Source organism: Phyllostomus discolor, chromosome 11, assembly GCF_004126475.2.
Source record: "Phyllostomus discolor isolate MPI-MPIP mPhyDis1 chromosome 11, mPhyDis1.pri.v3, whole genome shotgun sequence".
In the NCBI taxonomy this organism is placed as follows: Eukaryota; Metazoa; Chordata; class Mammalia; order Chiroptera; family Phyllostomidae; genus Phyllostomus; species Phyllostomus discolor.
Window position 1 is genome coordinate 80,031,708 of NC_040913.2, and position 72,089 is coordinate 80,103,796.

A 72,089-nucleotide genomic window follows, 5' to 3' on the forward strand; every position below is an offset into this window, starting at 1 on the left:
ATGAAGAGATGTTTCTGGAGCCCAGGGCATGATTACTTTCAGTCTGATCTGCTGATGTGTCCCTAAATCCCTTCCGCTCCTCATTTTTGGCAACTGTATCTCTACTTACAAATTCTCCAACTCTAGAATAAATGACAACAGATGAGTTACTAGAATCAATGTTAATCTGACCAAGGAAATTTTCAACCAGTTTCAGACACACGTGCACATGGCCTTTGCCTCACAATCCTTGTGTCAATCTGAAACGGACGCTCTAGCAATTTTGCAGGGCTGCCACACCACAAACTGGGTGGCTTTAAACAACACACATTTATTATTCTCTCACAGTTCTGGAGACTAGAAGTCCAAAATCAGGATGTCTCCAAGGTCGTGTCTCTTCCAAATCCGTGGGAGCGGATTCTTGCTTGCCTGTGCCGGCTTAGGCCCCCTCCGGCACTGGCTGGCCTGCAGACACGTCACTCAGGTCTCTGTCCCCATCGCCACCCGGCTGCCTTCTCTTTGTCTCTCTGCTTCACGGGACATTCTCTCCTCTCCTCTTCTTACACAAGCGCCAGTCACATCAGGTTAAGGGCTCACTCCACTCCAGGACGTCCTCGTCTTCACTAATTACATCTGTACAACTGACCCTATTCCCAAATAAGGTCACGGTCCGAGGTTCCGGCAGTCCAGGGTTTCGGCATACGCTTCCGGGGGACACACTTGAACCCATAAGTGACTTAACTGATTTGTGATTCAGTCTCCTGTACAAAAATTCTGTACAGAAATCTGTCCAAAAGCTCCTATTTTATAGGATTTTTCTGAGAATGAAATGTGCTGCTTAACCACAGTTTGAAATTAAACGTAGTGTGACAAGAAAATTTTCTAAGGATACATTTAATGGTGGTGAACAGCCAAACGCTATTTGGAGGCGGGTCTGCAAGAGAGCTCAGTTACTAAGCTGGGTCATAAATGTCTTCTCTATAAAACAAACAAACAAACATTTTTCAAATGTTGGCATTTAAACTCTGGCTTAGGAAAGAAATTCCTATAATGGAGCCCTTGCCTCATTGCAAACCAGTCAAGTGAGTCACTGCTATTTCCTTAGTCCTTGGGCCCCCTAAGTTTGTCTTATTGATTCCCTTTAAATAGGTCTCTAAGAAAGCAGACTATTTTCTTCATCTTGAGCCCTGCGAAAATCGCTTGTATTATCACTTGAATTAATACAATCGCTTATATTAATTCTTCTTTTTGCCTCTCAGACTTCTGTTACTTGGACATTGAAACTTCATCTTTCGTGTCTTAATTTTTTCCTCATATTTTGACTGCAGTGATACCTGCACTGGGTTTTGGAGGACCCCCCCCATTCAACCCTCCACCCCATTAATTCATTGTTTAATTCATTCTCCTCTTTAGCTCACCTACTTGCTTATTTTTATGATTCATTCATTGATTCAGCAAACTTTTATTGAATGCTTCCATGGTGTCAACGACTATTTGGAGAGTGTTTCTTAGATTCCCAGGTTGTTTTTGGAATTGCACATTCTGAAATCTAAGGATATTGAGTTTGTTATCCTCTTTAGGGTGTTTTATCTCAGACTTCTAGGATTTGATTATTTATTCATCTTTGTCACTGGGAATCCCTGTTCATTGGGGTTGCTCATTCGGTCAGCCCCCTGTTGACTGTGGGGGTGACCCTGGAACGTGCTGCCACCTGGGCAAGGTCAGGAGCCCACAGCCTGTGCCCGGGGCTCTCCGTCCTGTCGGGAGTCTGTAGCTCATTAAGGTTCCGTGGGTCTTCCTGGGCCAGGTGCCCACACTCAGGGCACTGGCCTGACAATAATTGCTGCTGCCACCTGCTGCCCGGCCTAAGCGGAGGACAGGGCCAGATGATCCAGCTGTGTCAAGAGGGGGAGCCTCCCCACAGAAACTTCTGGAGCTTCCAAGGCGCTCTCTGAGTCTGGGGCTTCCTCGCAGTCCTCCATTTCTGTGAAGCTGTGCTTTCCTCTGGTCTCCTGTGCCAGATCTGTTTCTGTGTCCCAGAAGTTCCCCAAAAGCTGGTCAATTGATGAACTTTTGGTTTCACAGTGCCATTAGATTTCATTTCCATTTCTGTCATTTTTTTCCCTTCCAGATTGGGGAGGAAGGAAAGGGAAAGGTATTTTCAGTCTAGTCATCTTTATCCAGTTTCCCTTCTTAACTGGCATCTATTTCAATTCTGTTCTGTAGTCGGCATGTGTCTTGGAGCTCAAATCTCTCTGAATTGCTAGACACTGGCCATAACGCTCAGGAGAGGGTTTTTGTGCTTCATTCAGTTACCTCCTGGGTGTGCCAGAAGCAAAGCAGAAGGAAAATGCTAAGGAGTTCAGAGTTGCAGCTGAGGGAAGGCTTCCACATTGGACCCTGAAGAACAGGAAGGACTGGGCATGTGGAGACAGGTGTACGAGGCAAGCGCGGCAACCAGCTACTTTGGCTTGAAATGTTGAATTCATGACAGAACTTAGTCACTTAAAGCAATAGGGGGGGAAAGTCTGTCAGAGTCTTTTGCTCGAATTTTTAAAGTAAACTGTACAGAAAGTGTAGTGAGAAATAGTTTCCAGATATTAAGAAAAGAAAATCTATAGACAGAGCAACTATCAGACAACAACTATCACAAAATCAAGGTCAGGCGACAAATGAAAACCAAGGATTCCTATTAATATGTGTGCATCTGGAGGCCACTTAACGCCCATTTGTGTGTGTGCACACTCATGTGTACACGTGCAAGCACATGCATTACAGACCTAGATTCAACACCAGGTAACTCCTACTGCCCCCCGATATCACACATACTTTGAGAACTCTACATGTAACCCTTCTAGTACCAGGCACCACTTAGCAGGCATTTACTAGTTTATTAAAGAAAGTCTCATCCAACACTTCGGAAACTACTGATAAGGTATTTTGGGGGAATGGCCCGAGCTTTTAGACAACAGTTTCTGCAGAATTAATGAACAGATTAGATTCTCAGTCAGCATCACTGAGGGGGTCAGAGGGTGCAGAGGACGCCTCTAGGCAGTCACTTCTGAATACATCTTTAAAAATCATTCAATATTAAAAGATGATTTATTTCTATTTGAAAAAAATCCTAGCTGGGAAATTGGGGACTGAAATGGTCAAGCCTGTTGAATCAAGAGGGGTCCCAGATGGATACTGTGTATTTATCCTTATCCTAAAGGAACATGGATTTTTTTAACTCTTATTTTTGAATTGAATTTATTGGGGTGACACTGGTGTACAGAACCACACAGGGCTTCAGTGTGCAAGTCAATAAAACATCCTCTGCTCACTGCATCATGTGCCCCTGGTCCGAGCAGTTTCTTCCTGTCCCCATATCCACCCCTCTGCCCGCCTCCCCCCATCTCCCACCCCTCCCCTCTGGTTAGCGCTGTTGTCTGGTTAGCTGTGTGTTATGGTTTTTTGCTCATCCCTACACCTTCTTTCACCGGGCCCCATAGCCTCCCCCTCCCCTGACAGCTGTCAGCCTGTTCTGTGTTTCTGTGTCTCTGCTTCTATTCTGTCAGTTTATTTTGTTCACTAAAGTCCACATGTAAGTGAAATTGTATGGTATTTGTCTTTCTCTGACTGGCTTATTTCTCTTAGCATAACAAACTCCAGGTCCATCCCTTCTGTCACAAAAGGGAAGATTCTCCCTCTTATGGCTGCATAGTACTCTGTTGTAAAAATGCACCACAGCTTTTTGCACATCTACTGATGGGTACTTGGGCTGTTTCCAGATGTCATTGTAAATAATGCTGCAACTTGCACCTCTGATGATTAATGATGTTGAGGAGATTTTCATCTGCGTACCGGCCATGTCTTCTTTGGAGAAGTGTCTATTCAGGTCCTTTGCCCATTTTTTAATTGGATTGGTATTTTTTTTGTCTTGCATTGTGTAAGTTCTTTATATTTTTTAGAAATTAAACCCTATTCAGACATATCATTGGCAAACACGTTCTCCCATTCAGTGAGCTGTCTTTTCATTTTGTTGATGGTTCCTTTTGCCGCACAAAAGCTTCTGTTTGATGTAGTCCCAATTTTGTATTATTTCCCTTGCCCGAGGAGATATTTTGGCGGAAATATTGCTATAAAAGATCTCTGAAATTTTACTGCCTGTTTTCCCATAGGATTTTTATTGTTTTGTGACTTACGTTTAAATCTTTTATCCATTTTTAGTTTAGTTCTTGTGTATGGTGTGACATAGTGGTCTAGTTTCATTTTTTGATGTACCTAATTTTCCCAACACCATTTATTGAAGAGGCTGCCTTTACTGCATTGTGTGCTCTTGCCTCCTTTGTCAAACATTGACCTTAAAGCCTTGGGTTTACTTCTGGGCTCTCTACTGTGTTCTATTGATCTATGTGCCTTAGTGCCAGGCTGCTGTTTGATTACACCAGCCTTGTAGTATAGTTTGATATCAGGTATTTTCACACCTCCAACTTTCTTCTTCTTTCTCAAGATTGCTAGGGATATTAGAGGTCTTTTTTGTTCTAGATCTGTGAACTATGCCATTGGTGTTTTAATAGGAATTGTGTTTATTCTATAGACTGCTTTACGTAGTATGGACATTTAATAATGCTAATTCTCTTAATCCATGAACATGGCATATGTTTCCACTTATTTGTGTCTTCCTCAATTTCTTTCTTCAATGTCCTATAATTTTCTGGGTGCAGGTCTTTTACATCCTTGGTTAAATTTACTGCTAGGAACCTTTTATTGTTGCAGCAGTAAATGAGATTTTTTTCTTAATTTCTCTGATGGTTCATTATTGGCATATAAAAATGCCACCGATTTCTGAATACTAATCTTGTATCCTGCTACTTTGCCAAAGTCATTTATTAGATCAAGCAGTTTTTTGGTGGAGTCTCCAGGGTTTTCTATGTACAATATCCTGTCATCTGTGAATCACGCTTCACTCCCTCCTTTCCAATGTGGATGCCTTTTACTTTTCTTCTTGTCTGGTTGCTGTTGCTAGGACTTCCCGTATTATGTTGAGAAAGTGGACATCCCTGTCTTATTCTGGATATTAAACACTTTAACTTCTTGCCTATTGAGTATGTTGGCTGTGTGTGTGTGCCATATATGGCTTTTATTATGTTGAAGTACAATCCCTCTATTCCCACTTTGCTGCAATTTTTTTATCATAAATGGATGCTGGATTTTTTCAACTGATTTTCTTACATCTATTAATATGATCATGTGATTTTTATCCTTCATTTTGTTATGTGATGTATCACTTTTATTGATTTGTGAATATTGTACCAACCTTACATCCCTGGAACAAATCCCAATCATGGTGTATGATCTTTTTAATGTATTACTGAGTCCAGTTTGCTGATACTTTGTTGAAGATCTTGGCATCTATATTCATCAGGGATATTAGCCTGTAATTTTTTATTTGTAGTGCAATGTCTTCATCTAGTTTTAGAATTAGGATAATGTTGGCCTCATAAAAAGAGCTTGGAAGTCTTCCCTCCTCTTGAATTTTCTGGAATAGTTTGAAATGGATAGGTGTTAATTCTTTGAATGTTTGGTAAAATTTGTCTGTGAAGGCATCCAGTCCAGGACTTTTGTTTACTGGAAGGTTTTTGATTACTGCTTCAATTTTACTCACTGTGATTGGTTCATTCAGGTTTCGGATTCTTCCTGATACAGTTTTGGAAGATTGTTTCTAGATATGTATCCATTTCACCCAGGTTGCCCAATTTGTTGCTACATGGTTGTTCATAATAGTTACTTACAATCCTTTGTATTTCTGTGATGCTATCTCTCCGGGTTCATTTCTGATTTTATTTGGGTCCTCTCTCTTTTTTCTTGATGAGTCTAGTTGAAGTTTCATCAATCTTGTTTATCTTTTCAAAGAACCAGCTCTTGGTCTCATTGATCTTTTGCATTATTTTGTCTCTGTTATTTATTTCCACTCTGATCTTTATTATTTCCTTCCTTCTACTCACTCGGCTTTGTTGTCCTTTTTCTAGTTCTTTAGTGTTGAGGTTATTTGAGATTTTTCTCCCTTCTTGAGGTAGGCCTGTGTTACTATGACCTTCCCTCTCAGGACTGCTTTCACTGTGTCCCATAAATTTGGGCTTGTGTTCCTTTTCATGTCTCTAGGTAATTTTTGACTCCTTCCTTGATCTCATTATTAACCCATTCATTCTTTAATAACATGCTATTTATCCTCAACATTTAAATTTTTTGTTTTTAATTGTATTTGATTTCTAGTTTTATACCTTCGTGATCAGAGAAGATGCTTGATATGACATCAATCTTCTCAAATTTGGTAACACTAATTCTGCATCCTAACATGTGGTTTATCTTCCATCTGCACTTGAGAAGAATGTATATTCTGCTGCTTTTGGATAAAATGTTCTGTCAATAACAATTAAGTCTATCCAAGCCAGTGTGTCATTTAAAGTCATCATTGCCGTGGTGGTATTTTTTGTCCGGGAGACCTGTCCAGTGATGACAGTGGGGCACTGAAGCCCGACTCTGACTGTCGCTCTCCATCTCTCCCTTCATGGTCACCAAGATTTTCTTTACACTTAGGTGCTCCTTGTTGGGCGCAACTTGTTTACGAGGGTTATAGCCTCTCGTGGGATGGATCCCAGAGGGCTATGGATTCCTAGAAGGTTGGAAAAACAGTGCTTTGGAGGTGAGGTCGAGGGCCTCAAGCCTCCCAAGACACTGCATTGTTTGGTAAAAACTCGACCAAAGAAAGGATCATGAGAGCTAGCATTAAGTGTCTCATGGCACAAAACAGCAAGAAAAACAAACGCATCTGTTCTTTTGCTATGCAGTCTGCTTCCTCCACTTTTTTTTTAACGCCGACCTAAATAATATTTTAAGAAAACATTTACTATGAATTTAGCTTTTATTCAAAATTAAATAAGCAAAAGCAAATTTTTCAGAAACTTTTACAAATTACTTACATAAAAGAAAGTTAATAGGGAGAGTTAGAAGTTTGCAACAAATAATTACAAAAGTATCTAGGGCAGCATGAATATAAACCATGCCACGGCATGGTGATCTAATTATGGTGAATAAGGCATAACTAACATTTGCACCAAGACCAGAATTAAGAAATAAAACATACTTTAAAAGCTTAGTTCTACATTAAGCTTCTCTTCCCTCAGATCCTTAATGGGTTTAAACTATGTAATTTTTTTAAACAAACACATCATGTCAAACTATAAATTACATAGATGGGCAGTTGATGTGAAAAGCTCCTAAAATGTACAAACTAAACTGGTACTGAGTTGAGCTCTCCATTTACCTTTATGTACAATTAAATGTAAACCATAGTTTCACAGTTTTGAGTGTTTTATGGATAGATGCACAGTACCATATCAGGTTTGCGACTGTTCCTGAAGACCGGCTCTAGGGCCTGCGCCCGGCGCCGGGCGGCCCCTGGGCCACAAGTATTTACATAAATAAGAAAGCGTCATAGTCAATGGTCAAGACAGCTCAGCAAGAGCAGGATTCCCAACAGCACGACACTGAGTACCACAGTTTACACACGTGTGCAAATGTAAGCATCGGGACGGAGAAATCTGAGGCAAAGTCTAGTTGCCAAAACTCGTATCGCTGCTGTTGTAAACTTGGGCAATAAGTGACCCTCGGCAAGTTCTGCTCTCTATGGCTTTTTTTTTCTTTTAAAATCTTAAAGCCAGAGAAAATGCACACATACGACCCACACGCTTGCGCTCACACACACACACACTCACACACACACTCCACATACATACACAGAGTTCTCATTTCATGTTAGAATATGGTACATAGTGCAACTTCATCACCATGTAGAGGTTTAACACACATTTGCTGCGTGTTTTTCTGTGCAAGTTCTTAGTGGTCTAAGTCCTAGTTGAGGGTATTCATTTGCAGAACCACATGATTCTGGAGGTTGAAGGAAAGAAAAACCACAAGAGTTTCGTTCCGTTTCTCAAACCAGCACTGGATGTGCAAAGGCAGCGGACGACCTGGCCGTCAGCACAGCCGGGTCAGGGTGACGTTGAAGGAAGAGCCAAGCAGTTCATCACTTGGACTGGTCTCTGGAAAAATAGGTCAGTATATGCTGTATCTTCGTCAACCGTTCTTTCAGAGACTTCATTGATAAAACCGACAGCTGGTATCGGGGATCCACGGGAAGAACGGCGAGAAGCCACCAACACCAGGCAGGTCCGTTAGGGGTTGCCTAAAAATGATGGACATTTTAAAGAATTCATAAAACAAATCTTTATGTAATAACAAACAGTAACAAACCACTGAGCTAGTCTTTATTGAGCACCTGCCCCTATCAGGTCCTATCTCAAATTCTTTTAACAACAATGTAAAAAAGGCTATTACTATGCCCATATGAAACAGGAAAACTGAAGCTCAGAAATTTAATACCAATTGTCCAGGACCTCTCGGCTTATATGTGGCAGAGCCAAGATTCAAATCTCGACCTGACTCCACAGCCAACACACTTTTCTCTGCACTGAACTGCCTGCAAGTAGGGTTTTCTCAGCCTCAGGCTACCGGCATTTGTTGAGACCTGTTCTACACACTGAGGCCTGTTGAGCAGAACCTCTACCTTCTGTCAGTAGCTAGCACCTCCCTGGTTGGGACAATCGACAATGTCTCCAGATGTTGCCAAATTGTCCCATTGGAGTGAAATTGTCCCTACTTGAGAACTGCTTTCTTTCTTTTAAAAAGATTTTATTCATTTACTTTTAGACAGAGGTGGAGGGAAGGAGAGAGGGATAGAAACATCAATGTGTAGTTGCTTCTTATATGTCCCCTACTGGGGAGCTGGCCTGCAACCCAGGCATGTGCCCTGATTCGGAATCAAACTGGAGACCCCTTGGTATGCAGGCCAGTGCTCAATCCACTAAGCCACACGAGCCAGGGTGAGAATTACTTTCTTAAAATAGACATTTAAAACATTTTTTAGTTGGTATTTTAAAACTTTTTCAAAGACTTGTGAATCCCAGGAAAGATGTAAGAAAAAGGTCTTAGTTTCTTGCTTCTTTTGGGACACACACATACGTCCAGCAAAGAAGTCCCTCTGATGTCGCAAGGGCTGACTACTGAAAGGACTGGGAAGGACTGGAAATTCATATCCAGGAATTTTAAAGCCACCTTTATGGGCCACCTGTGCTCAGCTTAGCACCATGACCACCTCTTCTGCACATGGGGAACATCAGAACCCTACGTTTCCTAGAACCCCCCTGGATTCCACACGGGTCCAGGCTACACTTGGCCAATGAGAGGTGCCCCTGTGGCGTGTACAGTTGGAAGACAGGAAGCCATTATTCTCTGGAGACTGTTGCCAAGTGCGAGCAGAGGTGAGATTTGCAGAAGCTTTCAGGGAACTCTTGAAAACCACCTGCCCCACCCACTGATGATGAGACACTGGCAGGGACTTCCCCGGGGCTCCCGAGGATGCAAGCCGCTCCCCTGCCCGCTCCTGGGCAGTGGCACACCCCACAGAAAACCCTGCCCTCCCGCGTCCCCGACTGAAGCCTGACTCGCACAGACGCACAGGAGGCGGAGGGGCCGGAGAGGACAGGGAAAGGTGAGAGGGGGAAAAAGCAACACAAACGTAACACTGACGTTTTCAACAAGTTGGTTTGCTAACATTTAAAATGTCCTTATTCACTTTGGTGCTTATCAAAAGCTGTTTCCATCAAGTTTAATCAGATTCGGGCAGACGGGATTTTTTTAAAAATATGCTAGATGCAGTACTCAATCGGGAGATGGTCTGATGCGGAAATTTCAAGTTCAGGCGAAGAATTCCGCTGGGATTCCGACAGGCCTCAGCCAGCCTGAGAAAACTGGAATGAGAGGCAGTGTGCGCCACCGGGGGCTTCTGTCTCCATCTTCACGGCTGGTCACAGTCAGCACTTTATGAAATCCATCACCTTTCCCCCACTAAAGTCTTTATTCAGTTCAATGCAAAATGCTTACGCCTAGAAGCTAGTGCTTTGATGAGTCTAAGCTCCGATTATCCAGGACAGGGACACTTCTTTCATGCTTCTTACAGCGCCTGCTGACAGCTCTGCGTGTCTACAAGGTGCTCACTTCCTATTAATTAGATTAAGCTTAACTATAAACCCTAAGTGCCTGAGCTAGGCCATGAGACCTTCAGCTGCCTGAGGAGTGACGTATTACACATGAAGAGACAAAAATGAAAATAATCGCCAGGCCGAAAGTTGGAAGTAAAAGTGAGAAAAGAATTTTTTAAAGTATAGAAAATGACACATCCTCTCAATTGTCAAAGAGGAACAGCTGACTGGCTCAAAGGGACAGCAGTCTCAGAGTCACAGTTTGCTAAGTGGCACCATGTCCCATTTTTAACTCCTTATTTCTCCTTCTGGAAAATAACGCCCTCAGTTAAGGCCTCCTCCGCCCGCAGCCCTCGCTACTACCTGACAGGCAGTGGGCACCCCTGCACTGGAGATCGTGGTTGGATCCTAAAGACGGGACAAAGGAAACACTGTGTGGGAAGGGCGCAACAAAAAAGAAACTTAAAAATGTACTCATTTGGATCTATCACAAAAAGTGAGACTTTTGGAAACAACATCAAAGCCATCATACCTGAAGGTTTTCCTCTCTCCTGGGCATTGATCCAAAGTGCTGAAGAATTTGGCTTCGAAATCTGTCTCTTAAATTCTGAAACCAGCTGCAGGCTTGCGAGTACACCAAATCGTGAAGCTGTCTGAGGTTCTCTATCTCATCTTCATTCTCCACCTAGAAATACAACAGTCAGTAAGGCTTCTGTGTCTCATCTTCCTTGTCCGATACCACCAACCCTACTGAAACGAGGGAAAAACCCCCAGAAAAACAGAGAATACCTATTTCAGTTCTAGATCGGAAAGTACCACATATGTGCGATGTGTCCCATCTACTTCTGCCTCCCAGAATGCCAGCGGGCCACCCCGAGGGAAGACGCGAACCAAGCCGGACGCCAGGCAGCCTCGCTGGGCACAGAGCAGCTCGCAGAACCCCACCGACAGCCCCAGGCAGGGGGAGGGGCTGGACTGACAGTGTGTTCTCGGACCACGGTTTACCCTAAGTTGCAATTCCTTTCGTCTTTAGGGATCAATGGCTTTTTAAAAGCAGTGGAACTAAGAAAGCGGAAGAATACACTTGCTCCAATAGAAGGGAAGATCGTGGGGGGGAGGTTTAAGGTACAGGCGGTATGCGGAAAGTGTGACAGGATGGAAGACAAGCATAATTATATCTTTTGCTAAGGAACTGGATCAAAAAAATGTACCAAATATCTTGGCATTTAAGTCAGTATATCAAAAAATAGAGAATAAATTATGGGATGATGAAACTCTGCCGTAAAGACCCAAAGCTGTGACCACCTCCGCCATCCCTCCGTGCGCCCTTCAGACCGCTGGACCGCCGAGCTGCCGACGGGAAATTAAACGCACCAGCCTCCTGGCCTGAGATCCAGAGCGGTCCCACGGAACGCAGGTGGGAAGACGTGACGTTAACTCGTCCATCTCCCGGTGATTTAACACACATTTACGTCCCACTCACTACCCGCCGGGAGTGCTCTGTTCCGTGTACTTTAACGCATCTGAGCAAATACCAGCCCTGACTCAGCCTTTCCCACTGCAGGGATGACTCGAGATAAAAACAACAAAGGGACTCTAAAAACATTCTGAAATATAAAAGGTGAATCTACAGCACACAAGAGACAAGAAAGTACTTTTTACTTTTGAAGATTTGAAATGATACACAAGAGTTTAAAAGGCATCTACTTCCGCACAACAATGTAAATGCACTTAATGCCACTGAACCATTTACACTTAAAAATGGTCACAACTCAACCAACGGCTCTTGTTAAGTGCCTGCGGTGCAAATGCACACACACCTTCGAGGCCCTGTGCTGGCTGTTGAGCCTGGAGAAATGAAGAGGATCTAGGTTCTGATCTCCCACGTTCTCTGGGAACTCTCCGTGATTGGGAGCAAGACAGGAAAAGGGTGTGCGGGAACTAATTTGCATGAGAACGGATGCGGGCCTCTGAGAGGAGGACCTGTTTCACTGCCTAGAAAGGAGCCTGGACACCAGCGCGATGCCCGGGACAGCGCACTCCAGTGTGCTGGGGAAGAATTCTCTGCGGTACCTTAACGTCTTCCAGATACTCAATGTCTGCAGTGCAATATCCATCCTTCATTCCTCTTTTTAAAACCCGAAACCGCTTTCCTCCGACTGTGTCCACCACAGACCTTCCATCAGGTAAGAAATGTACATTTCTAATTTGTAACATACAACCATAATCTGCAAAACTAAAAGAAAAACTCTAGTTAATATCCAAGTTCAAGCAACAAGCACGCCAGTTCTCAAAACGTTCAAGGAAAGTTCCAATATAAATAGAAATATTTAAGTACACAGAGAGCATACCTATTTTGTGTGTCACTGACGCACATCCCAAACTGTTTGGTTCCAGTCTGTATGCTCCTGCGAATCATCAGTCTGTATCTTGGCTCAAATACATGAAGAGGGCAAGGCACAGTGGGGTAGGCCATAGTGCAAACAAATATTGGGACATTCTTGGTCAAGCTGAAGAAGAAAGAAGTTTATTATACATCGTAACATACAACCAGAGTGCGTGAACCTTGCAGCAGTAGTAAGTTAATACAAAACAGAAAGAAATTAGCCCTAAATAAAGTGACTGTGATTCTTGCCAGGAATGAGAACTGGCATCGCCTTCATTACACTCACACTGACACAACATTAGACTAAGAAATTCGTTTCTGACCCTCTCACGGATACAAGGCAATCTGAGTTCGAGACGCCAGGGCATCATACAGCACCAAGTACCTTTATGAACCCCAGATTTCCTATGATTTCTAATAGGAAATAATGACTATAGGAAATAATGACTATTTCCTATTAGAAATCTGTCTGAAGCATCCGTAACAGGACAGAGTTAATCTCTCTGATCTGCAAGACACTCTTAGTTACTCTTAGGTAACAAGAAGAAAGGGTGAGCACTCACGTAAGACAAAAAGGAAACCATTAAACATATTTTCTAACTCACTATTCAAAGTAGTAATTCAATGACATTTCCCCAGATAATTAAAATGACGCGTTTTCCCTCGCCAGACTGACGGGAAGGAAGGACAAAGGCGATGCCCCGCTCTGTCTGACACGGGTGTGGGGAGGCTGCCAGTGCAGGTGGCAGATTGAACCAGTACATCAGTCACATTGAAGGAGAATTTGGCTAAAAACATCAAAAACTTTTAAAAATGTTCTTAACCATTTGAACCAACAGGCTCACTTTCCGCCCCACCCCCTAAAGTACCAAAAGAATGTTCAATATAGTATTGTATATAGTAGCCAAAACTTCGAAGCAAAAAAAGAGTATTAGTAAAATAATTTTTGACACAGCCATAAATTGGGATACATTTAAAAGTCTATATAATGAAAAAAAGAGGTTGTGGAATAATATGAATAAAATGACCCCATCTGTGTTTAAAATATATTTATATATATTAAAATACTGTTTAATACACAAGAACTAGTTCCTCTACGTTTACAACTGTACTCTGCCATCACTGAGCACTTTCCTTATAATCAAAAGAACTAGTGGGACAAAAGCCCCAGAAGACCCATTGGTCAGCAAACCTTGGAAGTAGCAGAGGGGTACCCTTCCTAAACAAAACAGCCCCGTCAGCAGAGCAGCAAGAGCCCCTCCCGCGGCTCTCTACCCTGCCAGGCCCCCGAGTTCCTACTCCACCTGTCCTGCGTGGACTGCACCCTTCGGGGGGCGGGGTCTGGCTGTGTCACTGTTTAAGGGTTCAAAAGTATGTCGCAGCTTTCTTACAGCCAGTTTTTTCTAGCATTGATCAAAAAGCTTCATAATCTGCATATTATAATATTTTTTATCACAAAATCCCACAAGCCCTGGCTGGTGTTGCTCAGTGGATTGAGCACTGGCCTGCGAATCAAAAGGTCACTGGTTCAATTCCTAGTCAGGACACATGCCTGGGTTGTAGGCCAGGTCCCCAGTAGGGAGCATGGGAGAGGCGACCACACATTGATGTTTCTCTCCCTCTCTTTCTCCCTCCCTTCCCCTCTCTCTAAAAATAAATAAATAAAATCTTCTTTAAAAATCACACGATGAAACATCAGTTCCATGAGAAGACAAATCAATATTGATTTCTATAAAAAAAGATCAAGTCTTTCTTTCTTCTGTTGAAGGCCACTGGCCCAATGAAGACATCTGGTGAGCACTTACTGAAACGGAAGAGCCTACAAGCACAATTAAATTTTTCTTAAAAAGTGAGAAACATAAAATCTTCAATGTATATAATTTGAAAAATAATGGAAACCAAATTGCTCAATAAAAAGAGCATACAAAAATGGCAGTTTTATTCTTTAGTGTGTCTACTGAAAGGAAAAGAGTTAAGAAATTAAACACCTATGAAAGAAATTTAAAGGAACTCAAGTGACTCAAAGAGGGAAAGCTATGGAAGAAGAACAGGAAAGAAAGGTATACAGAGGGAAAAACCAAGCCCGACCTACCCAGCTTGAATCAGCCAGGACGTGCTCTTAATAGTGGTCTGTTCTGCTAAACCCCAAAGCTACCGCACTACCTCCAGAGTCCTCACTCTCCTGTTACTAACTCAGCATTTTCATGAAGTTAGAATTTGGCCCCTAAATCCTGGCCCCCTTTTCCGATTTCAATCTCAGGCCTCAAGGTCCCACCTTCCAAACCTCTAATTGGCTAAAACCCCTGCCAATCCAGACCATTTATCCTCTACCTTCCTCCTACCCTGCCTTGAGGCCTGAGGGTGGCTGTCCCCAGCAACCGGTCACCAGCTCCTCTTCTCCATTCTGGATTCCGGATTCCGCTCCAGAAGTCACTGTAAGGAGCCCCTCCCCCACCTAAAACACTGTTTCAGCACAAAGAGCTGAGTCAGTAACTCCCAGCAGAACATCTGGAAGTTACCAAATGAACTTCTTAGAAATTCTTTTTAGGACGGGGAAGCTGACCAATATTTGTCTAAAACACTCACTCCTCTGACCATATGGGTTGAACTAGAGACAGGATAGGACCCGGCTTGCCACAGGAAGGCTTCTCCTATGTTAAAAGGTGGTAGTTTATAGTTTGATTGTGTTTTTATGAGGAAAAACTTACTGTGAGAGTTCAGCAGTTTCTTCGTCATACACTTTTTTTCTCTCGGACAGCTCATCAGGCAGATACTTCACTATTAATTCTTCCAGCAGCTGCGTGACACAGTACCTCCTATCTGCTAGATACTAAAAGACAGTCTTATTTTACATTGCAATACTTTTTTCCTACAGGATAAAACAGGCAAAACAGTTTGGCTGATACAGTAAAGCCTGTAGCACAGATCCCCACAGTCAATTCTGAGTTCGTGGCGGGGGGACCAGTGTACAGTGGACAATGACGGCCCGGCCCAGCTGTCTGAGGCGCTGCCCGGGAGCTTGCAGACGCAGCTGCAGCACAAGCCCAGCTCTCCCCAGGGCACCTGGGTCCTGCTTCCACACAAGCCCGGTGCCAGCAGCTAGCAGCCCTGCCTCTGCCATCCCCACACAAGAGGCCACTTCCAACCCCAGGGCTCATGGGCACCTGAAACGGGCATTTTTATTGAGAAACAAAAATATAAGGAATAAAGAAAATGATGCATGTCTTACTCTGAAAAAGCAAAACTCGCCCCCGCCTTTGCTCTCTATGTCAGTGGCAGAGAGTCCAGATAACATGTTTTCTCTCGGATTTCTCTTCCCCAGTCACTCACCATCACTCAGATGGTGGTCCTTACATTAAGAGCTGTTTTTTCCCTTACGACGCCCCAGACTCTGTATCAGGTGGCACACTTCACCACTCCCTCCATACTCTGAAAAATGGCCACCCACGTGCCTTTTGGTGTCATTATTCCAACTGCTAAAAGCCATCTCTTTCTCTCCTGCCTATGAAAAGCCCACCAATCTTTTAAGGTCTGGCTCCATTTTATGTTTTTCATACAGTCTTCCTTAATTATTTTTCTGTCTCCCAAGAGCCCCATGTTTTACCTCTTGTGCCACATAAAAGTCAGCTACCAGCCACACCCTGCACTGTACCACATGCACAGGGGCACATCATCTCCCTGTAACCGAACCAAAACCTGCACAGGGGCAGGGAAAAGGGTCGAGGGCACGCACAGAACTTTGGACAAAGAAAATGTCCCGGACAGCCCTGGCTGGCGTAGCTCAGTGGATTGAGCGGGGGCTGGGAATCAAAGTGTCCCAGGTTCGATTCCCAGCCAGGGTACATTCCTGGGTTGCAGGCCAGAACCCCCAGCAACCGCACATGGATGTCTGTCTGTCTGTCTCTCTCTCTCCTCCCCCTCCCTTCCCTCTCTAAAAATGAATAAATAAAATCTTAAAAAAAAAAAAAAAGAAAATGTCTCATACAAATGTATTTAATAAAAGAGGAAAACCTCTTGGGAGACAATGACAGAGAAGATAAACAGAAGCCATCCTTTAATCTGTGGAGCCAGCATAAATAAGAGTTTTGTCATTATCCAATGAAAAATGAAGTAGCAAATGAGAGAGGCTGGGACAAGGGTAGCTGCGGCGGTTTTCGAAAGTTAGCGTGAGTCAGGGCTTGTTAAAAGGCAGACTGCTGTGCCCCACTCCCAAGTGCCTGACCTAACGGCTCTGAGGGGGCCCGGTGTTTCTAACAAGCTCCCAGGTGACGCAGACGCTGCAGGTCAGGGCCCACGCTGAGCCCCACTGACCAGGGACCCTCTTGAGCAGGGAATGTGCATACAGACAACTTACAAGTTTGTTAGAAAATTAATCAAATTATAGGCATTAAAAAAGCAATTTTATTACCACTTTTCTATTAAATTAATAAAGATGTTTTAAAATTTAATATGCATGCATTAAATTTGGGGAACTATGACCTCTCTTAATTTAGTGATAGGAATCTAAACTTGCACACTTCTAGGGACCTAAGTAATTTGGCAATTGGTTTTAAGCATCTTATAAACATAAAACCTTTAAGCTAGTAATTTATCTCTCAGGAATTTATCCTGAGGAAATATTCAAAGACAAAAAACACCATATATAAAAAGAGAAAACAAAACAATTTACATAACCAACCAACAATAGGAAAACATTAAATCATTAGATTAATACACTGCTATAGAAATTCTATCCTTAAAATATATTCAAATTAAAAAATGAGCAAAATAAAATCACAAGTAGGAAAAACATAAAACTGTAGAGCATACCAATTTTAATTTTTTATATATTTAAAAATATATGTGTTTTTAAATATATATTTAGATTGTACAGATTATATTACATAAGGTGTTCTCATGGTCGGGACATAGGATAAAGTTGTTTTGAAACAGTATGTTTGTTATTTTTAAATAATAGGCTTATTTTCTTTCAAACTCCAAACATCTTTTTAAGGTAAGTTATCTCTAAATTTAAAGCAATGTATCTAATTGTTAATCAATCTAAAAACTCTAGAAACACAGGAAAAATAGCATACTTAGAGTACTTCACCTGAAAACACTGAAGCATATTAGGTGAACATGTAATCGACAAACTCCTTAATTAAGAACAAGTTTATCTCATTTCCTGACATTGTGAGCATTCTGTGTATGGTTTCGTGGTTTCCGTGTCAGCTTGTTATATAAGACACATGTCCAACATAACAACACACATACAATATTACAGTACCGACACAGACTTGTGCTTTGTGTGTGCGCAGTAGCTATGAATGCTCAATAGCAAAATGGTTTTTATCGCTTCTTTATCCAGATTTGGAAGCCACTTTTTCCTTAAACACTCCTGCCAACCACCAGAGACAGGCTCCCTCTCCCTGACCAATGACACCAATGCAGCTGGAGCTCGGGCTGACAGGGCCCTGGCCCCACTCAGGGGAGCTCCAGCGGCCCAGGCTCCACTGAGGGTGTGATCCCCCCACCTGCTACAGGAGGGGCCCGCGGGGATCCAGCTGACTTCCCGACACAGCTCGTCAGCGCTGACCGCTGAGCCCACAAGAAGGGGCATGGGGAGCTGTGCCTCCCGCTCCTTGCCCGTCTACTACTGCCCTGGCCGACTCGGCAGCCACTGGTCACGTGTGCCTCCTCAGTCACAGCGACCACATTTCAAGTGCACAGTGTCCACATGTGGCCAGTGGCTACCACACTGGACAGCACAGAAAGAGCACTTCCATCAATGCAGAAAGTCTGCTGGACAGAGTTGTTCCAGGTCTCAAGGGGCCAGAACTAGGCCAGAAATTTAGCCTGTTATTGCAGAATAAGGCAGGGCAGTTGGGTTTCTCCAATACTGTCTCATTAAAATTGAACCTACTCCTGTCCAGGTACTTAACCATACCTGCTTTATTAAAAAAAAATTCAGTGCAGGAGCCTTGGCTTCCAGGGCCTCTCTGCTTCCCCTATCCGCTCTAACCTCGCCTTCTCCAGCACTAACATATGGTAATGAAACGCCTTCCTTGACCGTCACTAGCATACATAAGGTAATTCATTCTGAACATGATAGTCACTACTCCTATGGCTGCACAGAAGAAGTAAAACCTTGTTGCCAAAGCTGAGACCAGCACACAGATTAAATGCTCACCTCTTTTAAGCTTTCTTTGCAAAGGGGACAATACGGTGCATGATCTAAGCAACGCTCAAGGCAGCTCTTACAGAACGAGTGTCCACAAGGGGTTGTTACTGGCTCGAAAAACAACCTGAAACCAACCAAAACACAAGTTAGTTTTCACATTCCACTACCTATTGGAAAAACTGGACAAACTCATAACAGAACCATAACACTAATCTCTGCTGAGAGGAGGAAGGAGGGTGTGATGGGCAGGAGAGCAAAGGTGTAGCGGCGATGCAACCACACTCTCCTGAGGAACACCTTAAATGTCCCACCAACAGAGGTGCCCCGACAAGCACCGAGGGCTGTACTAACTCATGTAACGACCACTGGCCACATGTGGCACTAACCACTTGAATGGGGCTGGTCCGCACTCAGAAGTGCAGGAAATGTAAAATACATGCCACTTCATGCAAAATAAGTAATGTGAAATAGATCATTAATAATTATTAAATAGCTTTCATAGATTCTTATTTTCTCATCTCTTTAAAATTGGTTTTCTTAATAAGCTTATAAAAAGCTTTACTATATAAAATTCATTAAAAAGAGTAATCCAATAAATATTACAATTAAATCCTAAAGAAATATGAGGCCTAACATCAAATGTGACACTCAAATAATATAGAACAGCTAATGATAAGTAATTAGAAAAAAATTACTTCCTGAAACACCGCTGAATTTCCCGGGAGTATTATTAGAGGTGCGGGCACCTCAGAAACGGCCGGGCCTCCTCCCTTCGCCTCATGGACGGACAGCCCACACTCAGAGTGGGGAGGCTTGCCCGGGAGCGCAGGGAGGGGCGCCGGCCTCTCGGGGCCAGTGCCGGGTCTCCGACTCCTTGTGCACTGTCCCGTGACCCCACACAACACGTGCCAGAGGAGAACGGTCTTTCCACACTGTCAGTCATTTAGGGTTCTAGGCATTCTACACAGTGGAAATCCCCAGCCAATGTACTTTAATAGGATTTTATGGTTAAAATATATAAGCAAGACAGAGTCAGATATATATAATACTTAATTAGAATTCTTACCCAAATCTAAAAGCATGGATGTTTCTAAATTATGATAGTAACTATAGCTTTTACATCACTTTACAATTTCCCAGATACTTTTTGTATTTAAGTCATTTGATTCTTATTAACACTGCAATAGAGAGTATACATACAAATACCGACCCCACTTTCTAAATAAGGAAAACCAAGGTTCATACATTAAGGTTAGTTATCCAAGGTGTGAAAGGTCCACCTAAGAGTAAAATTCCTATCTTTGATATTTAGTTCAATATTCTGTTCCTTTACATTGTCTGTTATTACAGAGGGGGTCACCTTTATCTACCCTGTGTTTTGTTTACATCAACAAAAAAAGTTCATCTTGTATAAAACGTCACACACTCACCTCATGCACAGAGAACACTCGAAGTCCGAGGCGTCTATCAGCTCTCCCGGGACGTCGCCAGAAGCCAGTGAAAACGTGCAGACTTCACTGGGAGGTTCTACTCAAACAGAGAGACAGGGTTACCTTCAGGAAAAAGTTTAGACGTTATTCTAAGTAGGTAAATGCGCTTCCTATGAAGGTAGTGAAATTTTTACCTCCTTGCTTTTTAAGCTTGTTTCGTCCATCTTCATCGACAATCACGTCCTGCTCCAAAAGAGACAGCTTTCTTTTCAGCAGAGCACCTTTTTCTCGAACAGAGAGTGAAGGTTCCGAGGACACTCTCTTCAGGCCGTCTTCCCGGGCGGGCCTTCCCGCGGCGTTGATGGCCTGCGCTGACTGAGCACGGTTTAAGCTCCCCTTGACAGGCTCCGACGGGACCTCCGCTCTCTCTCCACTCTACAAAAATACAGTAACAAGGGCACCTGAACCTCTTTCCTACCCTTTAGTGCTCTCGCCGAGAATCAAACTGAAATGAAATTTCCATGTCTTGTCATGTCCATTTACTCTTCATTTAACAGCACCAACTTGTAATTCTAAAACCCCGGCAAGTAAATGATTTTTGCCAGTACTTACACAGCCCTAGACACCCAGCTAACTTATGTTACAATGAGGTTTAAGCAATTATACTAACATAGCTGTTCCTCTCTTGAAGAAACTAAAATAAATACAATATTCTCCATTTTCCAGGAGACTAAAAGTTTTCTAACATTCAGGCGACTTAAAATTGTGATTCATAGCCCTGGCTGTTGTAGCTCAGTGGATTGAGTGCGAGCTGAGAACCAGAGTGTCGCAGGTTCGATTCCCAGTCAGGCTACATGCCTGGGTTGCAGGCCATGGCCCCTAGCAACTGCACACTGATGTTTCTCTCTCTCTCTCTCTTTCTCCCTCCCTTCCTTCTCTAAAAATAAATAAATAAATAAATAAGTAAAAATCTTAAAAAAAAATTGTGATTCATAAACAAGTCTTTTTACATAAAAGTGTGTAGTATAAAAATAAAAGGTTATAGACAAAAAATCCTATTGAGACAGTTATTAAATAGCTTAACAGTACCTAAACAGGTTCCAGAACTGAAATCAGGGGAGTGGAGATCTTAACAGGTAAGGAAACAGACACGCTAGCCCCACGACCCCGTACCTGCTCCGGGCTAGGCTCACTGGCAGAGTGAGGCTCTTCCATCACTGACGGAAAGCCAAAAGGCTTGTTTTTAGTACACGGCAACGAACTCCAGGAAGAATCCTTCAGGCCTTCTTTTAAGTTTTCAGGTGATAATAAATCAAATAAAATCTGTGAAGAGAAGTATTATAAAAGTAATGAAAAACATAAAATATTTGGTTGAGGACGAGTTAATGCAAAGTTATCTAATACTTAAGAATTTCTAGAACACCTGCAGCAGACATTATTTTTAATGAGCAGGGGAGGAAGAGATTGAGTAATAAAGCAGGACTGCCAAATACGTGTAGAAGTCACGCAAAGCCGAAGTGTGCCCCAGCGGGGTCACGCTGTCTCAGAGACACCATTCAAAAGGAAGGCATGGGCGTGGTTCAACCGGAAGCCTGCGAAGGCTTCCAAGATAAAGGCTGACTGTTTAATGTCAGGATGGTAAAAAGAGGAGATCTTAGAGGAGTGGAAAACAATGACCTCTGAAGATCAGTGAGTCCCACCTGTCAAAATAGTTCATGGTTCACCTCCAACGTCTATTTTAAGGCTAGACTGAAGAGTGTTTATGTGAACTAAAGAACTTGGACCTCTAACTACAGAACTCTAAAATTCCACGCATTTAGCTTCGGAATTTAGCTTCTCACTGAACAACTAACCTGCTCGGGCAGTCACCACACCAGCTCCTGGCTGGGAGCACCGAACGGCGGCTGCCCCATAACAGCTGGGGGCTAACCTGGGAGGCAGCTGTGATATCAAAACTTCTGGGCACTTCTATCAAGAATATACCTAAAACCCTCAGAGAAACAGGGTAGGTCAAGACAGGGGAAGAACCTGGCTAGAGGAAATGAGAAGGATTCAGGGTTTGTTTATTTTTTTTTTTTGGTTGCCAAAATAGCTGTATTTATATATACAGCAGAACACTTCTTAAAGTCTAAATTTGGAGGTTTGATTTTTTCAGCTGTACTGTCTCTAAAATACACAGAAATTAGAATTATTCCTGATCATTATAATGTAAATAAAAGGAAATACATACAATGTAACTATGCGTATGTGGTAGGCACTCAAGCAATGCCTCATTTAATGAACAAATATTTAACCATCTGTACATGTTTTCACATCTCCCTTGATCTGAAAAAATGGATTAAACGCATGCTCACCCTAGAACCCAGCCACTCTGCTCCTAGGTGTGTACCGAAGATACAAAACTGCATGTCCACGCAGTGACTTACACAAGAATGTCTACGGCGGCGAGTGGAAACAGTCCGAATGAAAGTCACTGCTAACGGTGAGCACCACAAACTGTGGGGTGTTCACACAATGGAATACTCAGTGAACAACACAAGTTTTTTAATCACTGGATGTATCTCAAAAACATGTTGGAAAGAAAGCCAGACACAAAAGAGCACACGCTGTACGATTCCATGTACACTAACTGCTAGAACAGGCAAAACGACCCCACGGCGACAGAAACCCCAACAGCAGCTGCGCTGGAAGCAGAGAGACAGGGACTTTACTGGGAAGGAGATGAGGGGATTTTCTGGGGCAATGAAGATATTCTATATCTTGATGGGCTGCTGTTACATGGGTTTATAATTTCTCAAAACCCACTGAACTATAAAATCCATGCATTTCATTACAGGTAAGTTATACCACAATTTACAAGAAGCATATTGGGGAAAAACAAATATTTCAAAGTATCAGGTGTTTTGCATTCACCTGAGTGTATTAACCAACAAACAAATATTTACAGATATATGAGGATATCCGACAGCATGGAAAATACAAAATTATAAGCCCTTAAAAAGTCTGCAGTCTCACCAGGGAGGTAATGCTAACAAATACAGAACAGTCGAAAAACACACAACAGTTAACAAATTCTTGTTAAAGCAGCGGGCTCAGATGTATATGCAAACAACCCTCGTAGAGGATATACCAATATTAGCCTGCTGCACAGACATTTGGGATATTAGAAAAATTTTAAAGTTCTCATATTTCAGGGTATATGAGACTCTGCCGAGGTGCTCCTTAAACTATGACCCAGGTCCAGAGATTTAACTCCGAAGGTCTGTGGTGGGCCCAGGAATCTTCGTGTTTACCACGCCCCCAAGATGACTTGGACAAAAAGCCACAGTCTAAGAAACGCGACAAAGGTGATTAAATGACACGGCACGTTTTGAGGACACTGAAGAAGAGAATCGTGACCGGGCGCTGAGGTTGTGTTAGGGTAAGGATTTCCCAAAAACAGTTTCACTAAGACTAGAGTCTTGCCAGATGCTCTGTAAGTTTCACACAAGTTGAATGCTACCCTCATGCCTGCAGAGCAAACCCTCCGAGAAGCTTTGAGGAAGCCTGTTTAACTTGGTTTAACCTAATGTTCCCCAGGGTCCTTTGGTCAGAGAAGCCCCTCCCTTTTTTCTTTTAATTGACACCTACTAACACGCTACCGGACAAACTTGAGAAAGCGGAATACTGACTACTGAGAAAGATGTTTTAAAAAAAGAAAGAAAGGAAACTCAGGAAAACAACCTGACTGGGGCGATACTCCTGGCACCCATAAAAAGCAAGCAAAGTTTAGACCTGAAATGAAAGGCAAAACCAGGCCAATAAAAATTCCTGAGCAGAAGCATCATGACAAGTATGTTTAATTAAGGATAATTAGTCTGGCTCAGATAAAACAGACTATTAGGGAACATCTAAATTTAACTAAGCTATCATGCATTTACATATTTGTGAATGAAATGTTTTGATTTCAGTGAGAACTCAAAACACTAAGTATATGACCCTGAAAACCACTTGTCAAATTGCTACTAAATTTGACTTATGGATTCCTTGTTCTTATCCTACTTTTCTAATCAGCACTTTTCGAAATAACTGTGTTTTAGCCCTGCCTTAAACTATTAATGTTGGTAAACTGATTACCTTTTCCACTTCCAGCTTCGCAGGTGCAAAATCCTCGTCAAGGGCTAAGCACTGCAGAAAGAGTTGTAAGGCATCACCTAAAAAGCCAGCATCATGGAGCACTTTTCCTTTCCTGAAGTAGACCTTCAATAAAAGCACATACACATGACTTTTTTTTGACAGAATTGTTTAAAAAAAATTAATATCAAGCAAAGAAAAAAAAAGGTCTTCTTGGAAATGCCCATTTTGAAACTGAATGACTCTTCGGAGCTCAGAGCATTTTAAAGGTGTATTCACGCGCTGCCCTGGAGAGGCGCTCACCGAGGAGCTGAGGCTGAGAAAGTGACTTCAGACCACACTCCTAATTCCCTCATTCCGGTGACAGGTCCAGAGCATTCTTAAGTTGTTTGTACAGACCATTTCCCTCTTATTTCTTAATATATGTGTGCCTTATACTAACCAGTCACACATTGGCATGGAATTCTACATAATTTTTGTAATTAATTTATAATTTTTGGACCATCCTGAATATACTGTCTTTGAAGGCACAGGTCTGAATGGAGGAAGAAGTCACAACAAAGAGTAACCTCCAGTTTAAAAAACACATATGGAAGACGGACTGAGTACATACACAGCCCAAGTCTTTTCCAAACCACGTGTGGCAAGGCAACCTCCTCTGCCCCCAGCTACTGCATGAAGTCACCACCCAACGACCTGGCTCCCAGCACGACGCCTCCCTTGGTTCCCCAGCCTCAAGGACCTCTTCCCTCTCCATTCCCGACTCCCTGCACCGATGGCTTATCTGTATGCATCTTCACAATATGGCCAGTTGTATCTCTTTGAGGATACAGGTTGTTTTTTAGTTAGGAAACAAAGATTTCTTACAATTTACTGAACTTAGAGTTTGAGGACTCTGAGTCAACCACACCATTCTGTTAAACTTATAACCAAAACCGAATGCATGTTCCTTACAGCTGAAATTTTTAAATGTATGCAAAATGTAAAACAGTAATTTTACCTCAGGCCAATTTGGCAGTTGAAAGAGAACTGCATTCAGATCTTCTATGGCTGCTTTAAACTCTTGGAGACCAGCGTATGATTCAGCTCTGTAAATTTTTAGAGTCAAGTTGCCAGGCTCTGAAATAAGTATTTTATAAAGGTTGATTATTTTTAAAAGATTATTGTATAATCCACAAAACACATCATACTAGATTTAACAATTAACCTCGTTTGATTCCAATCATTAAGCACCAAACTAAATGTTATAAACCAAGCACAGTACAAGTACAACCTACTGACATGTCGAATTTTATCTAGAAGTTACACCAACTCATAAGCAGACTATTTCAGTGGAGAGAATTATGGTCCATAAGAACACTGGAAATATTTTTATAATATGAATAATCGCCTTTAAGAAAATAAATGTTTTCTTAAGGTAGCGCATTCTACACAACTTAAAATACAAGTCTTAGATGCTTCGATTTGCCTCTTCATGGTGAATTTTAAACTTTTTCACAGCCTAGTTTCCGACTCCTTCCTTGCAAACAGCACGTGCGTCAGTACTGCACAGGGAACCTTCGCAGTGACGGAGACGGACACGCCCGTCTCAGGAGGTGGTGAGGGTCCTGATTCAGGAGGAAACAGGTTGACTGAGAGTCAGCTTCCTAACAACGTCAAAATTTTAATCCCTGCCATTAGCAAGAACGGTATTAAGCCATTCCAAAACAGGTTAATTTCAAATAGTCCCGAGGAAAAAACTTTGTTTTTTAATTTCTCTACCCTCGACCTCTGTTCATGAGAAACCAAATTAGTACCCAATGGCCACCACAATTTCAGACACTTAGCTGGTTCACTCCATCCCACAATCGATTTCTACATGTATATAGATTCTAAAATGGAAGTTTAAGAAAAAAAATAATCTTCAGTACATACAGATTAACTTGATTCTTCTTTTAAAGCTATTCATCTTTGATGCTTATGAGCAAGTATGCATATAAAATAAAGCATTCATTGTGAAAAGGGCATACAGACTTATAATACCTCATTAAAAAAAAACTATTATAAAACTCCTCAACTGCTCCATGGTTTACTCCAGTTTTTAAAAGACTGCTTTTCTACAGAAAACTGTGGACTGAAAAATTACAGTAAACAGGACTTTTTCCATTGCTGATGCTTGAGAACTGGAATGATACTGTTCCCTCAAATGTATACCAATGAAAAACTTTAAAGAAGGATGAAATTAGTATTTTGTGAAAATATTTCTTACTTCCTAAATGAAAGACAAATCTAGAATATTTTGTCTTTTGTTTCTTAAAGCAATATAATTGAAAGTCGTTATCTCTGGAAAAAAAAGGACTAGCCAATCAGGAATGAAGACTTCTAGCACAAAGCTGGACCCTGTACGTGCTCGAAACACTGTACTTGATCCTTGCCTTTCAAGAGCTTATGATCTAATTAGAGATTTTTATTCTATTGTGAAACAGCATCATGTAATCCTGATTTGACAAGCACAACTGAAGTTGGGAAAGTGGAGAGCAGCACGCGCCAAAACAGTCCGAGAGTGCGTAGTGGAGTGGAAGCATCAGCAACCCTGAGCGTGGAAAAGGGGCTGGGCCGGGCAGGGCAGCTTCCTGCCCTGCCCGCACGAGGGGCGGGGGCACTTGTGATAGCAGCCTTGAGCGCCTCCATCGCCCAGGCACCACCAGGGAGGGGACTTCACCGTCACTACAAACAGCCCGTTCCATTCCTGGCCCCCTTCCTGAGCTTTTAAAAAACTTCCCACTTTGTTCTTGCACAGCGAGTCCCCATCGCCTCATCCTTGATGAGGCGCACACAGAGCTACTGAATTTCACACCCTTTCATCAGCGCCCTTGCCGCTCACACAGCCTCCTTACAAGGGACTGCACTCAAGGGAGGGAGAAGGCCCTTCTGAGGACACGCACTCAGTCTGTGCGACTGCTCCGCTCCGACCAGTGTCCCCGCTCCGCTGGACACAAGGCACCCAGGCCGTGGAGACTCCCGGAGACGTGACAAGAGGGTCAGATTTGAAAGCCTTTGCTCCCCAGTTACTCACAGTTAATGTTTTTATTGAGAACTTCCAGTATTAGTGCAATAATTATATTGAATGACTATTAGGGAAAAAAGTCAGGTGAGTTCAAACTCTCCATCCTTCTTAAAGAGATCAGAGCCACTTCTTACTCTAAAAAGAGCCACCAGACACACTCATCAGGGCCCTCTGAGTGGCCAGAGCCCAGACTGAGTGCCCGCTGCAGCACTACTGGGTGCTCATCGGGCCTCGCTTCTCCACTGTGTGCACCTATTTTTGTGCTTCCTCCATTGTTTCCTGCTTTCGTATCCCCAAAGCCTGGCCTTCCTAAGTGATCCTTCATCTTTTTCCAATCCTTAGGAACATGTGTAATTATTAATAGGTTCCATCCTTAGTTCATTTTCAAGAAACTTTTACAATTATAAGTTATTGTTTACTTATGAAATTTGAAAAATATAGACAATTATTAAGAATTAAAGTTATTTTTTCCACCACAAAGAAATAACAAGTACTGGCATATAACCTGTACTTTTTTATGTAGTTTTATGAAATATACCACATATACTGTTTATAACCTACTTTTTGTCAATGTAATTAAGTCCCCTTGATTTGTAATAGTTGCAAAGTATTGTACTATATGGTACAATCTTAAAAATTCCCTACTGCGCAGTTTTTACTTACAATTTTTGCTAATATAAAAAGTAGTATAACAAGGTGCAGCCAAGAGGGGGGCCCCAAATAGGGATTTGGAATGGGTTCCAGAACTCAAGGTGTCCAGGAAATATTAGGATGTCCTCACCACCTCCCCACCACAGGTGTGGGTTGGGGGAAGGGACACATGGAGCAGGGCCATTGAGAGCTGTTTTGCATAGCAACAGCTTTGCAGCTAACTTCTGGAGTGGTCATTTAACATATCTATAGCCTTTAACTGGTTGCATAGATATGTTAAATAGATGCAGTCATGCTCTGAGCCAGGGGAGTGGAAGTAACTTCCCCATCAAGACATAACTGGGGGCAGGTCCCCTGAGTTACAGCGCCTGCTTGGGAGTTTGGAGAAAATTGGATCCATGACATGGGGCCACACCTGCCCAAACTCATGATGGCAGCCCAGTAAAGCTGGAAGAATATGAGAGTGCTGGCAAGTGTAGCCAGTTGTGGGAGGAGTCGGAAATGGGGCTGCAGAGGAAGATTGGTGCGGGGATTTAAATCGACACAGCAGCCATAGAGGAGAGGACCAAGCGGCTGGGGCCCTGGGAGGGACAACCACCGGTTTTGGCAGAGTGGAGACTCCCTCAGCCCTGTGAGAGAGAATCACCATGTGGCTCTAGCAGAGAATCGCCACTCAGCTTTGGCAGAGTGGTGACCACCCCCCCCACACCCATTGTGCAGAGAGGACCACACGGCTGTGGCAGTGGAGCAAGAACCTCCCAGCTTTGCCAGAGTGGGAACCCCCGTGGCTTTAGAAGGGGGAACCACCACCCAGTTTTAGCAGAGATCCCAGCAACACAGCTGATGGTTCCGGGAACCGAGGGAGGCCTACCAGCCGAGACAGATTACTGGGAAGAACCGGGGGCTGCCTGAGCCTCTGACTTCTATTTCTTTTCCTGAGATACAGTACCCCAGACTGGGCAAAGGAGAGAAGGAAGGACTGTGTGTTTGTGGGTGTTTTAAGGGACTTTGGGATTTTGATGAAGACATTAGGTCACTACTTTATGTCTGTATAGCATTAAATAAACATTTCCTTTCCTTTTCATGAATCTCTGGCATCCAGAGATGTCTTTCCTACAAGGCGGCGGACATAACGAACCTGGGGGGTTCCTTTTGGTAATAGTATATCACCCCCCAGACCCCCCTTTTGTTCTGTAACAGTAGTATGAACATCTATCTATATGGCTTTACGTATCTGTTCATTCCCTTAGTTATTTTTATAAAGCTGAATGACTGTGTAGAAAGTTATATATACAGATTTCAATACGTTCTAATCTGCCTTTTATTTAAAAAAAAAAAACTATTTTACACTTCTACAAGCTGTGCTTTTGTTTCCTAGAAAAATACAAAAAAACCCCAAACCCCAGTATACATGCATTTCGTCAGTATGTGTAAGTATAAAAATTCACTGTTCATATCCTTCTTGTCATTCTCCTGAGTGTTGTTTTCTTTGATTTATATGTGGAGCTATTTCATAAATTTCAATGGCTAACCAAAACACCCAATTTCTTTACTTCTTTTACTTTTCAAGTTCAGTGTGAAGGACTTGGTTATCACAGTTAAACTATGACAAGTTATTAGTGATTGATTAATAAAGCCCAAGAATAATAGCTTGGTGTAATCATGAAGACCATGAGCACTGGATTCGGAAGAGTGGGTGCAGGTCCACTTTGGAAGGTCACCCAGCTCTCTGAACCCATCTCCGAGGCTATAAAATGCTGGCAGCCTGCAGCGTAAGGCTTTGTGGGGACTAAATGGGAGAATGCATGTAAACGGTTAGCACACTGCCTGGCACACAAGTGCTCAATGAATAAAATTGTTATAATACAAAAATTTCAAAAGTTGATAGAAAAATGAGGTTAGATCTTGATACAATGTTTCAAGTCCTTTGTAAAGTATAACATGCATAAGTTTACTGACTGAATTCAAATCTTTTCATATTAACCTCATTGATTATTAAAAGCAGTTTACATTTTCCTTAAATGTATTCAGTATTTCCCCATAACTTGACTAACTTTGTATACCTAAAGCCTTGCAGTATCTGTATTTTATTGATGTAGGCTAAAATGTTACCCCCTAATTAACATATGCAAGCCAGAATCAGGGTTTACCCCTCACTCTGGTCACGTTATTAACGTGGCAGAGAGAAAAGGACAGGACTTGACACCGCAAGATTTAGATTTCAATTCCAGCTAAACCATCTTGTAGCTATAGCACAACTTTTACAGTTATAAAAAAGTAGTGTTTTAGTGAATATTTATTGGGCATTCACTCTGTGAGGCACCATTTAAAGTGCTTTACAGGTTTTGATTCAATTCTCACAACAGACCCAGGTGGCTGTTATTGTTTGTACCTGTCTACGAAGTAGATTCTGTTCTCTCTTTTCACATAAGGGAACCAAAACAGGGAGGTTAGACCACAGGCCCAAGGTCAGAGAGTAAGCCAAAGGGCTATACTGGCATTCAGACCTAGGCCCATCAGCTCCCAGCATGCACCGCTTTACCCACTAGGCCATATTGCATCTCTAGCCTGAGGTGCCTTAGCTTCCTCCTGAGGAGGACCATGCTCCACAGGGCTCCTTGTGAAGAGTTTAAAATACTTGGCAATAATAGTCAAGGACTGTATAAAGACGAAATACATTAAACCCCAAAATTTCCTCCTCCAAGTATTTTAAATAAAATGTTCTCCCATGTATGACCTTTGTTTAAAAAAAAAATCCAAACTGTAAATTACTCTGTTATTCTGTTCTGCTCCCTTCTTTGGGGAAAGAGGGGCGCATGAAGGGAGGAGGCAAGTCTGTAAAAATTCACTAAAACTAAAAGAAGACAGCATAGCAAAGTGGGATCATTTCAACAGACTCAAGTATAAAGATTCAATGCAGACAAGACTTTTACATAATATCCTTGAATACTAAAAAGACAGAAAGTTATGAAACATCTGAGAGTTATTATCAAAAGATCAATGGATTAAGTGTTATCTAAATATACTTCAATTCAACAGAAACTTATGTAATCTCAATGGGAAATTTCTGATTTTGGCAAAGGTTTTCAAGCTTTTCTTTCTTGTTGGCAGAGATAAATTTGAATGTGCGTGGGCTAACTATAGACTAGATTTTTTTTGTAGTTAATAGTATTTATTTGTTTCATTTTAAGAATTACATGAAATTAATGAAGTTCTTTTTCATTGCCAACAATGACCTTATCATTATTAACTACAACTGTACAATTATATAAATACATTCCAAATCCCTATCCAGCTAACTAGCCGGCTCGCAGAGAAGTTAAAGGCTAACTGTAGAGATTTGTAACTCTACTAAATATTTTTGTTCATGCCCATAAACTGTTATGCACACAATATCTGTATTTTACAACTAAAAAAATCAAAGGATGAAAAATGTTATCCTCATTAGTATCATTCAGACATATTTTAAGTATGTCATATTTTAGGTCTTTGAAAGACCTAAAAATGAGGGGGAAAACAGGCTAATGAGGTGAAAGTCAGGAGACCTGGGTTCTAGTCATACAAAAGTAGGACTGAGTATTTGAATGGGAAAAATTCCCAGGTGCCATCTATGCAAACTGAAAAAGAGAGAGAGTAGATCTTTCAGTCTTTTTCTGTTAAAAAATAATACCGGCAATCTAAGGGTCACAATCTTCTTTAATTAAAGGATTACTGGTCACAGAACACAAAGCTAGACCTTAATTAGTAAATGGTGCTCAACTGTTCTTCCACGGATTAGGACATGAATTCTTATGAAATGCCTAATTTAAGAGGTCAAATCATGAAATCATAATACTGAATAGAGCTGTCAGTAAGTTGCATCCTTTACACTAATGACAAAAAAAAAACCCCACTTCTTACAGATTTATGTTAAACATTTTCATTGGATGAGCTCTAACAGCAGGATGAACCCTGGTCCAAGCTTTAGAGCTGGAGGACAGTGCTGCTGCCTCTACAACCAGCTAGTCTGAGGACAAGTCGTTTCACTGCCCTAGCTTTGCTTCTGTGCTTTTAAAACCAGGACATGGCCTAGAGGCGGAGTTGTCTGCGTCAGAATTTTGTATACCAAATAGTTCCCTTTTGTTTTGGACTTGACGTTCTATTCTATTCTATGACTGCCTACTCTCCATAAAAAATAGTCAAAGTGTATAAAACTGTAGCAGGCTTGTCCTTTGAAGTCTAAAGTGGAAGCTAAAGAACTTATGACACATGGACATGAACTAAAGGGGGGAAATGTGGGTGGGAGGGGGTGTGCAGGGTGGAGGAGAATGAAGGGGGGAAATGGGACAACTAATAGCATCAATAAAATAAAATTAAATTAAACATAACAAAATACTTTGTTATATAGTTCATACAGTTACCTAATACCTAACATCAGTTTATATTTTAGATGTCTACTTTCTTGGGGATTACTCCCCCAAGTATTATTTCCTACAAATATAGATGCTGAGCTTGAAATAGGTCTATTTGGTTAACGCAAGGTTTAACACTGACACTCTTGACATTTGGGGCTTGACAATCGTGTGGGAGGCAGTCCGGTGCGTTGTAGGGTGTTTAGAAGCATCCCTGGCTAATGTACCAGCACTAATCCCACAAGGGGTGACAACCAAAAATGTCTCCAGACGTTGCTCCAGATACTGTCCCCTTGGGGGAGAGGGGCAAAATCTCCCTGGTAAAGAATCACTGATTTAGAGAACAAGTCCACATTTTACATAAGTAAGTCAGGAAACACCCCCCTTCCATAGTCTAAAACCACCCTAAGGAAAGTACTAACCTAGGTTAGGAGGCCTAAGCTGCTGAGGAGGAGGAGACAAAAGACCTAAAGGCCATTCCCCACAGCTTGGTCAGGAATGGAAAAGCAAACTGAAGCGTGGCAAAGAATTCCGGGAGACTACCTCTTTATCTTGACCACGAAAACTAGGTGTATTCAGAAGTAAGCACATCATGTGTTTATGAAATAAGTATGACTTGAAACAGGCCGGTTGAAAACCTCAAAAGGAACCGTTCCAGCAGGCGTTTTCAGGTGAAGACTTTAACACCCCTGGGCAGCTCGGACACCCGCCCGAGCTCAGTGGCCGGGGCCGGCGGGCCCCGGGTGATGGGTGCGGGCGCCGAGCTCCCGCCACGCCCACCGGACGTCACCCGTTACACAACGCCGCCCCCCCTCCAGCTTATGCAATTCTGCCCTCCCGCGGCTTCCAAGTGCCCCGGTGACTTTTGTGGGAGACCAAGGTAAACGCTGCCCGCCAAGCCTCGCTCAGCTGGGGATCGTCTCCGCGCCCCGGCTGTCGTTTCCCCGCGGCGGACGCGGCCAATGACCGGAAAGAGCGCGGCAGGAAGAGAGGGGCCGCCCGGGCTCGCCCTACTCCCACCCATCCCGGGCGGCCCGGCCGGGGCCCCGCGGTTCTCGCGACACGCACGCCCAACCGCCAGGCCGCGGCCGAGGGAACCCCGCGCCTGTGCGCCCCTCCCCACGCCGCGTCACAGTCAGCACGGCGGGCCATCCCCATTGTGACCGAAGCACCCCGGGGCGCCGCCCCCTCCCACACCCTCGGGGACCCCGACACCGGGTACGCGGGATCGGCGGCCTCCGGGAAGCACAGGCGCCTCCCGGGGGCGCAGACGAGCTCCGGGGAGCCCGCCCGTCGGGGACAGGAGGGTGGGCTCGGCCGGGCCCGCGCCGCATCCCCGCTCGGTCACCTGCTCGAAGCGCCTCGCAGGCGGCGGCCAGGGCCTCCCGGTAGCGTCCCTCGTGCAGCAGCTCCCCGAGCCGGCCCGCCGCCCGGGCTCGCTCCAGCTGGCCCGGGAACCACTTCTCGGCCAGGTGGTTGAGGACGACACTGGTTCTGAAGCCCGAAGCGGCGATGGCGGCAGCCAGAGGCGGCGGCCGCGGGGTGGTGCCCTCGGCATCAGCGGCAGCGGCGGCGGGCGGCAGTCGGTCCCGGCAGAGGCGGCAGCGGGCGCGGAGCTCTCTCCTCAGGCAGCGGCGGCAGTAGCTGTGGCCACAGGGCACGGTCACCGGCTCGCTCAGGAAGCCCCGGCAGCCCAGGCAGCTGAGCAGCCCGCCGGCGCCGGTGCCGGTGTCCGCGCCCGCTGCCCGCGCTGCGCTCCAGCCCAGCCCGTGGCGGAGCCGGTAGTTGAGCACCAGGCAGTCCACCAGGGTGCCCAGGCACTCGGGCCTGACCGGGGCCCCGCGGCGCAGCGCCGCCGCGTACGCCTCCAGCGCTCCCTTCAGGTGGCCGCCCAGGGCCAGCAGCTCGCCGCGGCGGAGCAGCAGCTCCCAGCGCTCCGACTCCGCGGCAGCGCGCTCCAGCCGGTCTCCGCTGCCGCCGTCCACTTCCCAGAATCGGCCCCGGCCCCGCGGCCTAGGGGCCATCTCCCGACTCCCTCTCAAGGAGCTCCTCGCCACGGCCGGAAAAGACATGGCCCGTGGAGGACTGCTCCGCCACCGCCGCCGCCGCCAACCGCCGCCACCGTCCCGGAGCTCCCGGGCGCGCGGCTCCGCACGCGGCCCGCGAGCAGGGGGGCGTGGCGCGCGGACACGGCGGGGCGGCGCGCGCCCGGGAAGCCCCGGGGGCGGGGCCTGCGGGCTCGGGGTGGGGCCCGGTTCTGCTAGTGCTCCGGGACTCCCCCGCACCACCCGGGTCCCCCAGGGGCTGACTGGCTGGCCACGCCCCTTCCGAAGCCCCTCCTGGCTGGGGACGCGACGTCAGATGATCCCCCAGCGGGGATCTAATTGGCTTCTCCGGAAAGAAGGGTGTGGCTTGTAACTGAACAAAGCTCCAAAAGCCCAGACCTCCATCCCCTGGCCTCCCCGCCCTGCTCTCCCCACCTGCTAAGGCTTTTTTCCAAATGCGCGCAACCCGGAGGCTCCTCTCCCGAGACGTCTTCGTGGGACTGAGCCCCAAATCGCCATCCCTCCCCTGATATACCCACCCACCCGGGTGGGGAACCTGCTCCCTCTTCCTGTCCCGTGGGGCCTCCCTGTGTAGTGTCCCAATTGTCAGGTGCGAGGCTGCATTTTCATTGGTTTGCGCCCAAGTTATAGATGGACGTGCAGAGGTAGAGGGCCTAGGAAGGCACAAAGGCAGTCTCATGACTGTGACTCCTGAAGTCAACTTTAAAATAACGTTATGGGACAGGGACCTGGCCCCCAGCGGGTCTGCCTGGGGCCAGCTGTAGTGTGTGGTGGGTTCTTGACTTCTGGCTCCTTTGTCTTGAGGTTTTTCTTTCTCACAGGAATCTTAAGGGAGGACTCGGGAGGGTTTCACCAGAATAGTCCCCAGTTCCCCAGGTGTGCCTTTCGGGGTCATGGCCTCCACTGATTGGTCAGTGGCAGGGAAGGGGGATTTTAGTCATTGCAGCAAGTTTTGGAGTCCTCCCGCCTGGTTTTACTGTTTTTCTGGTCCTGGAGCTGAAACCCAACTGAGGCCCGGGTGTTATCTCCAGGGAGAAGCCAGGCAAGGAAAGGTTATCCTGGGGGAAGAGGTCCTTGTTTTCCCAGTTTTGCCTCCTGCCAGGTACTTGGGGCCTTTCGCCCTGGTGACCACCTGTCTGCACCTGTCTGTAAACTGCTTGGCCACTGTGCTCAGCAATGCATCTCAGCTTCCCTATTGCACTCACCAAGGAATTTTTCTAGCTTCCTGTCTCAAGGTACCCCAGCCACTTATTGAGGTGACTCCTGGAGAGCCAGGCAGTTTTATCTGATGCCAAGTTACTGCTGCCTTTATTGTTGAAAACCCACCCCCGCTTCCAGGGAGGAAGCCCACAGGTCCCCAAGGTTTCCTCTGTGCTCTCTCCACATCGCGTTCACTGCCTCGCAGCCAGTGAAGGCCTGCGTCTGAGGGTTTTAAAGCGAGAGCACCAAGATGAATGCTTTTCACATGGCTGTCCCCATATCACTACAACCCCAGCAGGGTCTACAGTTTTGCCGACAGAAAAAAAAAATTTGTCTTTAAACTTGATGGCAGTGAGTTTAAAGCTCTAGGTTGAAGTATTTATAGACTTGATTATAGGGTACTAGATTGTTATTGCTGGACATGACTTAGAATTTTTCTTTTTCAAATGGTTAGAAACAATGGCCCTGAGAGGGAAAGTTATTTGCTCAAAATCACACAGCTAATATTGTACAGAGGTTTTGTTTTTTTTTTAAACATATATGTTAATTTTTTTTTATTTTATTTATTTATTTTTAGGGAGGGGGGAGAGAGAGAGAGAAACATCAGTGTATCAATGTGCGGTTGCTGGGGGTTATGGCCTGCAACCCAGGCATGTACCCTGGCTGGGAATTGAACCTGGGACACTTTGGTTCCCAGCCCACACTCAATCCACTGAGCTACGCCAGCCAGGAGTACAGAGGTTTTAAGATAACTCTGATTCCACTATAATGTTACTATGTTATATCTTAGAAATATTTTACATGAGATTTTGGAAAGTAGCTGCTAAGATGAAATGTTAACCTGAACATGTTACATCTGAAAACAGCTAACATTTAACATCTCTCTTTATTCAGAACAGGCAGTTGGGCTCAACACTGCTTTGAGTTGTATGTGTTTTTACGACACAATGAGCAACTCCTGTAACTTCAGAGAAGATGTAGGTATATTTTCCCAGTAGGAACAAGGGGAAAGCTCAGTGAGGAAAAGCTGAGGCTCTTGTACCAACAGGGTACAGATGCAAACAAATGTATCATTCCTATCAGACATGAATCACATTACAGCTAAGACACAAGGCTCAATTCCTAATCATTTGAGAAGGGGAATATTGAGATCAATTCATGTACATAAGCTTGAATCTATTTCTACCTCCCAAATGACTGCCTTCCTGCAATAAGCAGAAGAATGGCTTCCGTGAGACGCCTGCATACCCATTTGAGACTTGAGCTCATCAGTGGCACAACGAGTGTCCTTGTGCACAGCGACACTGACTTGCGTGATGCCTGCCTGTCCTTCACAGCAACTCACAAGATGTGCAATTGCAAATGCGCAGTGCATTCATGATAAATTACACCAGAAGTATAAACTGATGAACGTGCATGTATTTCTTATCAAATATAGCTTAGATCAGGATGGATCTATCGTGGATTTCCCCATATATAGTTCAAAAAATAATGGGAAGTATCTTTTGTCCTTTGGAGTTTCTTTCCCGAATCAATGTGACAACCACCTCCAATTCTGGTGGGAAATTGGTACAATTATGATCACGGGGGAGAAAAAAAAAATGAGCCTGTAGGAGGAACCTTGTCGTGTTCTCCCTGGTGTTTGTGAATGGTCATAATTCATGTTTGCTGGTTTGTACATTTACATAACTGGTTCTCATTTATGTAACTAATTTATGTAAGAGGCTGTACTGCCTCTGTGGCCTTTGTGTGCTGCACAGTTTCCCTCTGAATCCGGAAGTCTGGGGCAAAACAATCACTGGCCCCAGGACTGCTCACCCTCCTGTCATCCTGTGCCACCCAAAGAGGGAGTGCACTCAGCTGTCACCGCTTCTTAAATTCAGAGGAGAGAAGCAGGAGTACCTTTCTTGGTTCCTTTTCTACAATTTGGCCTTTGGGCTCTGAGTCACCCGGCAGGCTGCCCCGGAGAAGGGAGAAGCCTGTGAAACAGCCCCCTGGGCAGGAGGAAGGCAGGGGCGCAGGACTCTCCTCTGTTTTCCTTCAACCCTCACTTGCTTGTGTCTTTTCTAACAGTAGTAAAATCATGAGATTTGTATTTCATTTCAGTTTTTAGTGTTGTCTTCTAAAATAGATCAGTTATGTAAGAGAGCAAGAAGAAAAGCCTATCTGTTTCCTAATTTGGAAAATGCTTATCACCATCCTCGCCTGCGTAGCCCTGCCCTCCCTGCACGCCACACGGGGAGACTTTTCCTGAGCTAGGTAAACTCCTACGAAAGAGTGAAAGAGTAACGTAGCATAGTGCTTTCCTTGAGTAGCAGCCAGCTGAAGATGTGTCTTTGAACATTTTTTTTTTTTTGCTGTGGGTGAATTACTATTCGTTTCTTCACATTCTTATCATTTAAAAAGACTAAATTTAAGCTTGAAGAGTCAAGCAAAATTATGTCCTCTTTCTGATTCATTTTAGTGGGTAAAATTCTAGTCTGCATTGAAAACAGTAAGTTCTTAAGTATAATGTAATCAGGACATACTCAGTAGCAGTCTGTACATAATGCACAGATGGAAGGGGCTTCAGAGACCTCCACTCACACCCCTCATGTTATGTACATGAGGACACAGATCGGAGGAGATGCTGGGTTAATTAAAGAAGCCCTACCGGAGACAGAATCCAGAGACCTGGAATTTATAGCAAGTATACCTCTCCACCAGTCAGGAAACCACCTGGCTTCCCTGAATGACATTTGTCGTCTGTAAAAGGAGGGAACTAGAACTATCAGGTGCTTCTGCCCCTGAAACCAAGCCCTGGGGGGTTGTTGGAACTCAATGGGAGGAGGCAGAGAGTCTCGGGGCTCGGGAACACAGCAACCTGACACCTGATGAGAATGTAACAGCAGGAGGTTAACACCGGGACTGGGAGAGGAAGGCACCGGGAAGCACGGTGTGTTGGTGCACACCCAGCCCTGTCGGGAGGAGGGGGCACCCATCTGTGGAGCACGAACATTTGCCGTGCTGGACAGGGATTCCCCCTTACCCACCCACCCCTGCAACACACCTCCTTGCCCCTACTGTAAATATGTGAGAAGCTAGAGGAAAACCAAGGGGGGGGGTGATTATATAACTCGGGCATTTGTGGGGAAGTTTATATAAGATGCTAAAAATACAGTATATGATTGCTATAATGGTGTTCTAAGTGAAAAGTCCCAATGAGGACAACCTGAGTAGGTTAAATAGAGGTCACGCCGAGTAGATGTCTAAACCCAGTTGCCTGCACTGACTCCTGTCTAACCAAGTACAGTTTAGTACTCGTCATTAAAATATTCCCGGTCACTCCCGTGGGGAGCTGTCGAGTGCTCAAGGAGCACCAGCTTTGCCAGGGGCACCATGCTGAACCCTTCATTTCTAACATTCTGAAGACTCTAGAAACACTAAGTATGTAACCCATATTGTATTTTATTGGTAGTCAAATTGATTAGATGAATGTACGTCTCAGTAGCAATCTGCTAAAAAGAAAGGCCCTGGCTGGTGTGGCTCAGTGGATTGAGAGCCAGCCTGTGAACCAAAGGGTTGCTGGTTCTATTCCCAGTCAGGGCACATGCCTGGGTTGCAGGCCAGGTCCCCAGGAGGGGACACACAAGAGGCAACCACACAATGATGTTTCTCCCTCCCTTCCCCTCTCTAAAAATAAAATCTTTAAAAGAAAAGAAACAGGCGTGTGAATAAATCCTATATATTAGTTAAAGAATTCTAAGAACTAACTACATATGCACCCCCTGGTGTTTGCTCCCTCCTGTGCCCCACCCTTGGCATGTATTGTCATCTGATATTGTGTGTGTGTGTGTGTGTGTGTGTGTGTGTGTATTTTACATTCTCTGTCCTCTAAGAGAACTGGGATCACTGCCCATCTTGTTCACTGATGCATCTCTAGCACCTAGGGCGCTGGGAAGACCCAGCATCATCATTGCGGAATGAGTCACACACAAATTAATGATATCACCTAATATTCTTTGTTCCTATTCATGATAAAAATACATTATTGTTAACATACCAGGACAATTTATTTTCTTCATTTCTCCCCTCTTTCTCTCATACTTCGCATCTGGGCTACCGGCACATCCTTCAGGTTTTGCCTTCAGAATCCATCTAGAATCTGACCCCTTCTCACTGTGTTCTCCATCCTTGCAACCCCCCATCGCCCCTGCACCCCATCATGCCAGCCCAAGCCACCAGCCTCTCTCCTCATAAAATAATACAACCGTATTATTCTTCAGGTTTTGTCATTCTTTAGGTCAAGAGAAGTAATTCTGCAATTGGCAGAATTATATTCAGCAAAATATACATATATGTACATTGGTGTATATATATATATATCAAGAAAACAGTCTATCATAAGAAATATAGCTCTTATCATTTGAAAATTATAAAGCAATAATTTGGGTAGAACCTATATGATTACATTTGCTAGTTAGAAATGCTCACTAAACTGAGAGTATCAGAAAGCCTTTGAAGATTTGAGATTTGGTAGGATGACCACATGGGTCAAAAAATATTAGAGCCATTCTCAACTCCTCTCTTTCGCTCACACCTCACATACACCAGGCCAGAAATCCTGTGGGCTCTACTGTCATAACACACCCTGAGTCTCACCCCACCGCCATTCTCCCTCGCCACCACCGGGTCCAAGCAATTCTCACCCCAATCACTGCGACAGCCTCCTGACTGGGCTCTGTTTTTGTCATTTACAACCCTCCTTTCTGTTATCAGCAAAGCAACCAGAGTAATCACCTTAAAACAGGAACAGGATGTTCTTTGAAACACAGCAGAAACAAATCCGTAGTCCTGACCTTGTCCCAGAAGCCAGTACTTGGTCTGGCTGACCCTCCGGCCTTTCCGATCTGATCTTCCGCCGGTTTCCCCACTCTCACTGCTCTCCAGGCACGCCTGCCTCTTCGGGTCCCTGGTCCTCTCTGTTCTCCCGGCCTGAGATGCTCTAGGACAGATGTCTTCAAGGCCGCCTCCCTCTCTGCCTTTTGATTTTTGTGCCACTGACATCTCCTAATGGGGTGACACTTTCCTGTTCTCCCTCTCTATCTTTCCTGTTATTTTTAGCATTTACCCTTAACATACTGTATGTTTTACCTTATTTATTATGTTTTCCTCTTGCAAAGAATATAAATTCTACAAGGGTAACTTTATTTATGTAATAAACTACTTAGTTCATTGTTGGATATTTAGTGCCCAGAACACATAAGAGGTTCTCGATTTAAAAAATTGTTGCATGGAAGAGCAAGAAGGGGGCCTTAGCGCTGCACATGGAAGCGTGTGCCTCAGTGCTCACCTTCTGCTTGCGATGGTCACGGTCACTTGGGCCACAGCTGGAAGGGAGAGTGAAGTCTGTGGGATGGAGGATGTGGAATAAAATCTCTAAGCTGGCTTCCTACAACATCACCTAATAATTGCATTTAAGAAAAATCAGTAGACACCCTGGCTGGCATAGTTCAGTGGATTGAGCTTGGGCTGCAAACCAAAGCATCGCAGGTTCGATTCCCAGCCAGGGTACATGCCTGGATTGCAGGCCACGGCCCCCAGCAACCGCACATTGATGTTTCTCTCTCTCTCTCTTCCTCCCTCCCTTCCCTCTCTAAAAATAAATAAATAAAATCTTTTTAAAAATCAGTAGAATTGTGTATCAGCTTACTTGAAAATGAATCACTAGTTCTAGGGAACAACCCTGAGTGAGTTTACTCTTTTGGAGAGTTCATGGCTGCACTGGCAATCCGGTGAACTCCCCATGCCCATCATATATAGCGGAAGCCCCACCACTGTCACCCTCTCACGTGGTTTTGTGTCATTTGTACATTCCCGAGATCATACACTTTGTTGGACTGTACCAGGTTTGGAGGATAAAGCAGTGCAATTGTTTGGTTCATTTTCAGCTCCTGCGTAACTTTTAAGAATCTGACTTATTAATTAAATCATAAGGATTCAAGATTGCAATTCATAAAGTAATGAGTGATGTGGATAAAGTGACTACTTGTAATAATTTCATTCGAAAGACTGGAGTTAGTGGTGTGGGGAGGGCCTTTGAGCTGGTAAAGGAGATCAAGTATGCTAGGTAGGGAGACACCTGTAACTAGGTTAAGCCAGATGATCCATGTCCCAAGATGACCCACAAGTTCAGTGCCAAAAAAGGAAAGACAATGACTGCAGATGGCAGAAGAGTTCATGTAACCAAGAAATAAAATTGTATAGATTGTAGAATCAGGACAAGGACATAATGGTAGAAAACACAACCAGATTGGTGGTTGAAGAAATGAAGAGGAAAATTAGGAGGAAGAAAATGTGGAACACATCAGGGTGACATTCATTACAGGTCATCTTTATTCAGTACCCAGTGAGGGCGTGCTTTAAATGCAGATGGTTTAGGGACTTGGACCAGAGAGAAGGATCCCTTTTCAACACTGACATGGCTAGATGAAGGGACATTCTTTCAAACTTAAGTGAGATAAGTTAAGTAAACAACACAAAGGACTCTTCAGCCAGCATGGGGACACTAGTTGTCACAAAATTAACAAAATATTTTGAGCACATTTAAAAATTGTGGATACCTTAAAATACTACTAAGGAGAGTCAGACTCTATTGAACTTAGCTAAGGAAAACAATAACACTTTCCCATGAGCCAGGCCTTGATGTTTCTGGCGATAAGAGAACATGGAGTTGGATGGTCCAACTATCTGACCCACTAAGATAGTTCACATATTCTTGTGTCTCTACTTAGTTATTCTCATTAACCCCCTATAAAACCAAATTGCAAACGCTTAATAACTTTGAATAAAATGCCTTGTAGTCAGAAATGACTTGATTGGAGCTCGAAGTAAATGTGAAGCCTGGGAATATATTCGAATACATGTGTCAGTTCATGATGACCCTTCTCACGCCCAGCTGACTAGCTTATACGCATCTCCAGAATTCTGGAAACTAACTTACTCTCCTTCCTACCTTGGTCTTTGTGAAAATTCATGGCCTGAGACTCTGACTCCTTTCTTAGGTGACAACACTTCTTATGTGCTGTGGAGGGAACCAGAGCTTCCCATGCATACATTTATTACTGAGGTAGTTTTGCTACAAATGCTGTTGGCCATAGATGATTTATTAATCCAGGTACTGAAACTGGAAAAGTCAGTGTTCGTGCTGCCTGTCATTACCAGAACCAGTAAGGAGAGACAAGGATTGAATCTTTATGGACACTTTATTTAGATATTGGCAATCTGAGAAGATGGCAGGTTATATACCCTAAAAACCATCTTACATCTCATCTCAAGCCAATCAGCAACTTTCTATTCATGTTTGTACATTGTCTCCATCGAACACAATGACTCATATACCGTTTTGGTTGCTTGCAGTCCTTCTGGAGTCAGGGTAGGTCCAGTCATGCGTTCCAGTTCCTAGAAAACACAGCTTTCCACATGCACTAATCACTAAGCCCATTAACTACAAGTTAAAGCTAAAAAAACATTAACTCAAGTTCCCCCATCACCCCCCAAAGTTAGTTTTCAACTATCTCATTTCTGTGAGATTGGTTTTGAGATTGGTTTCATCTGGACGTATTCATTTTGCTGTTGAGCGTGACTTGTACACTTCATTGCAGAGCTACATAAGGGGACACATTGTATGTAACAACAAGCGATGATACTGAAAAAGACGAAAAGAATAAAAACAACAAATGCCTCTCTAAGACCGGTAATACTAGGCAGCCAGGAGGTCAGTGCAGACAGATCAATACCAAAGAAGCCGTCGTTGGGTCGCTCGGTGAGCTGCGAGTCATCAGTCAGGTTGAAACAGCAGAGCTCTTTAGACCCTTCACATCCGTGATTGTGTCTCAAGAGGAGGAAGTCCAGAGCTGCGCGACTCTGTAAGGCTGCTTCTCCAGCTTGTCCCAGTTCTTGACTGATGGCGCCAATGGCTTCAATGCTGGCGTTCAAAACTTTTGCCAAAGTGCAGGCTGCTCTACTCCTTTCCACGTTCAAAGAGGTGGCTACGGCTGGCACTACGAATGTAGTCAAAAGCATATGTTCCATGAGGCTAAAATGGTAGAAATAATTGTCACAATTCAGGGTAAGCAAGAATTCCTGCGGATCCCCCGTGGGGTGGGGCTTCTGAGGCATAAACACAGTCAGCCTTCCCAGAGAGCATGGTCCCCCAGAACTGTTTGCTGGAACATAGGAGTAAACGGTCCTTCCGCATATTAGAAACCATCCTGCAGGCAATTTAACATGAGCATGAGCGTAAGAGATGTCAGTGGTGGTGTTGCAATCCATCTTCACATCTGCTGAGAGCACAAAACAGTTTTTAGTACAGTTGACAAAATTTGCACACTCCCCAGCTGGGGCTACTTGAGTGACTTTTATGGAAAACATTTCCCTGTCCTTCAGATTTACCGAAGGTCCAAAATTATAAATATCAGCGTAGGTTATGGTCTTATTGATATACTTAAACAAAGTGTAATTTCGAAGGCTTTCCAGGGGAGCACAAACACCTACAACGTAGGAGGCGAAAGTTTGCTCGATATAGGTTCCTCCTGCAAGACAAAAGTCAGAGGTGTTTAGAACATTTTTTGCTAAGTATACCCAAATGTTTTCATTTTCTTTGAAAGGAGTAGGCTCTCCATGACATAGGGCTAAACAAAAAGTGATGCAAACAATATATGGCATTGTTTTCAAAAGATGACTTCCAGGTCTTCTTGGAGTTTGGTGGCCCATTGTTCTCGTGGTGCTTTCTTTACTTGGATTCCGGTGTGGATTTAAGACGTTATTCCTGCCAACTTCACCGCAACTGGGGTGGTGAGTAGTATATCCCAAGGTCCAATCCACTTTTCTTCCAGTCGGCTTTCTGGGGATCCTGTCTTCCAAGTCTTGAGATGCACCTTATCTCTGGGCTCAAATTAATGTAGCAAACCTGTGTGGGAGAGATCTCAAATGTAAGTGAGACCATTCATTACAGCTAAGGTTTTACTTAAATACTGTACATAGTTCTTCACCTTTACTTCTCGATCTCTATACGTATCTCCCACCCCAATCATAGCCTGAGGTGCTTGCCCACGCACAATTTCATAAGGATTCAATTGAATCCCACTTTAAGGAGCCACCCTTATCCTGAGCAGGGCAATAGGTAAAACTTGATCCCAAAGGAGATGAGTTTCTTGACACAGTGTGGCTATATTTTTCTTCAAGATGTGATTCATCTTTGTCAGGTAGCAAGGTAGCTAAAAAAGGACCAGGAACCACAAAGTCCAATTAAGGGCTTTTATTCAAGGTGGGATGCTGCAGTGAGGAGGGCTGCATCTTCTGAGCAGACTGCAGCTGCAAGGAGAAGGGTAGAAGGGTTTTTAAGGGAATGTAGCAACCCCCGAGGAGGGTGAGTCACCCTCCTGATCTGTCCCAGCTGCCCAGGGCATAGGTGTTTGCAAGACAATGTCCTCTGGTCAGGGATGGCTGATTCAGCAACGGAGAGTCTGGGAGATTTATGGGCCTTGTTTCTGGGAAGAGCTGGAGGGAAAGGGGAGGGGCAGTGAGGACACTGCCAGTTTCCAGCAAGATGCCAGTGCCGATGCCTCAGTTGCTTCTGACAATAAAGAACCTCATGGTCAGGTACTCAGGCGGTGACACACATCTCCTTTGTTCCCGCATGGGTGGTGGCTTAGGTCCCCCACATTCCAGTACATTCTGACAATCTTCTCTGCCTCCCCAGAAGCCTGAGGTCTCCAAGCCATATGGCTTTAGAAATTCCAGGACCTGTGAGCCATGGTTTCATACACATCATTAAAAAATCCCTTTCATACTGAGTGGCCCCATGCAAATGCTTCGTGATGGCTCTACTAAATGTTAAAGAAGCAGTATAACTCCTTTCTTATTTTTTTCTCCTTCTGTTGGGAACCAGCCTGCCTGGTTTCAGAAGCTGTAACCTAGCCCTGGCTGGCGTAGCTCAGTGGATTGAGCTCGGGCTGCGAACCAAAGTGTCGCAGGTTCGATTCCCAGTCAGGGCACATGCCTGGGTTGCAGGCCACGGCCCCCAGCAACCACACATGGATGTTTCTCTCTCTCTCTCTCTCTTTCTCCCTCCCTTCCCTCTCTAAAAATAAATAAATAAAATCTTTAAAAAATGAATAGAAATAAATAAATAAGTAAATAAAAAAAAAAAAGAAGCTGTAACCTCGTCATGGCTAAGGCTGAGGGAGCGACCTTGGACCGTAAGCCGCTAAGGAGACAAAGCTTATCTCCCTGGCAGGAGCGCTGCACTGCTTCTGCTCCTTTTACTTCATCCATAACTGGCCCCCAATGCTTGGCCAATGATGGGCAAGATTCCCTAAGGGGGGAACGACCTGAGACAGGCAAGATCATGTGGGAGGCCCCCAAGGAAGGACTTTGGGGGGTACAGAAAAGGGGGTGATGGACCCTCACCCCTTGGCTTTGACAAAGCCTGAGTCCTCATTCTGTCTGCAAAAAGTCTTCTAATCTCTGGGCTGCATTACTACCCCTGCCTGACTTAAGCCTGAGACAATGCCTTAAGCCTGAAACAATGACAGAGGGTGGTGCAGCCCTGTGCTGGGAAGGGTGGGTTTCCTGGGCAATTAGGCCTAAGAAAGAATATGTAAAATCCTGTGAAATCTACTTTGTTTAGAATGCTCCCAATTAAATGATAAGGGTCCGAGGAGGAGGAGGAGGAGGAGGAGGAGGAGGAGGAGGAGGAGGAGGAGGAAGTTAGTTTGTTCCTCAAAAGTTTTATTGCTCTTTAGGTATTAGACCCTGACTCAAAATAGACCCTCAGAGTTCTTTGTTATCTATTGTTTGATCCCTACTGCCTGACAATGATTAATGAGCTTTACCTGTATTCCTGTGCAAAGGAACCCAATGAAAGCCCATTGAGGAACAAGCTCCTGGCCCTTCTCCTTTGAGAGATCCGCCACCTTTCCTCCCCAAGCAGATCATGTCTTGGTAGACTTATTCTCATGTGTTGTAGCCAGAGGGTGAGGGGGACCCTACGGGAGGAGCCCCCCCCACACACACACATCCATCTGCCGTTGGGACCTTCTTCATCAAAACCCCAGCTCTTAACTTTCTCTAGGTCTGCAGTTGAATTTCCAGGGTCAAATGGTGACAAGTCTAGAACAGGTACCAAAACCATTACAAATGTCCCTTTGGCAGCCTCGTTTGCTGCTGGATCAGCCAGATTGTTACTTTTAACCACTTCAGTGTCTTCTTTCTGATGCCTGGGCAGCGCATAACTGCCACCTGTAAAGGTACCTGGATGGCTTGCAAAATTTTAAAATCATTGCTGCATGCTTAATTTCCTTCTTTGGGGAGGCTAATACTTTTCTTTCCTTCCAGGTCAAACCGTGGGCATGCAAAATTAGGAAAGGTTACCTTGAGTCGATATACATATTCCCTCTCTTTCCATGTGACAGTTCCAGTGTGCTCATCAATGCAATCAGTTCAGCCTTCGGAGCAGAGGCTCTGGGGAGTAAGGCCTGAGCATCTACTGTTTCTTCAAGTCACAACTGTACATCCAGCGTTTCTGTTTCCTTTGTCCATATAACTGCTTCCATCTGCATTATAGAGTCCAGCCTGCCTCTTCTAGAGTACGGTCTTGTAAATCACTTCTGCTAAAAGACACTTCAATTCTTCCGGCACAGCCATGCATTAGCATGAATGAGTCAGGCTCCAGGAGCAGGGAGGCAGGATTTAACTTACTTATAATTTTGAGGGAAACGTTGGGATTGCCCAGAAGAATTGCTTGGTACCTGCCCATTTTTCCAGTAATGAGCCACAATTTATTTGCTTGTTTGTTTGTTTGTTCCAGGAGGCTCAACACTAGGTGGGATGCATAAATGGTGATAGGCTGTCCCAAAGAAAACTTTGCACCTTCCCATAAGAGCTCACAGGTGGCTACCACAGTTCTCAAGCAGGCTGGCCACCTCTGGACAGTGTGAACTAGTTTCTTTGACCAATATGCAAAGGTTGCAGAATGTCACTAAGCATTTGGGTGAGGACTCCTAGGGCAATGCCCTGCCTTTCATGAAATATAATTGAATGGGCAAAAAACAACAACCAAAAAGAAAGGTGGGGGTGGGGGGGCTTTAGTAGGTTCAGAAGCCCCAAGGCCGGTGCAGAAGCCAGATGCACCTCCAGGGACACAAAAGCCTGAGTGCACTTCTTTGTCCACTCTGCAGGGCTATATTCTGGTCCCTTCAGAGCTTCATGCCATAGTTTAGCAATGAGCCCACAGCTTGGAATCCAAATGCGCAGTAGCCCATCATTCCCAGAAATCCTCCAACTGTTTCCTAGTATTGGGGACTCTCATTTGAATTATGGTTTCTTTCCCATTTCTAATAAGACTCCATTTGTCAGGTTAAATCAGAAACCCCCAAAATCTTATTGCTTATTGGCAAATCTGGGCCTTCTGTGCTGATACTTTATAGCCACAAGATACCAGATGGTTCAAAGTAGCTCCAGTACTAACCATTGCTAAAATGATGTCCCAGTAATTAAGGGATCATCTGCATATTGTGACAGAGTTCCTCCTTCTAGTTTTGGGTCCTCTAAGTCCTGGCTCAGGGTCTCCCCAAGGTTCATGGGGAAGCTCTTGAACCCTTTGTTAAGACTGTCCAGTGGTACTGAGTCTTGACCCGAGATTCTGGGTCCAAGCATTCAAAGGCAAACAATGGTTGAGGGTTTTGACCAACCAGAATGCAAAAGAAGGCATCTTTTAAGTCCAATGCTGAAAAGCAGAGGCTGCCCCCAGGTATACCGTTCACCAAAGCATAAGGATTCAGGACAGTGGGGTCAATGTCCTGAACAATGTCATTTATGCCCTTAAATCTTGTATTTAATGCTTATATTAGATATAATATAATGCTTATATTTACAATATACAATATTATTGTATAAGCATTATATTATTAAATTTAATAAATTATTATAATATACAATAATAATATATAATAAATATAATAATTTAAATTATCATATTTACAATATACATTATACAGTATTGTAGACAGTATACATTATTGTATATTGTAAATATAATAATTTAAATTACAATATACAATAATGTTGTATATTGTAAATATAAGCATTATATTATATTTAATATAATATGCTTATATTATAATATGCTTAAATATATGCTTAAATAATATGCTTAAATTAATGCTCATTTGAGTGGGGTTTCTTAACAGGTAATATAGGTCTATTGTATGGGGAATGGCAGGGTCAAATATGTCCATTTTCCTGAAGCTTCTGAATTTGGGGGTATATTCTTTTCAGGGCTTCTTTCCCCAAGGAAAGGATATACTGCCTCTTGACGGGGGGTACCCAACCCTGGTTTGAGGTCAGCTTTAGCAGAAGAGGCTCACTGAACCCTCCCGGGCTTTCCAGCAGCCCATGCAGTGGGGTGTACGTGATTCTCAGTTTCTTCCGGCCAGGGTCGCTTTTCTTCTTCTTCCCACGGTTTCACAAGGAACTGCCAGGTGTGCTCTGGAGGGACCTGCAGGTGGAGCTGTTGTGCTTATGGAGAGAAAGTGATCTGCGCATGAAGTCTGGACAGCCAGTCCCTTCCCAGCACAGGAACAGGACACTCAGGAATATATAAAAATGTATGAGTGAAAACGGTATCTCCCACATTCTAATGGTTTCGAGTGAAGCACGTTCTGATAGTTTCAAGAAAAACTGGCTCTCAGGGCTTCCAGAAATTCCAGTTACAGTTACAGCATACTGCAAGCACTCAGTTGGAGGTTTATTGCCCATGGACTACATTGCTTCATGATCAAGCAAGAAGTCTGCAATTTGTCCCCCACTGTTAGTTCTACCTGAGGTTCTGGGAGGAGGGGGGTGACTTTAATAGCTTGTTGTAGTAACAGAACCTCTGGGCCCTGTGATACATCATTGGGGCTGTAACCTTTCCTTAGCATAATTTTGGAGTTCTCAGACTCTGACTTTCCCACTGGGGGCCCTCATTTTTCCAGGGCCCCTTTTCCTTGCAATATGCACATTGATCAGTGGCAAGCATCTTAGATGGGGGCTGGGTGCCTCTTGCCCAGCAACAGAATTGCCCTGAGACCTGCTCCAAGAAAATCATGGTCACTGCAGCCTTTTCTCTTTTCTGTTATTATAAACTTTGAAGGCAAAATCTACTAATTGGGAAGGATTCATGCCTATTCCTCCCTCTAATTCTGAAGTTTCTTTCTGATGTCAGGTGCAATTTCAGAAATAAAGGTCATATTCACCATTGTAATATTTTCAGGGGCGTGTGTATCCAAATTAGTATATTTTCTATAGGTCTGGTAGATTCTTTCAAGAAATTCAGAGGGGCTCTCTGTAGGCTTTTATTGTACTGCCTGTACCATATTCAGACTTTTCTGCTTAGGGACTCCTTTCTTCTGTCCCCCAAGGATGAACCTCTTATAATGCTCTAAGAGAAAAAAACCATTCTCATTAGGGTTCCCATTGGGATTGGTTAAAGGTTTTGTCTTAGTAGGGTTGGGAGCAGCATCTGGATTTTCTTGATGCAGTCTCCAAGCCTCCTCATTGTCTTGTCCAATACCAACCTCCACTCATCCCCTGGAAGCAAAATATTCAGTAAATCTTGTATGTCTGCCCAATTGGGATGGTGGGTAGCAACAATTAATGTAACTAAGTCATTTTCATGAGATCATTCCTATAAGGATTTGAATTTTTTCAGTTTATCTGATTTGATGTAGAAAACAGAGTGTGTGTCCAATAACATCCAGTGAGCTGGCCCTCTGGCCCGACTCCCACTGGAAGTCTTTGCAAAGGGTATTGTCCTGCCCCAGTAGAAGTCTGTCCTCTGCTGAATTTGGTTCTCTGGCTGGCTCAGAATGGAGAGACAAATTCAGGCTCGCCTCCTCTGGTTCCTTCAGCTGAGTAAGGAGGAAGACAGCCCCAGGACTGGAGGGGCCATGGATACCCTTGACCATGCTCACAGCAGCCAAACACACAGATATTCCTGGTCCCTTTCTTCTGAGCTTCTGCTATCTGCCACAGGCAAATTCCCTTTTCTCTGGACCACTAATCTATTTTCTATTAATCCTACACCTTTATTATATACATAAAGCCTATACATAAGGTATTTTCCTGATCTTTGACAACACAACTCTAACTGCAGTATAGTATAGTAATTTAAAGACCCATCCAGCAGCCAGTACTCTCCTAAGTATAGATTATACATAAGCCAAGCAGTAGTATGATAAAAATAATTTCCTTTTTAGTGATAGGTTCATAAACATAGGTCGACCAATCACCCAAAATTCAGCCCAACCTTCCAGTCAAGATGGCAGCATAGTTAAACATGGCTTACCTCCTCACAAAACCATATCAAAATTACAACTAAACTACATACAAACCACCATTCAAAACCATCAGAAATCTAGCAGAATGTAAGTCCTACAACTAGAGAATCAAAGAAGAAACCAAATCATCGAGACTGGTAGGAGGGGCAGAGAATGGCTAGTTCCACACCCACGTGTGAAGGATAAAAGTCAGGAGGGTATCTTAGGAGTGAGGAGTCCCAGCCCCATTGTAAGCTCCCCAGGCCAGGGTTCCAGTGCCAGGAAGTTAATTCCCCATAACTTCTGGCTGTAAAACTAGCGAGGATTGAGGCTGTGGAAGACAGAAACTGCAGGAACTCAAGCAGTTCCTTTTAAAGCACCCCCCCGCCCCCGCTACCATACATACTTACTTGGACTCACTCCCTCTGAGCTCCAGCATGGAAGCAGCAGATTGAAAGGTGTTAGAAACAGATGGGGAGGGAATGAATTGTCTGACATCAGGGTGAGAGCTGGGGGCAGCTTTTTCCCAGACAGAAGTGCTGGTAGAGGCCATTGTTCTTCTTCTGATCCCTCCCCCTGACAGAGCCACAAAGGCAGCGAGCAGGTACCATATCTGAGCCTCCATCAGCCTGGTTCACACTCTTTGCCTCACTCTGGTGATTTCCTGAGGCCATGACCCACTCAACTTCTGAGCCCACCCAAGCAGTTTCCAGTGGCTATTCCATTTCCATATGAGGGTCTTGTCTTGGCCCATGCTTCAGATTTTCCCAAATTCTCTCAAACAAGTAGCATCTGCCTTCATGAACCCCATACTCCATACTACTTTGCCCCAGGCCCAACACTGGCAGCAGCTGGCCTTGGTTCACAGCTTGGCCTTGCTTCGACACCTCCAAGCCCAGCACAAGTAGTAGCCGTCTGCAGATCACTTTGTATCTTATGATGTGTGATCTCAGACAGAACACAATCAGTGGCTGACCTTGGATGTACCAACAACAATCAGGCTCAACTATAAGAGAATGTACCCAGCCCACACAGTGGGCCACCTTGAATACTTAATTGGGTATAGGAGAGGCTGTGCCATGAGACTCTACAGGACACGTAATATGTTAGGCCATTCTACCAAGCCTGGGAGACATAGCAACTCTACCTAATACATATAAACAAACACAGGGAGGATGCCAAAATGAGGAGACAAAGAAACATGGCCCAAATGAAAGAACAGACCAAACTCCAGAAAAATAACTAAACAAAATGCAGATAAGCATTCTATCAGATGAAGAGTTCTAAACACTGGTTATAAGGATGTCTAGGAAACGTAGTGAGGATCTTAACAGCATAAAAAAAATCCAATCAGAAACAAAGGATACGCTCATTGAAATAGAGAATAATTTACAGGGAATCAACAGGAGGGTGGGTGAATCTGAGAATCAAATCAGCAATTTGGAACATAAGAAAGCAAAAAACAACCATTCAGAACAGCAAGAAGACAAAAGGAATTAAAAAAAAAACTGTGGACAGTGTAAGGAGCCTCTAGTAGAACTTCAGGCTTACCAACATTTGTATCATGGGGGTGCTGGAAGGAGAAGAGAGAGAGCAAGTAATTGAACAACAATTTGAAAAAATAATGACAGAAAACTTCCCTAATGTGGTGAAGGAAATAGACATGCAAGTCCAGAAAGTGCAGAGTCCCAAGCAAAATGAACCCAAAGAGGCCCACACCAAGGCGCACCATAATTAAAATGCCAAAGGTTAAAGACAAGGAGAGAATCTTGAAAGCAAGAGAAAAGCAGTTAGTTACCTACAAGGGAGTTTGCATAAGACTGTCAGCTGATTTCTCAAAAGAAACTTTGCAGGCTAGAAGGGAATGGCAAGAAATATTCAGTGATGAAAAGCAAGGACCTGCAGCCAACATTGCTCTACCCAGCAAAGCTATCATTTAGAATCAAAAGACAGGAAAATGTGCTTCCCAGACAAGAAAAAGCTAAAGGAGTTCATCACCACTAGACACATATTATATGAAATGCTAAAGAGTCTTCTTTAAGAAGAAAATAAAAAATATGAACGATAAAATGGCAATAAGTACACATCTATCAATTGTTTGTAAAAACCAAAATAAACAAAGGAGCAGAACAGAAACTGAATCATAGATAAAGAGAACATTTTGATGGTTGCCTGTTGGAAGGGGGGCAAGGAGATGAGTAAAAAGTGAAGGGACTAAGAAGTACAAACAGGTAGTTGCAGAATAGTCACGGGGATGTAAAGCACAGCATAGGGAACAGAGTAGCCGAAGAACATATATGCAGGCCCCATGGGCTTGGGAAACAGTGTGGGGATTGCCCAAGGGAGTGTGGGATGGGGGACTTGGGTAGAGAAAGGAAAAGAGAGAGAAACTCTGACTACTGTAACAGCATAAACAATAAAATATAACTTTAAAAAATTTCATTCCAAAAGGCTGTTTCCTGGAACGGAGGCTTCCCCTCACCATTCTACCAGACAGATCTCTGTAATAAGACACAAACCAGAAGGCACCTCAACTCCTGATGACCAATCTAAGTCCTAACCCAAGACTGTAATCCTGAACCAGAAAGTACAGTGATTCAATCAAAAGTGAAACTCCAAAGGGAGTCCCAAGAGTTGGAGAAAGAGATTCCTCAAGTAAAATCAGTTGGCAGCTGCCAGGGAGTCTCCAAATGCACACCCCAGGACCCCCCAGTCCAGGCAGCCCACCGGACACCCCGCCACATACCCAGACTCACCGGAGAGTCCAGAGCTGCCCCCACTGGAGTTGCCGGAATATGGAACTGCAAATGTTTGCCCCTGGAGACGCTTTTTCCTTCAGTTTTGTCTCCTTCTGATGCAAGAGGTCTTTTTGCTCATGAAAATCTCGTTTATTCCCCAGGCCCGTCACTACCAGAACCAGTAAGTAGAGACAAGGATTGAATCTTCACAGGCACCTTATTCGGATGCCGGTGATCTAAGAAGACAGTGGGTTATGTACCCAAAAAAACTGCCTTCATGTCTCATCTCCAGCTGACCAGTGATTCCTTATCTGTGTCTAGACCTTCTCTCCCGAGGCACAAAGGCTCAGATACCATCTGGACTGCTTGCAGTCCCCCCCGCATTCTGTTAGGTCTAGTCATGCAGCCCAGTTCCTGGAACAACAGCTCTTTAATGCGTGCATTACTCACTCAGCCTCCTCACTATAAGCTAAAGCTAACATTTTTTAACTCCGAGTTCCCTCATCGGTATCACCATATCATTTTCCTCCATTACATCAACCCAGGCCTAAAGAAATGAAGGCCTGTCCCGTAGAAAATGCTTCTCCAAATTCACAGCAAACCTTTCGAGGCAGAAGAGGCATTTTCAGGAACTAAACAACTCCATTCCCCGCCCACCCCGCAAATTTGCTGTAGCTGAGTAATCTGGCTCCAAGAATGACTAGATAGCTCAGACGTAGCCAGCAATAATTGATTTGCCAAAGTTTTCATCTACATCAGTTTACTTAAGCAACTTGCTTCAAAGAATGTTTTGAAATTGTTTACAGAATAAACAATTTGTGTCTGTCTGAAAAAACAGAGCCACTGATATGCACAAGAAAAGTTTGCAACTACCGAGATGGCATGAGGTGGCGTGAGGTTGCTTACCAGGAAGCCCCACACTGTCTGCCCAGGGGCAGTGTCCTGGGTCCCCTGCACCCGGGCCCACTGTCTGCAATGCTGCGTGTGATGAGGGCACTGTATTGTCACACCTGATTTCCACAGTCCCTCTCAGCGCACAGAGGTTGGAATTTCTGAACCAGCACATCCCTGCCTTTGGATGATTTTCTAGTGGAAAACCAAGCAGCGGGGCCCACATGTGAAATCTTTGATTTTGCAACTAACCCCTGCCGTTGCCATACCCCCAACCCAGAGGTGGGCCGTTTCCCATGGTTGTGGTGTCTGTGCTTCCGTCCCCTCTTCTGTGGGGGTAAGGTGGGGGCGGGTCGAATCATGCCTTTACCCTGGGGCGGGGCGGGGGGGGGGTGCGAGGATAAAGGGTGGGGTAGTGGACAAGATCACCCAACGGGAGGTAGAGGGTCAAAAGCTCCGGCAGGCTGGTTTAGGTGGAGGGCCAGGAAGCGGCAGGCACTTGAGGAGCAGGGCTCAAGTGGAGGCAGAAGTGAACGCCCTGGCTGGCCAGGGACGCCTCAATTGAGCGTGTCACCGGATCTTGGTGCCCTAGAGTGAGCACAAGTCTGGATCCACATACCAGACTCCTCCCCAGCTGGCACCAAAGGGCTGAGTGGTGGGTGCTCAGCACCCGATCCCTTCCTAGCCGTCCCTGCCGGGGTACTGTAGAACAAAAACGGAGCTGCAAAAACTGCAGCTCAGCCACTGCCAGCGGGGCCTGGGCAGGCAGGCGGCCTGCCCGGTGCAGTGACGGTGTGGTGAGCCTCCCAGAGCTGTCCTGATAGAAGGCAGACAGGAGCAGCAATTCTGTGTTATCTTAACACCTCACTACACAGTGGGAAATAGTATGCAGCAAGCATGTTTTATACCTTCACGGGAAACTGCTGTACAGGAACAGTGTGCTATATTCAAGAATGCACCCTGAACACTTGATCCAGACCAGCAAGAGAGAAGTGACTGATGCACGAGCATATGCGTGATGTACAAATGGTGACCTCGAGCCTCGTATCCATCAGCTCCAGCCTTGCAATGCTCGACACTTTGCTGCTGGCCCAAACAACTGCATGCCGTGAGGAGTATGCCAGATGTGGCTGAGACACCCAGGAAGAGGCCACAGCCTGCAAAGACCTTGGAGCTAACCAGGCAGCTTCCCTGGACATTTGTAAAGACAGCCAACTGCAGTCACAAGAAACAACAGCCCCACCTAAAAGTTGCCACTGGAAATGCTTTTACCTGTAGCTCTGTACTCTTCAGGTGCAAGAGATTCTTTGCTCACAGAGAACCTTGTTCATCCCCCCGGACCCCCAGTGGAGGCTGGCTGCTGTATCCAAGCCACCCCAGCTGCGGACATAACAGGCGCACCTGTGTGGGAGACACAGCCTGGTTGCCATGGAGCTCCAAGGATAAGGGGATCATCATCAAGTCAGTATCAAAAGTCTTCTCGTGGTCCCTGAGGCATTTGGGGCGCCTCTTCTCACTGTGCTAAAGGGGAAGAAACCCCACATGCCTCTTGCACAAACTGTGTTCCTGGAAGCACACTCTCTTAATCACAACACCTGCAGGGCCTGGCAAAGGGGCAGCGGTGCTAATAACAGACACGACAGCAGGTGCTGTGGGCATGGAAGCGACCAAGTCTACAGACTTGGCACACACATACAGCACCAGCAAGAGCGTCCCTCGTGCATCCAGCAGGAAGTGGAGCCAGCAAGTCCATGGCAGGTGCTTCTGCAGTGTCCCCCAGGGGTCTTCGAGTAGTTGGAGCAAGTGCTTGCTTCAAGTGCATGCTTTCAGCATGTCAGCAGGAGCTACGGGCGCCTCCCCAGAGGGCTGCACTTGCGTGGTGATTGCAGAACCAGAGATGACCAGCCAGCCTGTTGTGGAAACAGTTCCTGGTCCCACAGCAGGACCCCTTGTCTCAGCCTTGCAGAGTGAAGGCTCCACAGTGAACAGGACAGAAGCTACAGAGTGTCCCAACCCAAGGCTGAAGCCCAGCGGGAGAGACAGGAACAGGACAGAATTCCCACCAGAAGTCATCCCCGATACCATAGGACTGGGGAGGACAAGTCAAGCCTAAGGTCGCCATCCTTCTGCTCCTTTGCCTGCCATCACTAGGGGTGAAGAAGAGGAGAGAGTGCCAGCAGCCCAGGGGACACAACCCCGGCCCCATGAAAACACCAGCCGCAGCCCCATCACAAAGGAGTCTAGGTTATCTCAAAAATTGTGAGCTGAACTATGACTAGCTCAGGGTCTTCCAGCAGAAATAGCTTTTCACTGACTTCCAGCCTGCCTGCCTGCACCTCTCCACCATGCGGACACCAAGTCCAGGACGGTGGAGGAGAGCTTCACGTCGCCTGGGGAGGGCTGCATGCCATCAGCAGACGGGGACCCTATCTGAGGTCAAGGGGACAATAATTTTGAAACCCATAAAAAAGGAGTTAAACGTGAAAACTTTGGTGTTTTCATTTAGTGTGCCTTAGGTTTCAGTAAATAAATAAAAGTGAGTAAAATACATTTTAAGAATTAAAAAAACCTTTTATAGAACAAATTATAAAGAACAAAGGCACATTTCATTTCATTACAGAATTCATGTGCACGTGCTGGTGAGAAGAGTAAGGCAGGTGAAGGGAGAATCAAAACACCTGCCCTCACACCTGGAATGACATGGCGACTCGGTGGGCCTATGCCGGTAAGAAGAGAGGTCTCTTACCTCCTGCCACAATCTGTTTGGGCTGTTACAACAAAAAGACCATAAACTGGGTGGCTATAAACAGCATGTATTTCTCACGGTTCTGGAGGCTGGGAAGTCCAAGTTCATGGTGCTGAAAGGTTGTGCCTGGTGAGGGCCCGCCTCCTCACGGATGGCTGCCTTCTCCTTGGAAGCTCACAAGGCAGAAGGGGCAATCAAGCTCTCTGGGCCCTCTTGTACACGGGCCCTAACACATTCGCCTGGGCTCCACCCTCGTGACCTAATGACCTCCTAAAGGCCGCACCTAAAACCATCAACTTGGGATTTTAGCACATGAATTTCAGGGGGACACAAACATTCAAAATGCACATATTTCATTATTTAGCCCAGGGGTTCTCAAACAGCAGATTTCCGACTCACCTGGGAGGATTTCTGAAATGCCGAGTCTTGGCCCTAGACAAACCGAACCTGTATCTCTTAGATGGAGACCAACGTGAGTGATGCTGATGGAGATCATTCAATATCTGCGCCCAGAAGAACACTGGTACAAGGTTCAGTTTAAGGACTGACCTTGAGTGTCAGCCAGCAGACCCTGCAGGCTTCCATGGAAATGTCCTCATCTTTCTGAACTAGGTACTGGTTCGTTTTCATGATACCCATTATACTGACATTCACCAATTAACAGATACTGGAATAACAGTGCCTGTGTTAGATACTGTTTTAGCTACTCTATTAGTTCAGTCTTTAGATTTCTTGACTTACTTTCACAATGCTGCCTACAGACCTGCCTGCATTTTTTCAGCTGCTGCCTAGCGTGCCGTCGTATGGGCGAGCACTATATAACCTGTCCCCGAAAGCAGAAGTTGTGATAGGGGTCTCAAGAGTTGGAAAATTTTAGTTTAAGTAAGAGCTCATAAGCTTAGCATTCATTGTGTGTGAAAGCTGTTGTTCCAGGAACTGAAGGCATGACCTCCCTTTGACTCCTGGGGACCGTGAGCAGTCCCACCTTCGTGACTCAGAGGAGGTGCTGCGGGCAATCCGAGATGGTATCTGAGCCCCTGTGCTCCGGGGTGAGTTGACCACCACCCAGGGGGAGAATACTGCAGTTTTTTAAATCCAATTAACTTTTTTCTGAATTCCAAACTCTTTACCTACACTTTGTTCTCCTTACGAAAAGGGCCATTTTAAAATGGAATTCGAGACTGTCTGTTAGGGCATGAACCTGCCATCTTCTCAGGTGGCTGGCTGTCTGAATAAAGTGCCCATAAAGATTCAATCCCTGTCTCTGCTTATTGTGTTCCCTATGTGACAAGCAGCATGAATGCTGGTTGGTTTGTTTTTTTCCTATTTCAAGAGGTTTTGAAGCACTGGTACATAATGCATAAGAAAATTACAAATTATCCTGTTGTTTTGAGAGTGTATCTACACTCAGAAAGAGAAAAACGTGTTTTCCTCCTGTGTTTGCAGGACTAGGACAGCAGACATGTCAGGAAAGGAAATGAAATGTCTTTGTCTTATTGTCTTGAGATAACAAGTGACTGCTTCTTTCTCACAATACAGGGAGGAGCAAAAGTAGGTTTATAGCTGTTTGTGTGGAAACTAACACAATAATTAATAAATAGTAGTATAAGAATAAACTCTGTTTCATGTACTCACAACTGCAGACCTGAGACAGGATAGGGAGAAGCTAGGAAAACCCTTCTGGGAGTGGAATAGGGACGCTGAGACAGAGAGCTGAACACAATGGCAGACCTACTGACAGCTGGGGTAGATGGTCACCCCGGCAGAGGGACGACTGGGCAAAGAAGGACCTCTCCCCCAGGATGCCCTTTCCTTGCCTGGCCCCTCCTCCCTGGAGATAACTTCAGGGCCTCGGGTATGGTTCGGCTCCAGGCCCAGAAGAGCAGTGAAACCAGGTGGGGGTCTCCAGAACCAACTGCAACGACTAAAGACCCTGTCACTGACCAATTGGAAGAGACCGTGACCCTGAAAGGGCACACCTGGAGAGCCAAAGAATGTTCTACTGAACCCTCTCCTGAGACCTCCCTTAAGATTCAAGCCTGCAATAAAGAGAGAAAAACCTCGAGACAAAGGACCAGCTCACAGGGTCCCTCCCTCTGCAGAGCAGCCCGTGCCATTCCCTGTCCCTTCGCCTTTCCCCACAGGGCTGCACCTCCTAAGTGCCAGGCAGCTGGTCCCAGGCTGACCCCCTGAACCTGTCCCCAAAGTCCCCTTTCCTCTGACTTCCTAGTGAGCTCGGGCAGCCCAGCCCAGGCTCTCCTGTTTCTTCTTTATGCTAAGTCCATCCTTGCATCACTATCCCCAGCTTTAGCAAACGTACCCTCATAATCAGGTGGACTCATGCTGTGAAATCCTTCCAACAGGGAGTCAAGAACCCACACTCTACAGCTGGCCCCAGGCAGACCGGCTCAGGGCCCGGCCCCTGTCCCGTAACCAATCTACTTTTGCCCCACCGTGTATCACCACGTCCCAGCCTTGTGCAGTTAGTAGGGCAAAAAAAAAAAAAGTCTTTTAGCAAACGACAGCCACCTTTGGAAAATTCATCTGCTCTGGTCTTACCCATCGAGAGAGCAAGGGGTTCACCATGTGACCGTGCCTGGTGTAGGCCTGACAGCACGGCCCAAGTTCTGCTCTGCCTTGACCTGTGGTGACACTGGGAGGGCCCTGACTGTCCCAATTCCCCTTCTGCACTCTGCACCTGGGGCTAAGGTCCCCAGCCAAACAACCCTCTGTATCAAGGAAGCCAGAGGCAGTTCCTCTTTTCCTGAAGGGGTGAGTTTCAGTTCCCTGCTAGCCAGGGGCATTACTCACCCAGGCCCGTCACATCCTCCGGGGCCACCGGGCTTCACTCCAGTCTGCCTCCCACGGCCTCTGTCTGTTCACTGCATCCCCCCTGTGGCCCTGCAGATGTGCGGTGTCCTCCCCTGGCTTGTGAGTGTGCATGACAAACTGCCGCCTGTCCAGTGTCAGGTGCCCAGTGTGCTGTCCCCGTAACTCCAGGGCAGGAATCCTTCCCTCATGAATGGGATGAATCCGAGGTGATCATAACATGTTCTAGCCACTGAAATCGATTCCCTGTTAAAATAAAATAAATTTGTATATGTTTAAATAAAATAAACTTGTGTGATTTTAGAACACATTAGAAATTCAGTATTTTTTTCACCAATACCAAGACAGTCAGAAAACACGATCTCCTTGGGCATTTTCTCTTTATCACAGCCTGTCCTTGTGGTAGGCTGGCAACAGAAATGTAAATGGTCGGCCAGTCGCACGGTTTCTGCAGTGGCCATAGACGGTCCAGCCACAGCCAGCCCCGAGATTAGTCAACAAGGGGCGAAGGAGGGAGGCACTGTTTCTCAGGAAGCACACTAGGTAAACACAAGGAACAAGGCTTTCCGCAAATATTTTTGCAGGAGGACCCAGAGTGCAATCAGCACCTATTGTTTACTTGACCAAAACTAAGAGCCGAGCTCCCAGCGCTCAGGCAGGAAATCAGACAGTCCAGCTGCAGGAGAGAGACCTGAGTGGGAAAGAAGGGAAGAGAGGGGAGGTGTCATCCAATCGCTGTCCTGACCGACCGCATGTCAGACAGGGTCCCAGGGACTGTGCACAGCGTCTCCCCAGGAAGGATTTCCTCCTTCCAGGCCAGGTGGCAGGCAGTGGAGGCCCAGGCAAGCAGCATGAGATTATGTTATGTAAAGGATTACCTGGGAAGTGAGGCCCAGCATGCAACAGGGAAGTGACCTTTGACCCCCCGCAGGCAGCACAGTGGTTGGGTGGCTATTTCTGCTGGCCAGGGTGACGATCCCTTCAGAGAACTTCCCGGAGGACCAGAAAGCCTTGTTTGCACGTCATCGAATGCCACTAGGTGTTCTACTAGCAACCAGCTACCATTTACTAGCTGCTATGTGCCACAGACCGGAACATTATGTCCTTTAAGTCGCTTAACACATGTTTGAGATAGGTGCTACCGTCCACATTTTACTAATAAGAAAATGCATTAAGTAACTTATTCAAAGTTGTGCAGTTAATAAGAGGTGGAGCCTAAGTTCGAGCCAAGAGCCAAGGTTCTGAACAGCAATCAGAATGTGTCTGGGCATTTTAGGGAGAAGGGACTAGAGGCGCGGCCTACTTAGCACAACCAACCCCAAGGGCAATACTAAGAAATAGGTCGTAGCTTTTATACAAACACAGAGTATTTTTTTTTTACAGGAAAAAAAAAATCAACCAGGTGTCCCTGAAGCATACACCATTAGAGAGTCATCAGAACACAGGTGAATCCATTTGGTTGGAAGCGACAGTCCCGATGAAGAGGATGAAAAAAATGCACAGCCACCCTGAGTGTTTTGATGCCACTTTCCAAACAGCTTGCAACTTATCGACATACTCACTGGAGGTGTATTTTGTGTCGAGTAGAAAACACAGTCCAAACATGCGTGCTCTGGAGGGTGTTGATCTGCAGCCCGCACTGGGTTGTTTGTGTTTCTCTTTTCCTCGTACAAGCGTGTTCATATAACATCCACGCCCAGGGCCGTAGCCGAAGGATGTCACGCTAACCGGTGGGAACAGAGAATGACCAAGGAGCTCAGCACTCCAGCACGGGGCTGCCTTCCGATGGTCTCTAGCATAGAAGAAACCACCCACCTTGAGAACACGCCTCCTGGCCGTGTGTCCTCACTTCATTTACTCTCACTGCTTCTTTTGGGTCGCTGTTCATTTCCATTGATGACTTAGGTTTGGATTTAAGGAATTATATTATAAAATCCTCCGAAGCTTAAACAGCTGACCTGGCTAAATACAGAGTCACCTTCTTAAAGGTCTTTTGTAAAAATTCATTGTTATGAAATGTTTTAGACGTAATGATTTATAATGGCATTTATAGAACTTATCAATAGGTCTGAAGGATTCACCCGTAAAATATTGCAGATTTGCTAATTGTGTGAGTTAAGTGAAGTGTTTATATTGACATTAAATCACTGTGTTTAGACTGGTGTGGCTCAGTGGATTGAGGGACGGCCTACAAACCAAAGGGTCACTGGTTCGATTCCTAGTCCAGGCACATGCCTGGGTTGTGAGCCAGGTCCCCAGCTAAAGGCATGCAACAGGCAAATGGTCAGTGTTTCCCTTACACATTGATGTTTCTCTTCCTCTCTTTCTCCCTCCCTTCTCCTCTAAAAATAAATTCATAAAATCTTAGAAAAAAAAAAGACACTGTCTCCCGCTAAACCTGCCCATGGTTATACCAGATTCCTTTGGTCTCCCTTACTACTTCAACACTTGTTTTAATTAGCATTATGTCCACTCTGTAAATAAATAATTATCTTTATATATCTGCTGTACAACTTTTAACTGGCTCTGACTCTTCTTTTATTACATTGAAAGTGGTTTCTTTAAAGGATGGACATATGTCTTCCTCTCCAAACCTCAAAACTCCTAGCAGAATACTCTAAACCATGTGGACTCACAGATGCACACACGTGCACCCCCCGGAATTTTGTCTGACAGTCAGTGTTTCAAGTCAATTAATAATCTTGTACCTGTGCAAGTATCTCATAGGATTTGCCATAAATGACTCCTCCCAGATACAAGTCGTCTCTGAGGTAATTTCTTGTCTTAGAGTAAAACACTCCCAACTACTTGTTTACATGATCAAATAGGCACATCTCTGAGAGTCCGTCTGAGAATGAAATTTAACATGTAAGTGAGCATTCATTTGTGAAAGATGTTACTGTGTCTTAGGGGCTAAAGATAGTTGAAACTGATAACCTAAAAATAAAGATACCAAAGTGAGAGGCCACAGCATGTATTTGCGATGAAAAGGAAGGGCTATTTGGAAGGCGCTGAGTAAGGCCGAAACCCGAATAGTGTTCTGATTAAGGAACAAAGTCAAAGGGTATTTATGAGAAAGGGAAGGGGAACAATGCCATCAGTAAAAGGGAGGCCCCTTTATTGGTGCAGATAACCTAACACAGCTATGCCAATTCCACACAATGTTTTAATTTTAATGATATCTGCCGTGTGCTTTTCCTTAGAAATAGTTCTGTGGGATTCAACGCTGCATACGGCACAATCCGAAGGTTGCCTTGTTTTACCATTCCAAAGCTTTGAGGCCTAAAATGTGCAAGGCAGTTCCTCTAGGATGGTGAGTCGGACGTTATTTTGAAGGGGCTCTGTTTATATTATCTTTCTATACCTCCCCCTTTTTGATTGCAATCTTTTTTGGAAAGTGTCACGCTCAGCAGGAAGACTCATTCCTGGCGTGTCCTGTCCCAGTAATACAGGATGGTAAACACACAGGGAGAGGGGAACTGAGACGGAGAGCTGAACACCATGGCTGAGCAGTTCACAGCCAGGTGCAGACAGTCACCAGGGCAAAGGGCCCCAGAGCCTGGCCCGGGAAAAACTGGGAAAACAGGAACCTCGCCTCCAGGGTGAACTTTCCTCTCCTGGTCTTTCTTCCCTGGAGACAACATCCAGGCCTCAGTGGTGTTTCAGCTCCAGGCCCAGAAAAGCAGCAAAACCTGTTGGGTGATGCCAGGATCAACGGCCCCGAAAGGGCACACCTGGAGAAATGATGAGTATTCTACAGAAAGCCTCTTCTGAGACCTCCCCTAAGACAATGGGCAGCTGGCAGCTGTCCCTGGCTAATCCCCTGAACCTGTCCCCAACCACCCCCTCCCCCAGCCCAGGCTCTCCTGTTGCACACAGAGCAGGCATTTAGTCAAAACCAACACAGCCAGCAAACTAGCCAGCAAACTAAAGGCGGGGCTCTGGCTGCTGTATGTTTTGTGTATTTTTTATAGTTTGTTGACTGCGTGGAAGAAGCTATACAACTGGCATGTGGAAGACATAACTCTCACAGCAAACTGACAGTGAGACTTAGCAGTAATTCCTGTGGTTCTCAACTTTTTAAAAAAATCAAACAGAATCATTATTTTTTTCCTATAGACTCCATATTCAGGAAGATTTTAGTCACTAGACTAACTGATATATACTGAGTAATAAATTAGTTTATCCAATTTTACTCAATGTAGAAAAGGGACAAATACTGATTCTCATGGAATGGGTGAAAAGATCTTACTCTTTTTATGTAATATATTTGTAATATATATATGCACAAAGAAAGACATGTATATATATATATATAAAACATATGCAATATATCTGTGGTATTAAAATTCCATGGCAGGTGATCAGGAAAAAATATGTCTAAAAAGACTCTGTGGGGGATAATGATGGGGAAAAAAACGGTAATGATGCACTCATATAAATGCTGCCAATCAGAACTTTTGATCTGTGTAAGTTTATCAGTACTAGTGCATTCATTTGAAATTTCAGTCAAAAGCAAATGAAAGCCGTATCTCACCTGGCTGGTGTGGGCCTGTGAACCAAAGGGCTGCTGGTTCAATTCCCAGTCAGGGTACATGCCTGGGTTGCAGACCAGGTCCCCGGTGGGGAGCGTGCATGAAGCACCCACACATGGATGTTTCTCTCCCTCTCTTTCTCCCTCCTTTCCCCTGTCTAAAAATAAATAAATAAAATCTTTAATACAAAAAAGCCATATCTCAGCTTGTGGGTAGTAACTGTTCATTCGACAGTGAGCATTCTGCCAGGTGATGCCCTACGTGCTGGAACTGTGAGAGGTTAGAAACACAGCCCCGCCTTTATGGACCTTACATTCAGGCTGGGGAGACAGCAGACAAATGAATGTCATATAGTACCATATCCAATCACATCAAATAAGGTTTTAGGAGAAGAACAAGGCAAGGATGAACGTTGACAGAGAGAACGGGGTGCTATTTCCTATCATGGGACCAGTTAGAGGAGGTTCTCTTTGGTAAGGTGTGATTTGAGTCGAGTCCTGAGCCTTTTGAGGCAGATACTATAGTGATAACCAGGGTAACGATGCTCCACGTAGAGCAGAGTCCAAAGAGCCTGAGGTCGGAGTGGGCTCCGTGGGCTGGAAGTACAGCAGAGAGGCTAAAGATGTAGGAGCAGACGAGCAAAGGGAGGGACCGGGAGACGGGGTCAGAGTAGCAGGGAAGAGGGGGAGGACGTGGGATGTGACAGCTTCCCACCCCTGAGGGACGTGGGAAGCCTCTGAGGGTGTGGGCAGAGGAGTCTATCTCGTGTCTTCCATCCCCAGAGGTTACACCAGCTGCCCTGTGGAGAAGAGACCGCAGCTCAGCGGGCGTGGAAGAAAGGAGGCCGGTGGGAAGGCTATGGCAAGAGTGTAGGCACAAAATAATGGGGACTGGACTGGGGTCTGCAGGTGTGGGGTGTCCTTTACAACATGCTCTTTGAAAAGTCCCAAACACAACAAAACAGAGAAAACCCCCAGACAACTCAAGATCCCTATGATAAAAGATTCCAGATTGAGAAATAAAATATTATCCCAAATTCTAGGTCTTATTTGGGGGAATCTTTGCCTATTTGTGTACATATTCAAGAAAAAAAAATTCTTCTTGGCATGGTAATTCTTCAGGTTGAAAAAAAAAAGCAATCAGCAAATTTCACTATTTTTAAATAGGAAAATTTGATAGCTGGACCAAATTGAAATATTTTATATGTAAATAAGGAGCTGCTCTCAGTGAAAAACAAGCTCTGTATGTTTTGTTCCATGAATGTCCCTTCTTTTCTGAAGCTGTCAACAACCCTTCCCTACTTGCAAGTGGTCTGGGGTGGCGTAATCTAGGGTGAGTCATTTTTGAAGTGCACCGGCGCCTCCCGCGCACAGAAAGTACAGGGTGAGCGTGAATGAATGAGTCTTCCGGTGCATGGGATGATGTTTGGCTGACTCCTGGGGCTGAGCAATCGTTATGTTTAGTGTGGAAACTCTCTTCCAGCACAAACCCGACACTGGCCCCGGAATCTGCTCAGCCAATGGCTGTTCATCGCTTCTGAAGCTGCCTCGAATTCTTGTGGGAGGTAGGCTGTCCTAAGTACGTAAGAAGAATCACTGGTTCGCAGGGATGCGGAGAAGTCCAAGCCAGTAGACGTGCTAGGCGGCCGGCTGGGACGAGTTCCTGCGCGTAGGGAGGAGGGACTCGCCTCTGGGGCCCCCGGGGTCGTGTGGCTTCTGTGTCACCCTCGTGTCGGCCTAACGAAGGGCTGTAGACAGATGGGATCCAAATGTCTACCTTCAAAACAAGCGCATTTCACGACCTGTGGGCTGTCACTTCCCTCTAGCAACAGAGAATGGGATTCACAGGAAAAAAATTAACAGGGACTTTTAAACAGAGACTTAAACTGGCTTCCTCCGTCCTGGAACGCAAATAAATTACATGGCAAGGCAATGTGTACGTAAACACGGACCGAGGAAATATTTGTGCTCTGTATTAAAGGTACTGTTTGCTCAGTGTGTACGTGTTTAAAATATATTTTTAAGTATTTATAAAAGGAAAGGTAGTTTGGCTCATCGTATACCTCAGATAAAGAGAAAACAGAGCTGGCAGGCCTAAGGCTGGGGAAAGGGCATGAAATATTAACGACCTGCGGACCAGAGGGAGAGGGCTGAGATCAAAGTCGCACTGGAAGCAGTGCAGCCGGCGAGCCACTACGCGACAGCCCGCTTCTCCCATCCTGATTGGGAGCGGAGGGGGCTGGCGGTTTGGGGCCTAATCCATCGTGGGAGCTTTACCTCACTCGAATGCAGGCCGAGGTGGGAGCCTTCCTGTTGATGATCTCTGGGTAAGCACGTGAAGAAAGGGAAGGTGCAAAGGATGTCCAGCCTTCTGGGATAGCCTCGCTAGGGCCACGAAAAGCAGAAGGCCACGGACCCCACGCATCCCTGAACTTGGAGCGCTGTGTGCAAGTCCGTTCCACACCAATGACAGAAATGACAAATCGCGTGCAGGGTTTTAGGTACGATAGCCCTAGGATCTGTCACGCGCAACTATTTTATCCATGAGTGGAGCATTTTAATTTGAAAGCAGTCACTATAATGTTTCACACATTGTATAGTTTTACACAAAAGTATTACACACACACACACACACCCATATCCATCAGTTATAATTTAAGAATTTTACAAGAATATGTTGACACGCAATTAAACTACCCTCTAGTTCAGACTGGGTCTTGTCTTTAAAAAAATATTATTTTAAAAAACTAAATGGAAAATAAACATTACTTTTAAACAGCATGTGGTAGGTAGAAAACAAAATAATGAAAGTGCTATTAATATGGAGGAGAGAAAAGCAAGCCTCAATATTTATATTTTTTCACAATATTCATATTTTTAGAAACCCCTGAGAGTCTTGAGCTCTGTAACACCCAGACTCCCGGGGTCATGGGAAGTGAGCTCCGAGACCCAGAGCCCGGTCGTTACGTCTGGACACCCACGAGCTCTCGCTCGGTTTGTCCCTCTAAAGGTCAACCAGCGCCTGAAAGCAATTTTAAAGTCAGCAAGGCTCTACATACGCTAGGAGTCTTTTTTTTTTTTTTTAAATTCTTGCTCTTCAGAGTAACTATCTGTAGTTACTTATGTCCTTATATAGAAAAAGAATGTATTTTGCCTTAGAAAGACAAAAAATAATGAACTGGATTTATGGCTAATTTCTCTCACTTATCTTCCTCCCCAGGGTATTTCATGAAACAATGTTCCAGTTCTAGAGACAGTTACTAGGATGCAAGCACTATGTAGGAAACAGATATTTCATTTTTAGGTTGCCTATTATAATATTCCAAACGGCCTTCTCTCCCCCAAGAGCTGGGCGCTGAATTCCTTTCAGAGTGAGGTGGTGACTGCAGCAGCTGGGGGGTCCTGGCAATACTGCATTGTTGTTGATTTCGGTCCCTTGGTTACACAACAGACTGCCTTGTTTCCGGGAGATGCACGCTCAAGTGTTTGTAGTGAGTGGGGCAGGGTGGCGGTGATTCACTCCTGTACGGCTTAGGAATAAGGCAGCAGAGACAGAGAGAATGTGGTAAAATGTTCATGGCTGAGTGACAGATTAAGTAAGTTTTTTGTGTTATTCTTGCAACATTTTTGTACGTTTGAAATTATTTCAAAATAACAAGTAAAACAGATAAGAAAGGGCGCACTTTGAAGGGCCTTCACATGGCCAGATGTCGGACTATTTGAAGCTCAGACAGACAATTGTGAATATAACCCAATGGATAAACAGTCCATGAGTCCACAGTTATACAGGAAGGAAGGAAGGAAGGAAGGAAGGAAGGAAGGAAGGAAGGAAGGAGGGAGGGAGGGAGGGAGGGAGGGAGGGAGGGGAGGGAGGGGGGGAGGGAGGGAGGGAGGGAGGGAGGGAGGAAGGAAGGAAAACAGAGGGAAGGGAGAAAAAGAATGACTATAATTGGAGGTTACTCTTATGCCAATATCTTAATCTGAAAATTTTTCAAGAGAGAAACTTAAGCATTTACCCAGTCTTTTGGAGAGGAATTATAGTCATTACCAGTTGCAGAGTGAAAGAAAGATTTTATTTTCAGAAGAATGCCAGCTCAGGTATGTTAAAGAAAATATAGGCTAAAAATCACCGTATATCCACCACCATTGAAATAACAGTAATCAGTTATACAAAGATCATCAATGCATGCTGAAAAAAAAAGTGAGTGTGTGTGTAAATACATAGAAATATATAGTAAAATGTTAATGATATTGATATTGAATTTATGACTCAGGTGTACAGACTTTCTCATATTTTCAACTTTGCATGTTCGAAAACCCCCAAAACATACAAAAGCTTCTCTAACACCAGCGCCACCCCATGGTTGACGGGAGTATAGAGAAACTCAGTCCTGACCCGGAAAAATCTATCCCTGACTCCTTAGAGGACTGTGGTCTGTTCATTGCTTTGCTCATCTCCTCCAACACAAATTATGCACGATGGAAGGGATTTTCTGCTGGCTGCTGAATTTAGCTGGAGAGCTTAATTCCAAAGAGCTGCAAGATGATGTGCTTGGCAAGTAGGCAGAAGAGTTTGCAAAACAAGAAAAAGCGGCCCAGCGGGGTCTCTGTCACGACGCAGAGAACCAGGCTGATTGAGAGCCTGAAACTGGAAATGCAACAACGTTCAGCTGCGGGTAGGACTGAACCGCTTAGCGTTGCCTTTATCCGCATGCAAGGAAAATCGCATTTCTCCTTATTCTCTGTCCTATTGATATACACCTGTCTCAAGAAACATCTGAGGAAATAGTCACATCCGGTTGTGTCCTTGTGCTCACAGCTCGTCCTTCCGATCTCCTCTTCGGCTGTGAAATGTCGCCATGGTGGTGCGGGTCAGAGAGGAGGCTCGTGGATTCCAGCATCACTCCGGTGCAGTCCCCAGCTCAACCAATCCTCTTACAGCCATCTTCAAAGAAGCCCACTGTTTTTCTTTTTCTTTTAAATTTTATGTATTTATGTTTAGAGAGAGGAGAAGGAAGGGAGAAAGAGAGGGAGAGAAACATCAATCAGTTAGTTGCCTCTCTCATGCCCCAGCTGGGGACCTGGCCTACACCCCAGGCGTGTGCCCTGACTGGGAATCCAGTTGGCGACTTTTCAGTTCACAGACCAGCGCTCAGTCCCCTGAGCCACACCAGCCAGGGTACCCTACCGTTTTCAAAGCCATGCAATAAGAAGCTCTTACTATAACAAAGTTATTTTGGGGGCAGGGGAGGGGTAAACATGACAGTGATTTTTAATGTTTCTATTCTCATTGCAAAATAGGTTTTCAATTACCCGAATCATATCTAAATATCCTACTCAGACCAGTGTCACCCATGACACAAGATGGCCGATATTTGTGTATGAAAACAGAGCTGACGGACAGCGGCACTGTTTTTGCGGCCACGCACCCTACTGCTCCCCGGGGACTGGAGGTGATGGCACTTGGCAAACTGAATGTATTGCTGTGACAAGCCAGCCTCGGTCCATCCATCATGGGCACGCCACAAACTCCCAGGTGGTCCGAGCCAGGCCTGCATTCCTGTGCAGCCAGACTACCAAGTGGTGCTGGAGGAGAGCCGTGGCTGAAAAGCAGTCTTGCATTAAATTGCAACTTCCAGGGCAAGATTGCTGGGGGGGGGCAGAAAAAACAACTCTGTGAAAAACGTCCAAGGACCCTTGCTGTATGCACAGCCATCTTAAAGTGGTAACTCTGGAGGAGCTCCACTTTTAGCATCTATAACTCCTTAATCATGTTTGGAGGAAGTGGGGGTGTCCTAAGTGGGGTGCATACTGCTCTATGGGTGGATAATAAGATTCCCTGGAGGGCTTCTATTTTTGTTTCACCTCAAAACATGATGGGAAGTGGCCTTCACTAATATTTAATATTCTGGTTGCCACTGCTGCTGTCCCCCCCGCCCCCCGCTGCACCTCAGCCATTCACTGTGGCCTAGTGGACACCAGGGAGAATCGAGGGGAGAGTGGGGGTCCCACCACATACGTGCAGACACACGCCTTTGGCTGTGAGCCTCTGTAGATATAAACTGTTCTGTGTGACCCAGTTAAGTTGGGGCACATATTACCAACTGATGCGTTAGAGCATTTTGAAAGAGAGGTAATACTAAAATAAATATAAAAACACTCCATACACCCAGGCTGAACTGAGCAGTGAATGCATAATAAATGTCACTTTCAAGCCATTGAGATCTAAAGAAACGAAAGGTGGCAGAACTACTTCCCAGTGGGGCTGAGTAACATTTACTTTGCTAATCTTCAAGCAGAGCTATAACAGTTTTGGCTCCAGTAAGTTTGAATGGTTCACTATACTTGGGCAAATGTCTATATGGAAGGTACATAGCCATGATAACGACTTATAAGGATGAGTCAGTTCCACCGAAGTAGCTGATTCGTGAACCATTAAGAGCCCTGAATTATGGTTCTCACCTGAAGAGGATGCAGGGCGAGCAGCCGGTGCCTAGAGGGAAGCAGGATGTGGGGCTCCCACCTCCTGGAGGGGGCCAACCTCCTGAATCACACCAGGTGCACCGAGCAGCTTTTCATTTTGCTTTACTTTTATTTACTTGTTTTTAATTGATTTTAGACACACACAGAGAGAAAGATCAATTGGTCGATCTACTTATTTATGCATTCATTGGTTGATTCTTGTATGCGCCCTGACCAGAGACTGAACCCACAGCCTTGGTATAGTGTCATGACCCTATCTACTGAGCTACCCCTCCAGGGCCACAGCTTTTTATTTCTGATGTTGAGTGAGACACTGAAATCAGTGCAGTTTGCTTCAAACCTACTTCTCACCTAGGAATACTTGGGGAGAGGCCCATTCCTCATTCCAGCCATAAGTTCTTAAGACAGAATGTAATGAAACAATTCCAAATTACCTCACGTTTGCTCGGGACATGGCGCTATGGTGAGTTGATGCACATTATCTATCTCATTACATAATGCTTCCAAAGAAGTTTTATGGTTCTGACTATGGCCCCTCCTAAAACATCCACGGCTTGATGTCCTCGTGCACATAAGCCAAGCACATGTGCAGACTTTCATTTCCATGATAACCACTGTAAGCCCAAGTTTTCTCTGTGCAGATATCTTAGGCTTATTTCAATTATTCCAGGGGTTCACGGGCCAGTAAATCTGCTTTTAATTCCTTCTACCTCAAGCTTTTCAAAATACAGTGTGTGGATGGTCCACCCCCTAGCACTGCTGTCCTTCTAATGGGAGCCAGGCGCAGGGACCAGGCGAGGCCTGTGGGAACTCTCAGTGTGAGGGTCACTCAGAAAGGCAGCTCACAGTGAGCGGCAGATGCTACACGTTGGCTCAGTGGGGACACTACAGATTCATAAAACACGTATCACCTCATTGCCAAATTTCTTCCCTGGAAAGAGGAGAAGTAGGTGTGATTAGCAATCAGGAGAATGTAATATGAACCCCGTGGTTGGCTCAGCGCTAATATATTTGTTATGT

The 72,089-nt window shown here is 44.9% G+C and overlaps 1 protein-coding gene across 1 annotated transcript; it reads right to left on the reverse strand.

Annotated features, from left to right (window-relative positions):
- Positions 1 to 6,895: 6,895 nt before the first annotated feature.
- On the reverse strand, positions 6,896 to 34,410 carry LONRF1 (LON peptidase N-terminal domain and ring finger 1). Its single transcript, XM_028527039.2, has 12 exons — positions 33,590 to 34,410; positions 25,154 to 25,272; positions 24,157 to 24,279; positions 21,214 to 21,363; positions 20,235 to 20,475; positions 20,041 to 20,137; positions 18,620 to 18,734; positions 15,159 to 15,280; positions 12,416 to 12,574; positions 12,138 to 12,300; positions 10,597 to 10,749; positions 6,896 to 8,209 (listed from the first exon to the last, which is right to left on the reverse strand). The coding sequence occupies exons 1-12, from the start codon at positions 34,311 to 34,313 to the stop codon at positions 8,051 to 8,053; spliced, it is 2,325 nt and encodes a 774-aa protein (XP_028382840.1). The 5' UTR covers positions 34,314 to 34,410; the 3' UTR covers positions 6,896 to 8,050.
- Positions 34,411 to 72,089: the final 37,679 nt, after the last annotated feature.

Bases quoted from the DNA above. Each gene is read 5' to 3' on its own strand.
- LONRF1 (XM_028527039.2), bottom strand. From the start codon at position 34,313: ATGTCTTTTCCGGCCGTGGCGAGGAGCTCCTTGAGAGGGAGTCGGGAG. The intron at 20,476-21,213 runs GTACGGGGTCGT...GTATTTTTGTAG, and splicing joins GTGAGCCTAGCCCGGAGCAG to AGTGGAGAGAGAGCGGAGGT. The intron at 15,281-18,619 runs GTGAGCATTTAA...ACTGTCTTTTAG, and splicing joins GCAAAGAAAGCTTAAAAGAG to TATCTAGCAGATAGGAGGTA.